General features: G+C 44.0%; 1 protein-coding gene across 8 annotated transcripts; it reads right to left on the bottom strand.

Moving 5' to 3' along the window:
- Positions 1 to 20,554: 20,554 nt before the first annotated feature.
- LOC118374424 (eukaryotic translation initiation factor 2-alpha kinase 3) lies at positions 20,555 to 64,426 on the bottom strand. 8 transcript variants are annotated; one of them, XM_052496546.1, is made up of 13 exons: positions 64,049 to 64,426; positions 63,865 to 63,918; positions 61,401 to 61,796; positions 59,438 to 59,948; positions 40,120 to 40,161; positions 38,631 to 38,750; positions 36,488 to 36,601; positions 36,227 to 36,379; positions 29,993 to 30,170; positions 29,735 to 29,875; positions 29,428 to 29,526; positions 22,007 to 22,069; positions 20,555 to 21,904 (listed from the first exon to the last, which is right to left on the bottom strand). In XM_052496546.1, exons 3-13 carry the CDS (start codon positions 61,789 to 61,791, stop codon positions 21,779 to 21,781), a joined length of 1,938 nt encoding a protein of 645 aa, XP_052352506.1. In that variant the 5' UTR covers positions 61,792 to 61,796; positions 63,865 to 63,918; positions 64,049 to 64,426; the 3' UTR covers positions 20,555 to 21,778. The 8 variants fall into 8 exon arrangements, with proteins under 8 accessions (XP_052352506.1, XP_052352490.1, XP_052352496.1 ...); XM_052496530.1 differs by having other exon boundaries at positions 29,428 to 29,529; positions 64,049 to 64,420; XM_052496536.1 differs by lacking the exon at positions 63,865 to 63,918 and having other exon boundaries at positions 29,428 to 29,529; positions 64,049 to 64,420.
- Between the last annotated feature and the right edge of the window lie 7,663 nt (positions 64,427 to 72,089).

Below are 72,089 nucleotides of genomic sequence, written 5' to 3'. Positions count from 1 at the left end.
TCCTATAAGGAGCATTGGTGGTAAATCTGATGGCCGAATGGTAAAGAACATCTAGCCGCTTGAGAGCACCCTCACCTGCCAATCTATAATTTAAAGCTCTGTAATCTAGCATGGGTCGTTTATCCCTGCAGCTGGTCACTGTGTCTGAGTTCCTAAAGGAGCTCCTTAAACTTGCCCCTGTCATCACCAAGCCTATCTCTGACCTGTTTTAACCTGTCTCTCCTCTCTGGGGAGGTTCCCAGAGAGGCTTGGAAGGCAGCCGCAGTTTGTCCTTTATGTAAAGGAGGGGAGATCAAGCTGATCCTAACTGTTATAGGCCAATCTTACCTACAATAATAAAACAAATAAGAACTTTATTGTCAAGTGTTACAGTCTTACCTTATGTCACTCATTATGAAAATATATGTGTTAGTTATTTTGAAGTTGCAAAAGAAGTCGAGCTCCTCCATGTCCCTTGTGTATTTAATTATAGGCTATTGGCCATATTAAGATTAATATCTAAGAGCCCTCCAAACCTGATGATTCTATATTTAGACTATCTCAAATAACTGTTGTAGTTTTTTTGGTTCTTCATCAAATATTTGTCAGCCATTAAAATAATGTAAAAATTATTTTAAAAATAATTCTTATATATTAAAATACCTTTTAAAAATAGTTTGGTTTTCTGAGAGGTGTTCAAAATGCCTGCAAATATTATTAGTTTTTCTGAGATCTGCATTTGAATATCTAAGAAAATAGTCTTTATAAACTACCTAGATTAATTTAAAAGTTAACCAGTTAACCCACTGTTCCTAGGCCGTCATTGAAAATAAGAATTTGTTCTTAACTGACTTGCCTAGTAAAATAAAGGTACAATTTAAAAAAAATACATTTTTAAAATTCAAATAAACTACAAAATACAACTATTTTCTGCCCAGGTCTGACACGCACATTACCAGGACCAACTCCTACCTGTACATACTGTAGGTATGACGTGTTCATACAATCATCTTCGCTCTTGATTGTTATTCCGATCAGGCTCGAAGGACCAATTTCAGTTGCGTTTGATACTGATTGATTTGAATAGGAAGGACAGACAGTCCTTGGTGATAAGGACATAACATTCTTACAAACCAAAAGCACAACATTCCTTTACATCGGGGATCTCAGAGGTTGAAAATCCCATGGACATTTTCTATGTCATTATAATTCACTCATGTGTGAAGTTTACAGCCTTTCGTGGCCCTTTCCCATTTGGTTTGAGGAATCAAAACACCAAGATGAAAGAGGTTTAGCTGTAACTATCAAAAACAAGGCAGGACAGAGCTTCCACCCGGCTGTATTCATGTCCTGTCTGGCAATTGAGCTGATTGGAGAGAGGGGGGGTGGAGAGAGATACACACGAATGAAGAGAGAGAGAAAAGAGAGAGAGAGAGAGAGAGAGGAAGAGAGAGAGAGAGAGAGAGAGAGAGAGAGAGAGAGAGAGAGGAAGAGAGAGAGAAGAGAGATAGAGAGAAGAGAGAGAAGAGAGAGAAGAGAGAGAGAAGAGAGAGAGAGAGAGAGAGAGAGAGAGAGAGAGAGAGAGAGAGAGAGAGAGAGAGAGAGAGAGAGAGAGAGAGAGGAAGAGGTAGAGAGAGGAAGAGATAGAGAAGAGAGAGAGAAGAGCGAGAGAGAGGGGGGGAGAGAGAGAGAAGGCGAGTGAGAGAGAGGGCGAGAGAGAGAGAGGGAGAGAGAGAGAGAGAGAGAGAGAGAGAGAGAGAGAGAGAGAGAGAGAGAGACCTCTGCCAGAGTCTAACCACCGACACAAAAAGAGTAAAGTGCTCCCTTTTAGTGGCTGCAGAGTTACCTTTGAGCCAAATTGGACACAAATCATCTGGACCGCCGTCCAAAGGGGTAGGTGAGGGCAGCGATGGTGTGGGGAATGGCAGAGAGGATATATTATATATTATATATATATAATTAAAGCTGCTGGCTGGCAGTTGAATCAAACAACCCAGAGTATGGCTGCTCTGTCGTGGCTCAGTGTTCAGGAGGCTGGCCTCTCTATCTAATCTGGCTTTGTTGCTGTCCTGAATTCAAGGCTCTTTCATCCCCCTACACCCTTCACTGCTATCATCCCTTCCTCTCCATCCTCTACTCCGCCTCTCCCTGAGCCTATTACTACAGACTTGGGGACAGAGAAGAAACAACTTCAACATTTTATAAACCAATCTTACAATCTATTGCACTCTGTTTCTGTTAGCCAGTTTACCTCAGTGTTTGTGTTAGCCAGTTTACCTCAGTGTTTCTGTTAGTCAGTTTACCTCAGTGTTTCTGTTAGTCAGTTTACCTCAGTGTTTCTGTTAGCCAGTTTACCTCAGTATTTCTGTTAGTCAGTTTACCTCAGTGTTTCTGTTAGCCAGTTTACCTCAGTATTTCTGTTAGTCAGTTTACCTCAGTGTTTCTGTTAGTCAGTTTACCTCAGTGTTTCTGTTAGTCAGTTTACCTCAGTGTTTCTGTTAGCCAGTTTACCTCAGTGTTTCTGTTAGCCAGTTTACCTCAGTGTTTCTGTTAGTCAGTTTACCTCAGTGTTTCTGTTAGTCAGTTTACCTCAGTGTTTCTGTTAGCCAGTTTACCTCAGTGTTTCTGTTAGTCAGTTTACCTCAGTGTTTCTGTTAGTCAGTTTACCTCAGTGTTTCTGTTAGCCAGTTTACCTCAGTGTTTCTGTTAGCCAGTTTACCTCAGTGTTTCTGTTAGCCAGTTTACCTCAGTGTTTCTGTTAGCCAGTTTACCTCGGTGTTTGTGTTAGTCAGTTTACCTCAGTGTTTCTGTTAGTCAGTTTACCTCAGTGTTTCTGTTAGCCAGTTTACCTCAGTGTTTCTGTTAGCCAGTTTACCTCAGTGTTTCTGTTAGCCAGTTTACCTCAGTGTTTGGGTGAATTTACATACCTTTATTTTATTCCCTAGATGCTGCATCATTTAAAGCCTCCTAAAGCTTGTCCAAAAAAGTAAAAGTGTCTATTCTATTCTACTGTTTATATGTACAACAATGACATACATTACATTAACATTTACATTTAAGTCATTTAGCAGACGCTCTTATCCAGAGCGACTTACAAATTGGTGCATTCACCTTATGACATCCAGTGGAACAGTCACTTTACAATAGTGCATCTAAATCTTAAAAGGGGGGCGAGAAGGATTACTTATCCTATCCTAGGTATTCCTTAAAGAGGTGGGGTTTCAGGTGTCTCCGGAAGGTGGTGATTGACTCCGCTGTCCTGGCGTCGTGAGGGAGTTTGTTCCACCATTGGGGGCCAGAGCAGCGAACAGTTTTGACTGGGCTGAGCGGGAACTGTACTTCCTCAGTGGTAGGGAGGCGAGCAGGCCAGAGGTGGATGAACGCAGTGCCCTTGTTTGGGTGTAGGGCCTGATCAGAGCCTGGAGGTACTGAGGTGCCGTTCCCCTCACAGCTCCGTAGGCAAGCACCATGGTCTTGTAGCGGATGCGAGCTTCAACTGGAAGCCAGTGGAGAGAGCGGAGGAGCGGGGTGACGTGAGAGAACTTGGGAAGGTTGAACACCAGACGGGCTGCGGCGTTCTGGATGAGTTGTAGGGGTTTAATGGCACAGGCAGGGAGCCCAGCCAACAGCGAGTTGCAGTAATCCAGACGGGAGATGACAAGTGCCTGGATTAGGACCTGCGCCGCTTCCTGTGTGAGGCAGGGTCGTACTCTGCGGATGTTGTAGAGCATGAACCTACAGGAACGGGCCACCGCCTTGATGTTAGTTGAGAACGACAGGGTGTTGTCCAGGATCACGCCAAGGTTCTTAGCGCTCTGGGAGGAGGACACAATGGAGTTGTCAACCGTGATGGCGAGATCATGGAATGGGCAGTCCTTCCCCGGGAGGAAGAGCAGCTCCGTCTTGCCGAGGTTCAGCTTGAGGTGGTGATCCGTCATCCACACTGATATGTCTGCCAGACATGCAGAGATGCGATTCGCCACCTGGTCATCAGAAGGGGGAAAGGAGAAGATTAATTGTGTGTCGTCTGCATAGCAATGATAGGAGAGACCATGTGAGGTTATGACAGAGCCAAGTGACTTGGTGTATAGCGAGAATAGGAGAAGGCCTAGAACAGAGCCCTGGGGACACCAGTGGTGAGAGCGCGTGGTGAGGAGACAGATTCTCGCCACGCCACCTGGTAGGAGCGACCTGTCAGGTAGGACGCAATCCAAGCGTGGGCCGCGCCGGAGATGCCCAACTCGGAGAGGGTGGAGAGGAGGATCTGATGGTTCACAGTATCGAAGGCAGCCGATAGGTCTAGAAGGATGAGAGCAGAGAGAGAGAGTTAGCTTTAGCAGTGCGGAGCGCCTCCGTGATACAGAGAAGAGCAGTCTCAGTTGAATGACTAGTCTTGAAACCTGACTGATTTGGATCAAGAAGGTCATTCTGAGAGAGATAGCGGGAGAGCTGGCCAAGGACGGCACGTTCAAGAGTTTTGGAGAGAAAAGAAAGAAGGGATACTGGTCTGTAGTTGTTGACATCGGAGGGATCGAGTGTAGGTTTTTTCAGAAGGGGTGCAACTCTCGCTCTCTTGAAGACGGAAGGGACGTAGCCAGCGGTCAGGGATGAGTTGATGAGCGAGGTGAGGTAAGGGAGAAGGTCTCCGGAAATGGTCTGGAGAAGAGAGGAGGGGATAGGGTCAAGCGGGCAGGTTGTTGGGCGGCCGGCCGTCACAAGACGCAAGATTTCATCTGGAGAGAGAGGGGAGAAAGAGGTCAGAGCACAGGGTAGGGCAGTGTGAGCAGAACTAGCGGTGTCGTTTGACTTAGCAAACGAGGATCGGATGTCGTCGACCTTCTTTTCAAAATGGTTGACGAAGTCATCTGCAGAGAGGGAGGAGGGGGGAGGGGGAGGAGGATTCAGGAGGGAGGAGAAGGTGGCAAAGAGCTTCCTAGGGTTAGAGGCAGATGCTTGGAATTTAGAGTGGTAGAAAGTGGCTTTAGCAGCAGAGACAGAAGAGGAAAATGTAGAGAGGAGGGAGCGAAAGGATACCAGGTCCTCAGGGAGGCGAGTTTTCCTCCATTTCCGCTCAGCTGCCCGGAGCCCTGTTCTGTGAGCTCGCAATGAGTCGTCGAGCCACGGAGCGGGAGGGGAGGACCGAGCCGGCCTGGAGGATAGGGGGCATAGAGAGTCAAAGGATGCAGAAAGGGAGGAGAGGAGGGTTGAGGAGGCAGAATCAGGAGATAGGTTGGAGAAGGTTTGAGCAGAGGGAAGAGATGAAAGGATGGAAGAGGAGAGAGTAGCGGGGGAGAGAGAGCGAAGGTTGGGACGGCGCGATACCATCCGAGTAGGGGCAGTGTGGGAAGTGTTGGATGAGAGCGAGAAGGAAAAGGATACAAGGTAGTGGTCGGAGACATGGAGGGGAGTTGCAATGAGGTTAGTGGAAGAACAGCATCTAGTAAAGATGAGGTCAGCGTATTGCCTGCCTTGTGAGTAGGGGGAAGGTGAGAGGGTGAGGTCAAAAGAGGAGAGGAGTGGAAAGAAGGAGGCAGAGAGGAATGAGTCAAAGGTAGACGTGGGGAGGTTAAAGTCGCACAGAACTGTGAGAGGTGAGCCGTCCTCAGGAAAGGAGCTTATCAAGGCATCAAGCTCATTGATGAACTTTCCGAGGGAACCTGGAGGGCGATAAATGATAAGGATGTTAAGCTTGAAAGGGCTGGTAACTGTGACAGCATGGAATTCAAAGGAAGCGATAGACAGATGGGTAAGGGGAGAAAGAGAGAATGGCCACTTGGGAGAGATGAGGATCCCGGTGCCACCACCCCGCTGACCAGAAGCTCTCGGGGTGTGCGAGAACACGTGGGCGGACGAAGAGAGAGCAGTAGGAGTGGCAGTGTTATCTGTCGTGATCCATGTTTCCGTCAGTGCCAAGAAGTCGAGGGACTGGAGGGAGGCATAGGCTGAGATGAACTCTGCCTTGTTGGCCACAGATTGGCAGTTCCAGAGGCTACCGGAGACCTGGAACTCCACGTGGGTCGTGCGCGCTGGGACCACCAGATTAGGGTGGCCGCGGCCACGCGGTGTGGAGCGTTTGTATGGTCTGTGCAGAGAGGAGAGAACAGGGATAGACAGACACATAGTTGACAGGCTACAGAAGAGGCTACGCTAATGCAAAGGAGATTGGAATGACAAGTGGACTACACGTCTCGAATGTTCAGAAAGTTAAGCTTACGTAGCAAGAATCTTATTGACTAAAATGATTAAAATGATACAGTACTGCTGAAGTAGGCTAGCTGACAGTGGCTGCGTTGTTTACATTTACATTTAAGTCATTTAGCAGACGCTCTTATCCAGAGCGACTTACAAATTGGTGCATACACCTTATGACATCCAGTGGAACAGCCACTTTACAATAGTGCATCTAAATCTTTTTAGGGGGGGGGGGGGGTGAGAAGGATTACTTACCCTATCCTAGGTATTCCTTGAAGAGGTGGGGTTTCAGGTGTCTCCGGAAGGTGGTGATTGACTCTGTTGACTTTGTAGGCTAGCTGGCAGTGGCTGCGTTGTTGACACTACACTAATCAAGTCGTTCCGTTGTGTGTAATAGTTTCTACAGTGCTGCTATTCGGGGGCTAGCTGGCTAGCTATCAGTGTTGATTACGTTACGTTGCGTTAATAGAACGACAATAGCTGGCTAGCTAACCTAGAAAATCGCTCTAGACTACACAATTATCTTTGATACAAAGACGGCCTCTTTTTTTTCCTCAGAAAACTAAACTATTCTAATTCTCTCCAAAGCGTAGTTGTGAACATGGTAGCATACCACAGCTTGAATGTAAAAATACAGTGGGGAGAACAAGTATTTGATACACTGCCGACTTTGCAGGTTTTCCTACTTACAAAGCATGTAGAGGTCTGTATTTTTTTTATCATAGGTTCACTTCAACTGTGAGAGACGGAATCTAAAACAAAAATCCAGAAAATCACATTGTATGATTTTTAATTAATTTGCATTTTATTGCATGACATAAGTATTTGATCACCTACCAAACAGTACGAATTCCAGCTCTGGTGAGGAGCTGAGGGGAGGAGCTGTGGGGCGGTGTGGTGAGGAGCTGAGTGGAGGAGCTGAGGGGCGGTGTGGTGAGGAGCTGAGGGGAGGTGTGGTGAGGAGCTGAGTGGAGGTGTGGTGAGGAGCTGAGGGGAGGAGCTGAGGGGCGGTGTGGTGAGGAGCTGAGGGGCGGTGTGGTGAGGAGCTGAGGGGAGGAGCTGAGGGGCGGTGTGGTGAGGAGCTGAGGGGAGGAGCTGAGGGGCGGTGTGGTGAGGAGCTGAGGGGAGGAGCTGAGGGGAGGAGCTGAGGGGAGGAGCTGAGGGGAGGAGCTGAGGGGCGGTGTGGTGAGGAGCTGAGGGGAGGAGCTGAGGGGAGGAGCTGAGGGGCGGTGTGGTGAGGAGCTGAAGAGCGGTGTGGTGAGGAGCTGAGGGGAGGAGCTGAAGAGCGGTGTGGTGAGGAGCTGAGGGGAGGAGCTGAGGGGAGGTGTGGTGAGGAGCTGAGTGGAGGAGCTGAGGGGCGGTGTGGTGAGGAGCTGAAGAGCGGTGTGGTGAGGAGCTGAGGGGAGGAGCTGAGGGGCGGTGTGGTGAGGAGCTGAAGAGCGGTGTGGTGAGGAGCTGAAGAGCGGTGTGGTGAGGAGCTGAGGGGAGGAGCTGAGGGGAGGAGCTGAGGGGCGGTGTGGTGAGGAGCTGAAGAGCGGTGTGGTGAGGAGCTGAGGGGAGGAGCTGAGGGGAGGAGCTGAGGGGCGGTGTGGTGAGGAGCTGAAGAGCGGTGTGGTGAGGAGCTGAGGGGAGGAGCTGAGTGGAGGTGTGGTGAGGAGCTGAGGGGAGGAGCTGAAGAGCGGTGTGGTGAGGAGCTGAGGGGAGGAGCTGAGGGGAGGTGTGGTGAGGAGCTGAGTGGAGGAGCTGAGGGGCGGTGTGGTGAGGAGCTGAGGGGAGGAGCTGAGGGGCGGTGTGATGAGGAGCTGAGGGGAGGAGCTGAAGAGCGGTGTGGTGAGGAGCTGAGGGGAGGAGCTGAAGAGCGGTGTGGTGAGGAGCTGAGGGGAGGAGCTGAGGGGAGGTGTGGTGAGGAGCTGAGTGGAGGAGCTGAGGGGAGGTGTGGTGAGGAGCTGAGGGGAGGAGCTGAGGGGAGGTGTGGTGAGGAGCTGAGGGGAGGAGCTGAGGGGCGGTGTGGTGAGGAGCTGAGGGGAGGAGCTGAGGGGCAGTTTGAGCCCCACACTCTTCAACATATATATCAATAAGCACTAGAACAGTCTGCAGCACCCGGCCTCATCCTACTGGAGAAATTAAATGTCTACTGTTTGCTGATGATGTGGTGTTTCTGTCCCCAACTAAGGAGGGCCTATAGCAGCACCTAGATCTTCTGCACAGATTATGTCAGACCTGGGCCCTGACAGCGAATCTTAGTAAGACAAAAATAATGGTGTTCCAAAAAAAGGTGGTCCAGTAGCCAAAACAATAAATACAAATTCCATCTAAGACACTGTTGCCCTAGAGCACACAAAGAATTACACCTACCTCGGTCTAAACATCAAAAACACAGGAAACTTCAACAAGGCTGTGAACGATCTAAGAGATAAGACAAGAATGGCATCATTAAGTCATCAAAAGGAACATAAAAATCGACATCCCAATTAGAATAAAAATACTTCAATCGGTTGTGGAACCCATTGCCCTCTATGGTTGTGAGGTCTGGGGTCCACTGACCAACCAATAATTCACAAAAAGAGAGAGAGCCCACACAATTAGACCAAATCACGAGAAATTAGACCAAATCACGAGAAAACTAAAGTAAAAAGTATTACTTGACACGTTGGAAAGAATTAACAAAAAAACAGAGAATGTTATTTAGCCCGAAACAGACAGTACAGAGTGGCAGAATACCTGACCACTGTGACTGGCCCTAAACAGAGAGTACTCAGTGGCAGAATACCTGACCACTGTGACTGGCCCTAAACAGACAGTACAGAGTGGCAGAATACCTGACCACTGTGACTGGCCCTAAACAGAGAGTACTCAGTGGCAGAATACCTGACCACTGTGACTGGCCCTAAACAGACAGTACAGAGTGGCAGAATACCTGACCACTGTGACTGCCCCAAAATTAAGGAAAGCTTTGACTATGTACAGACTCAGCATAGCATAGCCTTGCTATTGAGAAAGGCCGCCGTAGGCAGACAAGGCTCTCAAGACTCTCAAGAGAAGACAGGCTATGTGCTCACTGCCCACAAAATGAGGTGGAAACTGAGCTGCATTTCCTAACCTCTCGCCAAATGTATGTCCATATTAGAGACACATATTTCCCTCAGATTACACAGACCCACAAAGAATTCCCCCCAAAATTACATTTTGATAAGCTCCCATATCTACTGGGGGAAATACCACAGTGTGACATCACAGCAGCAAGATGTGTTTCCCCTGAGCCTGCCTGCCGCCCGGTAACTTTGTCCCCGTCTGGATTACCGACCTCTGCCTTACCCTGACCCTGAGCCTCCCTGCCGCCCGGTACCGTTGCCCCACCTCTGGTTACTGACCCCTGCCTTACCCTGAGCCTCCCTGCCACCCGGTACCGTTGCCCCACCTCTGGTTACTGACCCCTGCCTTACCCTGAGCCTCCCTGCCGCCCGGTACCGTTGCCCCACCTCTGGTTACTGACCCCTGCCTTACCCTGACCCTGCCTGCCTCCCGGTACCGTTGCCCCACCTCTGGTTACCGACCCCTGCCTTACCCTGACCCTGAGCCTCCCTGCCGCCCGGTACCGTTGCCCCACCTCTGGTTATCGACCCCTGCCTGCCTTAACCTGTCTACTGTCTGCCGCCCGGTACCGTTGCCCCACCTCTGGTTACTGACTCCTGACTCCTGCCTGCCTTAACCTGTCTACTGCCTGCCGCCCGGTACCGTTGCCCCACCTCTGGTTACTGACTCCTGACTCCTGCCTGCCTTAGCCTCTCTACTGTCTGCCGCCCGGTACCGTTGCCCCACCTCTGGTTACTGACCCCTGCCTGCCTTGACCTGTCTACTGTCTGCCGCCCGGTACCGTTGCCCCACCTCTGGTTACTGACCCCTGCCTGCCTTGACCTGTCTACTGTTTGCCGCCCGGTACCGTTGCCCCACCTCTGGTTACTGACTCCTGCCTGCCGACCGGTACCGTTGCCCCACCTCTGGTTACTGACCCCTGCCTGCCTTGACCTGTCTACTGCCTGCCGCCCGGTACCGTTGCCCCACCTCTGGTTACTGACCCCTGCCTGCCTTGAACTGTCTACTGCCTGCCGCCCGGTACCGTTGCCCCACCTCTGGTTACTGACCCCTGCCTGCCTTGACCTGTCTACTGTCTGCCGCCCGGTACCGTTGCCCCACCTCTGGTTACTGACCCCTGCCTGCCTTGACCTGTCTACTGTCTGCCGCCCGGTACCGTTGCCCCACCTCTGGTTACTGACCCCTGCCTGCCGACCGGTACCGTTGCCCCACCTCTGGTTAATGACCCCTGCCTGCCTTGACCTGTCTATTGCCTGCCGCCCGGTACCGTTGCCCCACCTCTGGTTACTGACTCCTGCCTGCCTTGACCTGTCTACTGTCTGCCGCCCGGTACCGTTGCCCCACCTCTGGTTACTGACTCCTGCCTGCCTTGACCTGTCTATTGCCTGCCGCCCGGTACCGTTGCCCCACCTCTGGTTACTGACCCCTGCCTGCCTTGACCTGTCTACTGCCTGCCACCCGGTAACTTTGTCCCCGTCTGGATTACCGACCTCTGCCTTACCCTGACCCTGAGCCTCCCTGCCGCCCGGTACCGTTGCCCCACCTCTGGTTACTGACCCCTGCCTTACCCTGAGCCTCCCTGCCGCCCGGTACCGTTGCCCCACCTCTGGTTACTGACCCCTGCCTTACCCTGAGCCTGCCTGCCGCCCGGTACCGTTGCCCCACCTCTGGTTACTGACTCCTGACTCCTGCCTGCCTTAACCTGTCTACTGCCTGCCGCCCGGTACCGTTGCCCCACCTCTGGTTACTGACCCCTGCCTGCCTTGACCTGTCTACTATTTGCCGCCCGGTACCGTTGCCCCACCTCTGGTTACTGACTCCTGCCTGCCGACCGGTACCGTTGCCCCACCTCTGGTTACTGACCCCTGCCTGCCTTGACCTGTCTACTGCCTGCCGCCCGGTACCGTTGCCCCACCTCTGGTTACTGACCCCTGCCTGCCTTGAACTGTCTACTGCCTGCCGCCCGGTACCGTTGCCCCACCTCTGGTTACTGACCCCTGCCTGCCTTGACCTGTCTACTGTCTGCCGCCCGGTACCGTTGCCCCACCTCTGGTTACTGACCCCTGCCTGCCTTGACCTGTCTACTGTCTGCCGCCCGGTACCGTTGCCCCACCTCTGGTTACTGACCCCTGCCTGCCGACCGGTACCGTTGCCCCACCTCTGGTTAATGACCCCTGCCTGCCTTGACCTGTCTATTGCCTGCCGCCCGGTACCGTTGCCCCACCTCTGGTTACTGACTCCTGCCTGCCTTGACCTGTCTACTGTCTGCCGCCCGGTACCGTTGCCCCACCTCTGGTTACTGACTCCTGCCTGCCTTGACCTGTCTATTGCCTGCCGCCCGGTACCGTTGCCCCACCTCTGGTTACTGACCCCTGCCTGCCTTGACCTGTCTACTGCCTGCCACCCGGTAACTTTGTCCCCGTCTGGATTACCGACCTCTGCCTTACCCTGACCCTGAGCCTCCCTGCCGCCCGGTACCGTTGCCCCACCTCTGGTTACTGACCCCTGCCTTACCCTGACCCTGCCGCCCAGTACCGTTGTCCCCCCTCTGGTTACTGACCCCTGCCTTACCCTGAGCCTGCCTGCCGCCCGGTACCGTTGCCCCACCTCTGGTTACTGACTCCTGACTCCTGCCTGCCTTAGCCTGTCTACTGTCTGCCGCCCGGTACCGTTGCCCCACCTCTGGTTACTGACTCCTGCCTGCCTTAACCTGTCTACTGCCTGCCGCCCGGTACCGTTGCCCCCGTCTGGATTACCGACCTCTGCCTTACCCTGACCCTGAGCCTCCCTGCCGCCCAGTACTGTTGCCCCACCTCTGGTTACTGATCCCTGCCTTACCCTGAGCCTCCCTGCCACCCGGTACCATTGCCCCACCTCTGGTTACTGACCCCTGCCTTACCCTGAGCCTCCCTGCCGCCCGGTACCGTTGCCCCACCTCTGGTTACTGACCCCTGCCTTACCCTGACCCTGCCTGCCTCCCAGTACCGTTGCCCCACCTCTGGTTACCGACCCCTGCCTTACCCTGACCCTGAGCCTGCCTGCCGCCCGGTACCGTTGCCCGCCTCTGGTTATCGACCCCTGCCTGCCTTGACCTGTCTATTGCCTGCCGCCCGGTACCGTTGCCCCACCTCTGGTTACTGACTCCTGACTCCTGCCTGCCTTAACCTTTCTACTGTCTGCCGCCCGGTACCGTTGCCCCACCTCTGGTTACTGACTCCTGACTCCTGCCTGCCTTAACCTGTCTACTGCCTGCCGCCCGGTACCGTTGCCCCACCTCTGGTTACTGACCCCTGCCTGCCTTGACCTGTCTACTGTCTGCCGCCCGGTACCGTTGCCCCACCTCTGGTTACTGACCCCTGCCTGCCTTGACCTGTCTACTGTTTGCCGCCCGGTACCGTTGCCCCACCTCTGGTTACTGACTCCTGCCTGCCGACCGGTACCGTTGCCCCACCTCTGGTTACTGACCCCTGCCTGCCTTGACCTGTCTACTGCCTGCCGCCCGGTACCGTTGCCCCACCTCTGGTTACTGACCCCTGCCTGCCGACCGGTACCGTTGCCCCACCTCTGGTTAATGACCCCTGCCTGCCTTGACCTGTCTACTGTCTGCCGCCCGGTACCGTTGCTCCACCTCTGGTTACTGACCCCTGCCTGCCGACCGGTACCGTTGCCCCACCTCTGGTTACTGACCCCTGCCTGCCTTGACCTGTCTACTGTCTGCCGCCCGGTACCGTTGCCCCACCTCTGGTTACTGACCCCTGCCTGCCTTGACCTGTCTACTGTCTGCCGCCCGGTACCGTTGCCCCACCTCTGGTTACTGACTCCTGCCTGCCTTAACCTGTCTACTGCCTGCCGCCCGGTACCGTTGCCCCACCTCTGGTTACTGACTCCTGCCTGCCTTAACCTGTCTACTGTCTGCCGCCCGGTACCGTTGCCCCACCTCTGGTTACTGACTCCTGCCTGCCTTAACCTGTCTACTGCCTGCCGCCCGGTACCGTTGCCCCACCTCTGGTTACTGACCCCTGCCTGCCTTGACCTGTCTACTGTCTGCCGCCCGGTACCGTTGCCCCACCTCTGGTTACTGACCCCTGCCTGCCTTGACCTGTCTACTGTCTGCCGCCCGGTACCGTTGCCCCACCTCTGGTTACTGACCCCTGCCTGCCTTGACCTGTCTACTGTCTGCCGCCCGGTACCGTTGCCCCACCTCTGGTTACTGACCCCTGCCTGCCTTGACCTGTCTACTGTCTGCCGCCCGGTACCGTTGCCCCACCTCTGGTTACTGACCCCTGCCTGCCTTGACCTGTCTACTGTCTGCCGCCCGGTACCGTTGCCCCACCTCTGGTTACTGACCCCTGCCTGCCTTGACCTGTCTACTGTCTGCCGCCCGGTACCGTTGCCCCACCTCTGGTTACTGACTCCTGCCTGCCTTGACCTGTCTACTGTCTGCCGCCCGGTACCGTTGCCCCACCTCTGGTTACTGACCCCTGCCTGCCTTGACCTGTCTACTGTCTGCCGCCCGGTACCGTTGCCCCACCTCTGGTTTACTGACCCCTGCCTGCCTTGACCTGTCTACTGTCTGCCGCCCGGTACCGTTGCCCCACCTCTGGTTTACTGACCCCTGCCTGCCTTGACCTGTCTACTGTCTGCCGCCCGGTACCGTTGCCCCACCTCTGGTTACTGACTCCTGCCTGCCGCCCGGTACCGTTGCCCCACCTCTGGTTACTGACCCCTGCCAGCCTTGACCTGTCTACTGTCTGCCGCCCGGTACCGTTGCCCCACCTCTGGTTTACTGACCCCTGCCTGCCTTGACCTGTCTACTGTCTGCCGCCCGGTACCGTTGCCCCACCTCTGGTTTACTGACCCCTGCCTGCCTTGACCTGTCTACTGTCTGCCGCCCGGTACCGTTGCCCCACCTCTGGTTACTGACTCCTGCCTGCCGCCCGGTACCGTTGCCCCACCTCTGGTTACTGACCCCTGCCAGCCTTGACCTGTCTACTGTCTGCCGCCCGGTACCGTTGCCCCACCTCTGGTTACTGACCCCTGCCTGCCTTGACCTGTCTACTGTCTGCCGCCCGGTACCGTTGCCCCACCTCTGGTTCACTGACCCCTGCCTGCCTTGACCTGTCTACTGTCTGCCGCCCGGTACCGTTGCCCCACCTCTGGTTACTGACTCCTGACTGCCGCCCGGTACCGTTGCCCCACCTCTGGTTTACTGACCCCTGCCTGCCTTGACCTGTCTACTGTCTGCCGCCCGGTACCGTTGCCCCACCTCTGGTTCACTGACCCCTGCCTGCCGACCGGTACCGTTGCCCAACCTCTGGTTACTGACCCCTGCCTGCCTTGACCTGTCTACTGTCTGCCGCCCGGTACCGTTGCCCCACCTCTGGTTACTGACCCCTGCCTGCCTTGACCTGTCTATTGCCTGCCGCCCGGTACCGTTGCCCCACCTCTGGTTACTGACCCCTGCCTGCCTTGACCTGTCTACTGTCTGCCGCCCGGTACCGTTGCCCCACCTCTGGTTACTGACCCCTGCCTGCCTTGACCTGTCTACTGTCTGCCGCCCGGTACCGTTGCCCCACCTCTGGTTACTGACCCCTGCCTGCCTTGACCTGTCTACTGTCTGCCGCCCGGTACCGTTGCCCCACCTCTGGTTACTGACCCCTGCCTGCCTTGACCTGTCTACTGTCTGCCGCCCGGTACCGTTGCCCCACCTCTGGTTTACTGACCCCTGCCTGCCTTGACCTGTCTACTGTCTGCCGCCCGGTACCGTTGCCCCACCTCTGGTTTACTGACCCCTGCCTGCCTTGACCTGTCTACTGTCTGCCGCCCGGTACCGTTGCCCCACCTCTGGTTACTGACTCCTGCCTGCCGCCCGGTACCGTTGCCCCACCTCTGGTTACTGACCCCTGCCAGCCTTGACCTGTCTACTGTCTGCCGCCCGGTACCGTTGCCCCACCTCTGGTTTACTGACCCCTGCCTGCCTTGACCTGTCTACTGTCTGCCGCCCGGTACCGTTGCCCCACCTCTGGTTTACTGACCCCTGCCTGCCTTGACCTGTCTACTGTCTGCCGCCCGGTACCGTTGCCCCACCTCTGGTTACTGACTCCTGCCTGCCGCCCGGTACCGTTGCCCCACCTCTGGTTACTGACCCCTGCCAGCCTTGACCTGTCTACTGTCTGCCGCCCGGTACCGTTGCCCCACCTCTGGTTACTGACCCCTGCCTGCCTTGACCTGTCTACTGTCTGCCACCCGGTACCGTTGCCCCACCTCTGGTTACTGACTCCTGCCTGCCACCCGGTACCGTTGCCCCACCTCTGGTTACTGACCCCTGCCAGCCTTGACCTGTCTACTGTCTGCCGCCCGGTACCGTTGCCCCACCTCTGGTTTACTGACCCCTGCCTGCCTTGACCTGTCTACTGTCTGCCGCCCGGTACCGTTGCCCCACCTCTGGTTTACTGACCCCTGCCTGCCTTGACCTGTCTACTGTCTGCCGCCCGGTACCGTTGCCCCACCTCTGGTTACTGACTCCTGCCTGCCGCCCGGTACCGTTGCCCCACCTCTGGTTACTGACCCCTGCCAGCCTTGACCTGTCTACTGTCTGCCGCCCGGTACCGTTGCCCCACCTCTGGTTACTGACCCCTGCCTGCCTTGACCTGTCTACTGTCTGCCGCCCGGTACCGTTGCCCCACCTCTGGTTCACTGACCCCTGCCTGCCTTGACCTGTCTACTGTCTGCCGCCCGGTACCGTTGCCCCACCTCTGGTTACTGACTCCTGACTGCCGCCCGGTACCGTTGCCCCACCTCTGGTTTACTGACCCCTGCCTGCCTTGACCTGTCTACTGTCTGCCGCCCGGTACCGTTGCCCCACCTCTGGTTCACTGACCCCTGCCTGCCGACCGGTACCGTTGCCCCACCTCTGGTTACTGACCCCTGCCTGCCTTGACCTGTCTACTGTCTGCCGCCCGGTACCGTTGCCCCACCTCTGGTTACTGACCCCTGCCTGCCTTGACCTGTCTATTGCCTGCCGCCCGGTACCGTTGCCCCACCTCTGGTTACTGACCCCTGCCTGCCTTGACCTGTCTATTGTCTGCCGCCCGGTACCGTTGCCCCACCTCTGGTTACTGACCCCTGCCTGCCTTGACCTGTCTACTGTCTGCCGCCCGGTACCGTTGCCCCACCTCTGGTTACTGACACCTGCCTGCCTTGACCTGTCTACTGTCTGCCGCCCGGTACCGTTGCCCCACCTCTGGTTACTGACCCCTGCCTGCCTTGACCTGTCTACTGTCTGCCGCCCGGTACCGTTGCCCCACCTCTGGTTTACTGACCCCTGCCTGCCTTGACCTGTCTACTGTCTGCCGCCCGGTACCGTTGCCCCACCTCTGGTTTACTGACCCCTGCCTGCCTTGACCTGTCTACTGTCTGCCGCCCGGTACCGTTGCCCCACCTCTGGTTACTGACTCCTGCCTGCCGCCCGGTACCGTTGCCCCACCTCTGGTTACTGACCCCTGCCAGCCTTGACCTGTCTACTGTCTGCCGCCCGGTACCGTTGCCCCACCTCTGGTTTACTGACCCCTGCCTGCCTTGACCTGTCTACTGTCTGCCGCCCGGTACCGTTGCCCCACCTCTGGTTTACTGACCCCTGCCTGCCTTGACCTGTCTACTGTCTGCCGCCCGGTACCGTTGCCCCACCTCTGGTTACTGACTCCTGCCTGCCGCCCGGTACCGTTGCCCCACCTCTGGTTACTGACCCTGCCAGCCTTGACCTGTCTACTGTCTGCCGCCCGGTACCGTTGCCCCACCTCTGGTTACTGACCCCTGCCTGCCTTGACCTGTCTACTGTCTGCCGCCCGGGTACCGTTGCCCCACCTCTGGTTCACTGACCCCTGCCTGCCTTGACCTGTCTACTGTCTGCCGCCCGGTACCGTTGCCCCACCTCTGGTTTACTGACCCCTGCCTGCCTTGACCTGTCTACTGTCTGCCGCCCGGTACCGTTGCCCCACCTCTGGTTACTGACTCCTGCCTGCCGCCCGGTACCGTTGCCCCACCTCTGGTTACTGACCCCTGCCAGCCTTGACCTGTCTACTGTCTGCCGCCCGGTACCGTTGCCCCACCTCTGGTTACTGACCCTGCCTGCCTTGACCTGTCTACTGTCTGCCGCCCGGTACCGTTGCCCCACCTCTGGTTCACTGACCCCTGCCTGCCTTGACCTGTCTACTGTCTGCCGCCCGGTACCGTTGCCCCACCTCTGGTTACTGACTCCTGACTGCCGCCCGGTACCGTTGCCCCACCTCTGGTTTACTGACCCCTGCCTGCCTTGACCTGTCTACTGTCTGCCGCCCGGTACCGTTGCCCCACCTCTGGTTCACTGACCCCTGCCTGCCGACCGGTACCGTTGCCCAACCTCTGGTTACTGACCCCTGCCTGCCTTGACCTGTCTACTGTCTGCCGCCCGGTACCGTTGCCCCACCTCTGGTTACTGACCCCTGCCTGCCTTGACCTGTCTACTGTCTGCCGCCCGGTACCGTTGCCCCACCTCTGGTTACTGCTGCCTGCCTTGACCTGTCTACTGCCCCTGTTGGATTATTAACCTGTTGTTAATTTGACGTGGTCTGCATCCGTCGTACCTTCGTACCTGATATGTGTGACCTGTTAAGGAAAGGTCAACCAGTAAACGCCAACACCATTGTAAATATAGCCCATATTTTTGCTTATTTATTTTCCCTTTTGTACTTTAAATATTTGCACATCGTTACAACACTGTATATAGACAACACTGTATATAGACAACACTGTATATAGACATAATGTGACATTTGAAATGTCTCTATCCCTTTGGATGTTTTGTGAGTGTAACATTTACTGTTCATTTTTTATTGTTCATTTAACTTTTGTTTATTACTTATTTTAATTATTGGCATGTTTCCCATGCCAATAAAGCCCCTTACATTTAAATTGAGAGAGAGAGAGACAACTAACCTATGAGTAAAAGGTTTATAAATGGTCTACTGCTTTGAAATAATTGAGGTTTTTTTTGCCCTCATTAAGTCCCTTCAGGAAGTATTTATGCACGTATATTGTGTGTTTCAGCCTGAATTCAAAATGGATTCCAATTATATTTCTTCTCGCCCATCTACACACAATACACCCCGACAATAAGTGAAAACATGTTTTTAGAAATGTTTGTTGATCAATGAAAAATGAAATACAGAAATATTCACACCCCTGAGTCTATACTTTGTAGAATAACCTTTGGCAGCGATTACAGCCGTGTCACAAAGAGCTTTCCACACCTGGATTGTGCAACATGTACCCATTTATTCTTTTAAAAATTCTTCCAAGCTCTGTCAAATTGGACACCGCAGTTAGATGAACAAGAATGTAAGTTTTCTGCCCATATGTCCCGGAAAGCTGGCTGTTGTTTACAATGTCATTCTAGTCACATTACTGTATATTGAGCAATAACTGTTCAAAGCAGATGGATTGTTTTCCGTTTAATTTGATTAAAAACCAAACGTATTCTAATTATTCACCGTCCACGGGTTCACGCTGAGAACGTAGGCTACATGGCTCTAATGCGAATATGATCTGTTAGATGCTTCCATGATGTCCTATAAAACATGACATTTGTGAGCAGTACAACCGAGTGGAAATTCTCTTTATATAGGATCTTTATTCAGCTCCTGTGAACAGTGTGGATGTGCATAAAACCCTCCCTCCTAAGTTCCCTTGTCTGTATTTTACGGCCACGGTGTCATCGACTGTATTTAGACTAGGGCTCTATTTTCTGCTGGCGTTAAAGCGGCGCAAGTGTCAAACGCACGTTTGTTTGTTATCTCGTCATGTAAAAAACTGGCACAGTGGCATTTTCCAGCCCTAATAATAGGCTCGGCAATTGACCTGTTTAATATCAGCTCATTGTGCTCAGATGGGCGGGGGGTATTTGAGGTGTGTCCTTAAAATCATGATGCAGTGGTCATTTCAGGCAGCGCTGGTAGGAATATTCAAGACAAACCACAAGCTGGTTTTAGCGGTAACGCGGTTGGTTATGGCATGGATTTTGACAGCACAAACGCAGCCAATCCAGCCGTGACACCCACTGCCCATATGTGCACGAGAAGCCGAATGTGCTTTTGCTGCCCGTCTACTTCCTATTTAGAAACATAAAACAACGTTTTTTTCCCCTTCCATTTTGTTTTATTTAATGAAAAACCAAGCCTCCTCTCAACGAAGGCTTTATAATGTTTCTCAATAAAGGGTTTGGCTCCTGAGACCACTTGGAAATAAATATTAAAAATCACCAAAGCTTTATAAAATTAACACCAAGTTTTAGAGGAGTAAATCAACCATTTCCTGCATATTATGCAAGGACATGCATATTTGACCAATCACCCACTTTTATTTGCATAAAACAGTTAAATCATCGCATTATTATTGCATAAAACAGACCCATCACCGCAGTACAAAAAAAACAAGGCTCGCAATTTCAACCAATCACCGCATTTTCCTACGTCATCTGGTTGAATCAAGCCACACGTCAACAATTTCCCCCCTCGTCATCGCATGTGACAAAATCATTGCATATTGCCGCCGCAAAATCAATCATTTTTCACCAAATATCACCAACAATCTCCGCAAAATCTTGAAGGGACTGCTAAAAGCTCGGTATCGCGGAGACTGAATTCACCGTAAACGCTACATACGGGGCAGCAGGGTAGCCTAGTGGTTAGAGCGTTGGACTAGTAACCGAAAGGTTGCAAGTTCAAATCCCGAGTTGACAAGGTACACATCTGTTGTTCTGCCCCTGTTTCTTGTTCTGTTGTTTCTAGACCGTCATTGAAAATAAGAATTTGTTTTTAACTGACTTGCCTGGTTAAATAAAGTTTAAAAAAAAATACGTCTGGTCAATTGGAAGCTCTGAGAATCACAGCTGTAATCGTTGCCCAGGTGCTTCTAAAATGTATTGACTCAGGACTGCGAATTCTTATGTCAATTAGATATTTCATTTTCAATTTATTAGCAAACATTTCTAGAAACATGTTTTCACTTTGTCATTATGGGGTATTGTGTGTAGATAAAAAAAAAATATTTAATCCATTTTGAATGCAGGCTGTAACGTCACAGAATACGCTATATGTCAAGGGGTATGAATACTCTCTGAAAACACTGTAATTGCCATATAACAACTAGACCGAGACTGCCCCCATGTGTTACAAAGTATACATCTCTTCTAGACATCGAGGTACGGGCTTTATGGTCTTAATAGTATACAGAAAATAAAAACAACTTAACAACATTGGCGTTGGACATTTATTTCATAAGCTCTTTATACAGTATGCATGCGTCTGTAACATTTAATTCTAAATCACGTTAATTATATATATATATATATTTTTTTTAAAGCACAAGTTGCGTAGACTTGCCACATTGGGAAGAAACCATATGAGTGCCCATCTCCCTGTAACAACATTCAATGTTTTCATTTACTTTTAAACAAACTCCATGATTCTGTCAATGTGCCCTTAAAAAAAAAGTAGAAATGATCACAATAAAATTGACATCATTTCAACTCCGTACATGTTGTGATTACTAACCAGATCAGTCACTCAATACAGTCTTCGTTCACAATCGCTGCTGTCCTTGTCTGTTCCTAGGGCTAGAACTGAGATGGGGAAACATACTGTTCCTAGGGCTAGAACTGAGATGGGGAAACATACTGTTCCTAGGGCTAGAACTGAGATGGGGAAACATACTGTTCCTAGGGCTAGAACTGAGATGGGGAAACATATTTTGTCCTCACAATTCCCCTTCATCCTGGAACATGCTTCAGAAGATTGTAAAGTTAGGGGAGTTGGTGTCCTTGTCTGTTTTTAAGACTCTGATCGACAACACCGTTTGTGACCAATACAGTTGTTTCTGATTTTCAATTGAATCTTTAACTTGTGACTTGTGTGTATTCTGTATCTATCTGTCATGTTTTATGGACACGGCTTCTATTTCCCTGTTTTGACTTCTTGCCAGGTCACCCTTGAAAAATAGTTTTTGTTACTTAAAAATGGGTCTTACCTGGTTAAATTAAGGTTAAAAACCTCTAAGAAGAACACCTTGGGTTCTGCATTAGAAATATGTGGTGGACCTTTTCCTACACATAATATTAACCCTCTATTCCGTAACTTTTAAAAAGTTATCACATTTGAGAAACCATACAGCAGAAACAAAGGTGAAAAGATAAGTGCCAAAATGTTCCTGAGAAATACAGTAGGATACTGTACTGATACCGATCCCCCTCCCAGTTCACTGCTTCAGTTGAGCCATGACATCATCACTATGCGCTCTGTCTTGAAGAGAACGTGTCTTCTATCAAATCAAGTGTATTTATACAGCCCTTCGTACATCAGCTGATATCTCAAAGTGCTGTACAGAAACCCAGCCTAAAACCCTAAACAGCAAGCAATGCAGGTGTTCTATGCTGACAACACCGTTTTCCCCAAAGCATTTCAAGCCACTACCCTGCAACATTTCATGCAGTTCTCTGTTGTAATCCAGTTTGGTTTCCGAGCAGGTTTCTTTTCAGGATCGCAGCAATCTCTTCTGCGTTTTGTCGGTTTGCTGGCGTCTCCGAGAGCATTTTACTGATGAGTTTATGCTGCGGCAGAAAACACATATGGGACAAAATGAAGATACTGTGTACTCACTCTAAAACAAGTTGTATAGACAGGCAAAACAGACAGATGTCGCCACTCCTTACCTCTAAGATAAACTTCTCACGGAAGTCAGAAGGAAATGTCCTTGTCTGCAGGCTCTGGAACACCTGTGATAACATGGGGCAAAACTACAGAGTAAAAAGTGATGCTTTAGAAGTCAATAGCTTCTATAATATAATAGGTTTCCATCCAATTGGCGACAGCTTCTCATGCAAATATCCTACAATCTGCATAAAAACAGCATTTTCCAACCAGAGATGTTTCCATCAAATGTACTTGTGTCAGATAAAAGGCTGATGACGTAGTGGTGATAGTAGATGGGGGTTGTATGCTGGTGATAGTAGATGGGGGTTGTATGCTGATGATAGTAGATGGGGGGGTTGTATGCTGATGATAGTAGATGGGGGTTGTATGCTGATGATAGTAGATGGGGGATGATGATAGTAGATGGGGGATGATGATAGTAGATGGGGGTTATATGATGATGATAGTAGATGGGGGTTATATGATGATGATAGTAGATGGGGGTTATATGATGATGATAGTAGATGGGGGGGTTATATGATGATGATAGTAGATGGGGGTTATATAATGATGATAGTAGATGGGGGTTATATGATGATGATAGTAGATGGGGGTTATATGATGATGATAGTAGATGGGGGTTATATGATGATGATAGTAGATGGGGGGTTATATGATGATGATAGTAGATGGGTTATATGATGATGATATAGATGGGGGTTATATGATGATGATAGTAGATGGGGGTTATATGATGATGATAGTAGATGGGGGTTATATGATGATAGTAGATAGTTAGGATGATGATAGTAGATGGGGGTTATATGATGATGATAGTAGATGGGGGTTATATGATGATGATAGTAGATGGGGGTTATATGATGATGATAGTAGATGGGGGTTATATGATGATGATAGTAGATGGGGGGTTATATGATGAAGATAGTAGATGGGGGTTATATATGATGATAGTAGATGGGGGTTATATATGATGATGATAGTAGATGGGGGTTATATGATGATGATAGTAGATGGGGGTTATATGATGATGATAGTAGATGGGGGTATATATGATGATGATAGTAGATGGGGGTTATATATATGATGATGATAGTAGATGGGGGTTATAATATGATGATGATAGTAGATGGGGGGTTTATATGATGATGATAGTAGATGGGGTTATAATATGATGATGATAGTAGATGGGGGTTATATGATGATGATAGTAGATGGGGGTTATATGATGATGATAGTAGATGGGGGTTATAATATGATGATGATAGTAGATGGGGGTTATATATGATGATGATAGTAGATGGGGGGTTATATATGATGATGATGATAGTAGATGGGGGTTATAATATGATGATGATAGTAGATGGGGGTTATATGATGATGATAGTAGATGGGGGTTATATATGATGATGATAGTAGATGGGGTTTTAATATGATGATGATAGTAGATGATAGTAGGGGGGTTATATGATGATGATAGTAGATGGGGGTTATATGATGATGATAGTAGATGGGGGTTATATATGATGATAGTAGATGGGGTTATAATATGATGATGATAGTAGATGGGGGGGTTATAATATGATGATGATAGTAGATGGGGGGGTTATATGATGATGATAGTAGATGGGGGGGTTATAATATGATGATGATAGTAGATGGGGGGGTTATAATATGATGATGATAGTAGATGGGGGGGTTATAATATGATGATGATAGTAGATGGGGGTTATATGATGATGATAGTAGATGGGGGGGTTATAATATGATGATGATAGTAGATGGGGGGGTTATAATATGATGATGATAGTAGATGGGGGGGTTATAATATGATGATGATAGTAGATGGGGGGGTTATAATATGATGATGATAGTAGATGGGGGTTATAATATGATGATGATAGTAGATGGGGGGGGTTATAATATGATGATGATAGTAGATGGGGGTTATAATATGATGATGATAGTAGATGGGGGGGTTATAATATGATGATGATAGTAGATGGGGGGTTATAATATGATGATGATAGTAGATGGGGGGGTTATAATATGATGATGATAGTAGATGGGGGGGTTATAATATGATGATGATAGTAGATGGGGGTTATAATATGATGATGATAGTAGATGGGGGTTATAATATGATGATGATAGTAGATGGGGGTTATAATATGATGATGATAGTAGATGGGGGTTATAATATGATGATGATAGTAGATGGGGGTTATAATATGATGATGATAGTAGATGGGGGTTATATATGATGATGATAGTAGATGGGGGGGTTATAATATGATGATGATAGTAGATGGGGGTTATATGATGATGATAGTAGAGGTGGGGGTTATAATATGATGATGATAGGAGATGGGGGTTATAATATGATGATGATAGTAGATGGGGGTTATAAATGATGATGATAGTAGATGGGGGTTATAATATGATGATGATAGTAGATGGGGGTTATAATATGATGATGATAGTAGATGGGGGTTTTAATATGATAGTAGATATGATATGATGATGATAGTAGATGGGGGGGTTATATGATGATGATAGTAGATGGGGGGGTTATATGATGATGATAGTAGATGGGGGGGTTATATGATGATGATAGTAGATGGGGGGGGGATGTGATATAGATGGGGTTATAATATGATGATGATAGTAGATGGGGGTTATATGATGATGATAGTAGATGTTATAATAGTGAGATAGTAGATGGGGGTTATATATGATGATGATAGTAGATGGGGGTTATATGATGATGATAGTAGATGGGGGTTATAATATGATGATGATAGTAGATGGGGGGGTTATAATATGATGATGATAGTAGATGGGGGTTATTATAATATGATGATGATGATAGTAGATGGGGGTTATATGATGATGATAGTAGATGGGGGTTATATGATGATGATAGTAGATGGGGGGGTTATAGATATGATGATGATGATAGTAGATGGGGGTTATAATATGATGATGATATGATAGTAGATGGGGGTTATAATATGATGATGATAGTAGATGGGGGTTATAATATGATGATGATAGTAGATGGGGGTTATAATATGATGATGATAGTAGATGGGGGTTATAATATGATGATGATAGTAGATGGGGGTTATATGATGATGATAGTAGATGGGGGTTATAATGATGATGATAGTAGATGGGGGTTATAATATGATGATGATAGTAGATGGGGGTTATAATATGATGATGATAGTAGATGGGGGTTATAATATGATGATGATAGTAGATGGGGGTTATAATATGATGATGATAGTAGATGGGGGTTTTAATATGATAGTAGATGGGGGTTATATGATGATGATAGTAGATGATGATAGTAGATGGGGGTTATATGATGATGATAGTAGATGGGGGTTATATGATGGTTATAATGGGGGTTATATGATGATGATAGTAGATGGGGGTTATAATATGATGATGATAGTAGATGGGGGTTATATATGATGATGATAGTAGATGGGGGGTTATAATATGATGATGATGATGATGATAGTAGATGGGGGTTATATGATGATGATAGTAGATGGGGGTTATATGATGATGATAGTAGATGGGGGTTATATGATGATGATAGTAGATGGGGGGGTTATAATATGATGATGATAGTAGATGGGGGTTATATGATGATGATGATAGTAGATGGGGGTTATATGATGATGATAGTAGATGGGGGTTATAATATGATGATGATAGTAGATGGGGGGGTTATAATATGATGATGATAGTAGATGGGGGGGTTATAATATGATGATGATAGTAGATGGGGGGGTTATAATATGATGATGATAGTAGATGGGGGGGTATATATGATGATGATAGTAGATGGGGGTATATATGATGATGATAGTAGATGGGGGTTATATATGATGATGATAGTAGATGGGGGTTATAATATGATGATGATAGTAGATGGGGGTTATAATATGATGATGATAGTAGATGGGGGTTATAATATGATGATGATAGTAGATGGGGGGGTTATAATATGATGATGATAGTAGATGGGGGTTATAATATGATGATGATAGTAGATGGGGGTTATAATATGATGATGATAGTAGATGGGGGTTATAATATGATGATGATAGTAGATGGGGGTTATAATATGATGATGATAGTAGATGGGGGTTATATAGTATGTTATAATATGATGATGATAGTAGATGGGGGTTATAATATGATGATGATAGTAGATGGGGGTTATAATATGATGATGATAGTAGATGGGGGTTTATATGATGATGATAGTAGATGTTATAATAGTGATGATGGGGGTTATAATATGATGATGATAGTAGATGGGGGTTATAATATGATGATGATAGTAGATGGGGGTTATAATATGATGATGATAGTAGATGGGGGTTATAATATGATGATGATAGTAGATGGGGGTTATAATATGATGATGATAGTAGATGGGGGTTATAATATGATGATGATAGTAGATGGGGGTTATAATATGATGATGATAGTAGATGGGGGTTATAATATGATGATGATAGTAGATGGGGGTTATATATGATGATGATAGTAGATGGGGGGTTATAATATGATGATGATAGTAGATGGGGGTTATAATATGATGATGATAGTAGATGGGGGTTATAATATGATGATGATAGTAGATGGGGGTTATATATATGATGATGATAGTAGATGGGGGTTATAATATGATGATGATAGTAGATGGGGGTTATAATATGATGATGATAGTAGATGGGGGTTATAATATGATGATGATAGTAGATGGGGGTTATAATATGATGATGATAGTAGATGGGGGTTATAATATGATGATGATAGTAGATGGGGGTTATAATATGATGATGATAGTAGATGGGGTTATAATATGATGATGATAGTAGATGGGGTTTTATATGATGATGATGATAGTAGATGGGGGTATATATGATGATGATAGTAGATGGGGGTTATATGATGATGATAGTAGATGGGGGTTATATGATGATGATAGTAGATGGGGGTTATATGATGATGATAGTAGATGGGGGTTATAATATGATGATGATAGTAGATGGGGGTTATAATATGATGATGATAGTAGATGGGGGTTATAATATGATGATGATAGTAGATGGGGGTTATAATATGATGATGATAGTAGATGGGGGTTATAATATGATGATGATAGTAGATGGGGGTTATAATATGATGATGATAGTAGTAGATGGGGGGTTATATGATGATGATAGTAGATGGGGGTTATATGATGATGATAGTAGATGGGGGTTATAATATGATGATGATAGTAGATGGGGGTTATATGATGATGATAGTAGATGATATGATGATGATAGTAGATGGGGGTTATAATATGATGATGATAGTAGATGGGGGTTATATGATGATGATAGTAGATGTTATATGATGATGATAGTAGATGGGGGGGTTATATGATGATGATAGTAGATGGGGGGGTTATAATATGATGATGATAGTAGATGGGGGGGTTATATGATGATGATAGTAGATGGGGGGGGGTTATATGATGATGATAGTAGATGGGGGGGTTATATGATGATGATAGTAGATGGGGGGGTTATAATATGATGATGATAGTAGATGGGGGGGTTATAATATGATGATGATAGTAGATGGGGGGGTTATAATATGATGATGATAGTAGATGGGGGGGTTATATGATGATGATAGTAGATGGGGGTGATATATGATGATGATAGTAGATGGGGGTTATATGATGATGATAGTAGATGGGGGGGTTATAATATGATGATGATAGTAGATGGGGGTTATAATATGATGATGATAGTAGATGGGGGTTATAATATGATGATGATAGTAGATGGGGGTTATAATATGATGATGATAGTAGATGGGGGGTTATAATATGATGATGATAGTAGATGGGGGAATGATGATAGTAGATGGGGGTTATAATATGATGATGATAGTAGATGGGGGTTATATGTGATGATAGTAGATGACACAGATAGTAGATGGGGGTTATAAAGATGATGATAGTAGATGGGGGTTATAATATGATGATGATAGTAGATGTTATAATATGATGATGATAGTAGATGGGGGTTATAATATGATGATGATAGTAGATGGGGGTTATATGATGATGATAGTAGGCGGGGTTATAATATGACGATGATAGTAGATGGGGGTTATAATATGATGATGATAGTAGATGGGGGTTATATGATGATGATAGTAGATGGGGGGTTATATGATGATGATGATAGTAGCTATGGGGGTTATATGATGATGATAGTAGATGGGGGTTACCAGATGATGATAGTAGATGGGGGTTATATGATGATGATAGTAGATGGGGGTTATATGATGATGATAGTAGATGGGAGGTTATAACGATGATAGTAGACGGGGGTTAACCAGATGATGATAGTAGATGGGGGGTTATTTGATGATAGTACGCAATGAACCAGTGAGAAGATTTTGGGCTAAAAATGGTCAGAGGTGTTTAACATGACACAGAACCAGATGTGAAAGCTACTGGGCGGTGTTTAACATGACGCAGAACCAGATGTGAAAGCTACTGGGCGGTGTTTAACATGACGCAGAACCAGATGTGAAAGCTACTGGGCGGTGTTTAACATGACGCAGAACCAGATGTGAAAGTTACTGGGCGGTGTTTAACATGACGCAGAACCAGATGTGAAAGCTACTGGGCGGTGTTTAACATGACGCAGAACCAGATGTGAAAGCTACTGGGCGGTGTTTAACATGACGCAGAACCAGATGTGAAAGCTACTGGGCAGTGTTTAACATGACGCAGAACCAGATGTGAAAGCTACTGGGCGGTATTTAACATGACGCAGAACCAGATGTGAAAGCTACTGGGCGGTATTTAACATGACTCAGAACCAGATGTGAAAGCTACTGGGCGGTGTTTAACATGTAACAGAACCAGATGTGAAAGCTACTGGGCGGTATTTAACATGACGCAGAACCAGATGTGAAAGCTACTGGGCGGTGTTTAACATGACGCAGAACCAGATGTGAAAGCTACTGGGCGGTGTTTAACATGACGCAGAACCAGATGTGAAAGCTACTGGGCGGTGTTTAACATGACGCAGAACCAGATGTGAAAGCAACTGGGCGGTGTTTAACATGACGCAGAACCAGATGTGAAAGCTACTGGGCGGTGTTTAACATGACACAGAACCAGATGTGAAAGCTACTGGGCGGTGTTTAACATGACACAGAACCAGATGTGAAAGCTACTGGGCGGTGTTTAACATGACACAGAACCAGATGTGAAAGCTACTGGGCGGTATTTAACATGACGCAGAACCAGATGTGAAAGCTACTGGGCGGTGTTTAACATGACACAGAACCAGATGTGAAAGCTACTGGGCGGTGTGCTCACCATGATCTTCTCTGAGACAGTGGACATGTGCCACAGGAGTTCAAACCATATCAGTCCCAGAGAGAATATATCCGTTTTCTCATCATATTTCCCCCCAGTCTTCTGGAAATACAAAAGTAATTTGTGGTTTTGGAGAGAATAACTAAATAGGAGTTCTTATGGATCTGACCAGAAGTAAAATGTATGCACACATGACTAAATCGCTTTGGATTAAAGCATCTGCTGAATGGCATATATTATGGCTAGACCGAGGATCAATTTGTTGAGCTGAAAATATTATTCATTGGCAAAACAAAAACTCCATTACCTGCTCAGGGCTCATGTAAATTGGTGTTCCTTTGTTGACAGTCCTGTACACTGATGCTCCACTCGGAGTGGTGATCGTGGTCACAAGACCAAAGTCTCCAATCTTCACCATGCCATCACTTCCAAACAATATGTTCTCTGGCTAAAAAAAAAAAAAAAAGGTATCACATTTATTAGGCGTCATTTCTCCATAAATGTCATAAATAATGTGGTTAAACTTGGCATCTGAAAACACAGGAAGACAGATTCTCACAAATACCTTTAAGTCTCTGTGAATAAGTCCTTCAGAGTGGATGTATTCCACTCCACAAACTATTTGCTGAAATATTCCATGTGCCTTGTCCTTCGTTCTAACATTATTTTTGCTAATCCAGTCCTTCAGCGTCCCTTCCTCACAGAACTCCATCTGAATGAACAAACAAGGCCAGTCTCCATTTCTGAAATAAAATAAAAACAGACAAATACAGAAGTCAAGAAACTTTCTCAGGGACATTCTAGAATATGACAGATGTAGTAGCCTATTGAATATCATTCTAGAATATGACAGATGTTGTAGCCTATTGAATATCATTCTAGAATATGACAGATGATGTAGCCTATTGAATATCATTCTAGAATATGACAGATGATGTAGCCTATTGAATATCATTCTAGAATATGACAGATGTAGTAGCCTATTGAATATCATTCTAGAATATGACAGATGTAGTAGCCTATTGAATATCATTCTAGAATATGACAGATGTAGTAGCCTATTGAATATCATTCTAGAATATGACAGATGATGTAGCCTATTGAATATCATTCTAGAATATGACAGATGATGTAGCCTATTGAATATCATTCTAGAATATGACAGATGTAGTAGCCTATTGAATATCATTCTAGAATATGACAGATGATGTAGCCTATTGAATATCATTCTAGAATATGACAGATGTAGTAGCCTATTGAATATCATTCTAGAATATGACAGATGATGTAGCCTATTGAATATCATTCTAGAATATGACAGATGTAGTAGCCTATTGAATATCATTCTAGAATATGACAGATGTAGTAGCCTATTGAATATCATTCTAGAATATGACAGATGTAGTAGCCTATTGAATATCATTCTAGAATATGACAGATGTAGTAGCCTATTGAATATCATTCTAGAATATGACAGATGTAGTAGCCTATTGAATATCATTCTAGAATATGACAGATGTAGTAGCCTATTGAATATCATTCTAGAATATGACAGATGTAGTAGCCTATTGAATATCATTCTAGAATATGACAGATGTAGTAGCCTATTGAATATCATTCTAGAATACGACAGATGTAGTAGCCTATTGAATATCATTCTAGAATACGACAGATGTTGTAGCCTATTGAATATCATTCTACAATATGACAGATGATGTAGCCAATTGAATATCATTCTAGAATATGACAGATGTTGTAGCCTATTGAATATCATTCTAGAATATGACAGATGTTGTAGCCTATTGAATATCATTCTAGAATATGACAGATGTAGTAGCCTATTGAATATCATTCTAGAATATGACAGATGTAGTAGCCTATTGAATATCATTCTAGAATATGACAGATGTAGTAGCCTATTGAATATCATTCTAGAATATGACAGATGTTGTAGCCTATTGAATATCATTCTAGAATACGACAGATGATGTAGCCTATTGAATATCATTCTAGAATATGACAGATGATGTAGCCTATTGAATATCATTCTAGAATATGACAGATGTAGTAGCCTATTGAATATCATTCTAGAATATGACAGATGTAGTAGCCTATTGAATATCATTCTAGAATATGACAGATGTTGTAGCCTATTGAATATCATTCTAGAATATGACAGATGATGTAGCCTATTGAATATCATTCTAGAATATGACAGATGATGTAGCCTATTGAATATCATTCTAGAATATGACAGATGTAGTAGCCTATTGAATATCATTCTAGAATATGACAGATGTAGTAGCCTATTGAATATCATTCTAGAATATGACAGATGTAGTAGCCTATTGAATATCATTCTAGAATATGACAGATGATGTAGCCTATTGAATATCATTCTAGAATATGACAGATGATGTAGCCTATTGAATATCATTCTAGAATATGACAGATGTAGTAGCCTATTGAATATCATTCTAGAATATGACAGATGATGTAGCCTATTGAATATCATTCTAGAATATGACAGATGTAGTAGCCTATTGAATATCATTCTAGAATATGACAGATGTAGTAGCCTATTGAATATCATTCTAGAATACGACAGATGTAGTAGCCTATTGAATATCATTCTAGAATATGACAGATGTAGTAGCCTATTGAATATCATTCTAGAATACGACAGATGTAGTAGCCTATTGAATATCATTCTAGAATACGACAGATGTTGTAGCCTATTGAATATCATTCTACAATATGACAGATGATGTAGCCTATTGAATATCATTCTAGAATATGACAGATGTTGTAGCCTATTGAATATCATTCTAGAATATGACAGATGTTGTAGCCTATTGAATATCATTCTAGAATATGACAGATGTAGTAGCCTATTGAATATCATTCTAGAATATGACAGATGTAGTAGCCTATTGAATATCATTCTAGAATATGACAGATGTAGTAGCCTATTGAATATCATTCTAGAATATGACAGATGTAGTAGCCTATTGAATATCATTCTAGAATATGACAGATGTAGTAGCCTATTGAATATCATTCTAGAATATGACAGATGTAGTAGCCTATTGAATATCATTCTAGAATATGACAGATGTAGTAGCCTATTGAATATCATTCTAGAATATGACAGATGTAGTAGCCTATTGAATATCATTCTAGAATATGACAGATGTAGTAGCCTATTGAATATCATTCTAGAATATGACAGATGTTGTAGCCTATTGAATATCATTCTAGAATACGACAGATGTAGCCTATTGAATATCATTCTAGAATATGACAGATGTAGTAGCCTATTGAATATCATTCTAGAATATGACAGATGTTGTAGCCTATTGAATATCATTCTAGAATATGACAGATGTTGTAGCCTATTGAATATCATTCTAGAATACGACAGATGTAGCCTATTGAATATCATTCTAGAATATGACAGATGTAGTAGCCTATTGAATATCATTCTAGAATATGACAGATGTTGTAGCCTATTGAATATCATTCTAGAATATGACAGATGATGTAGCCTATTGAATATCATTCTAGAATATGACAGATGTAGTAAGTAGCCTATTGAATATCATTCTAGAATATGACAGATGTAGTAGCCTATTGAATATCATTCTAGAATATGACAGATGTAGTAGCCTATTGAATATCATTCTAGAATATGACAGATGTAGTAGCCTATTGAATATCATTCTAGAATATGACAGATGTAGTAGCCTATTGAATATCATTCTAGAATATGACAGATGTAGTAGCCTATTGAATATCATTCTAGAATATGACAGATGTTGTAGCCTATTGAATATCATTCTAGAATACGACAGATGATGTAGCCTATTGAATATCATTCTAGAATATGACAGATGTAGTAGCCTATTGAATATCATTCTAGAATATGACAGATGTTGTAGCCTATTGAATATCATTCTAGAATATGACAGATGATGTAGCCTATTGAATATCATTCTAGAATATGACAGATGTAGTAGCCTATTGAATATCATTCTAGAATATGACAGATGTAGTAGCCTATTGAATATCATTCTAGAATATGACAGATGTAGTAGCCTATTGAATATCATTCTAGAATATGACAGATGTAGTAGCCTATTGAATATCATTCTAGAATATGACAGATGTAGTAGCCTATTGAATATCATTCTAGAATATGACAGATGTTGTAGCCTATTGAATATCATTCTAGAATACGACAGATGATGTAGCCTATTGAATATCATTCTAGAATATGACAGATGTAGTAGCCTATTGAATATCATTCTAGAATATGACAGATGTTGTAGCCTATTGAATATCATTTTAGAATATGACAGATGTAGTAGCCTATTGAATATCATTCTAGAATATGACAGATGATGTAGCCTATTGAATATCATTCTAGAATACGACAGATGTAGTAAGTAGCCTATTGAATATCATTCTAGAATACGACAGATGTAGTAGCCTATTGAATATCATTCTAGAATACGACAGATGTAGTAGCCTATTGAATATCATTCTAGAATACGACAGATGTTAGCCTATTGAATATCATTCTAGAATATGACAGATGTTGTAGCCTATTGAATATCATTCTAGAATATGACAGATGATGTAGCCTATTGAATATCATTCTAGAATATGACAGATGTTGTAGCCTATTGAATATCATTCTAGAATATGACAGATGTAGTAAGTAGCCTATTGAATATCATTCTAGAATATGACAGATGTAGTAGCCTATTGAATATCATTCTAGAATATGACAGATGTTGTAGCCTATTGAATATCATTCTAGAATATGACAGATGATGTAGCCTATTGAATATCATTCTAGAATACGACAGATGTAGTAGCCTATTGAATATCATTCTAGAATACGACAGATGTAAGCCTATTGAATATCATTCTAGAATATGACAGATGTTGTAGCCTATTGAATATCATTCTAGAATATGACAGATGTAGTAGCCTATTGAATATCATTCTAGAATATGACAGATGTAGTAGCCTATTGAATATCATTCTAGAATATGACAGATGTAGTAGCCTATTGAATATCATTCTAGAATATGACAGATGTTGTAGCCTATTGAATATCATTCTAGAATATGACAGACGATGTAGCCTATTGAATATCATTCTAGAATATGACAGATGTTGTAGCCTATTGAATATCATTCTAGAATATGACAGATGTAGTAGCCTATTGAATATCATTCTAGAATATGACAGATGTAGTAGCCTATTGAATATCATTCTAGAATATGACAGATGTTTGTAGCCTATTGAATATCATTCTAGAATATGACAGATGTTTGTAGCCTATTGAATATCATTCTAGAATATGACAGATGATGTAGCCTATTGAATATCATTCTAGAATATGACAGATGATGTAGCCTATTGAATATCATTCTAGAATATGACAGATGTAGTAGCCTATTGAATATCATTCTAGAATACGACAGATGTAGTAGCCTATTGAATATCATTCTAGAATATGACAGATGTAGTAGCCTATTGAATATCATTCTAGAATACGACAGATGTAGTAGCCTATTGAATATCATTCTAGAATACGACAGATGTTGTAGCCTATTGAATATCATTCTACAATATGACAGATGATGTAGCCAATTGAATATCATTCTAGAATATGACAGATGTTGTAGCCTATTGAATATCATTCTAGAATATGACAGATGTTGTAGCCTATTGAATATCATTCTAGAATATGACAGATGTTTGTAGCCTATTGAATATCATTCTAGAATATGACAGATGATGTAGCCTATTGAATATCATTCTAGAATATGACAGATGATGTAGCCTATTGAATATCATTCTAGAATATGACAGATGTAGTAGCCTATTGAATATCATTCTAGAATATGACAGATGATGTAGCCTATTGAATATCATTCTAGAATATGACAGATGTTGTAGCCTATTGAATATCATTCTAGAATACGACAGATGTAGTAGCCTATTGAATATCATTCTAGAATATGACAGATGTAGTAGCCTATTGAATATCATTCTAGAATACGACAGATGTTGTAGCCTATTGAATATCATCCTAGAATATGACAGATGTAGTAGCCTATTGAATATCATTCTAGAATATGACAGATGCAGTAAGTAGCCTATTGAATATCATTCTAGAATATGACAGATGTAGTAGCCTATTGAATATCATTCTAGAATATGACAGATGTAGTAGCCTATTGAATATCATTCTAGAATACGACAGATGTTGTAGCCTATTGAATATCATCCTAGAATATGACAGATGTAGTAGCCTATTGAATATCATTCTAGAATATGACAGATGCAGTAAGTAGCCTATTGAATATCATTCTAGAATATGACAGATGTAGTAGCCTATTGAATATCATTCTAGAATATGACAGATGTAGTAGCCTATTGAATATCATTCTAGAATATGACAGATGTTGTAGCCTATTGAATATCATTCTAGAATACGACAGATGTAGTAAGCCTATTGAATATCATTCTAGAATATGACAGATGATGTAGCCTATTGAATATCATTCTAGAATATGACAGATGTAGTAGCCTATTGAATATCATTCTAGAATATGACAGATGTAGTAGCCTATTGAATATCATTCTAGAATATGACAGATGTAGTAGCCTATTGAATATCATTCTAGAATATGACAGATGATGTATGTAGCCTATTGAATATCATTCTAGAATATAACAGATGTTGTAGCCTATTGAATATCATTCTAAAGTGATTCACCTTGAGCTGGAATCGGTCATTGAGTGGTTTGCTTGGTCTTCGCTGGCTGTTTCAGAAAGGTCTAAATCTGATTGCTTTGTTACATGTGTAGATCCATCTCCCTGGTCTGAATAATTGTCAGAGTCTTCTGAGATTTTAGACTGGACCGACGACCTAAGAGTTGAACACAATAATATGCTCCAGAATTTAACATTTTTGATGATCACAAATTAACTAATCTTAAATGGCAAAATTAGACTTAATAATACTGTCTTTACTAACTCTGTGCTGTAGCCCCCATCGACCCAATTGGCATCCTCAGGCCAAGTCGTATAGTAGCGAACAATGTTAGAATGTTCCAAGGTAGCCAGTGCTTTCACTTCACGATTTGCTTCTCTGTAAGAGAAAGGATCATAATTACAACATGTAAATGAACAGCTGATAGTTGCTAATGAGCATCAACTATAGCATACAGAAGACACACAACAAGGTAAGAGGGATAGATACACACTATTCACAACATGTTTAGGGGGAACAGAATGGGGACAGTAATGTCTTCGCCAATGACTGTATATATGAATGGACAAAGCCATTGATCACGTGACACCATTCATTCCTATGAGAAGACTCAATGAAGCCAAATCCGTGTTTGAATACCCATATTAACATACTCTATTTATTTATTTATTTTGTTAAGCTAAGAATGACGGGAATAATCAAGTCAATAAACGTTGGGTAGTTAGACAGTCAAGTCAATAAAACGTTGGGTAGTTAGACAGTCAAGTCAATAAAACGTTGGGTAGTTAGATAGTCAAGTCAATAAAACGTTGGGTAGTTAGATAGTCAAGTCAATAAAACGTTGGGTAGTTAGATAGTCAAGTCAATAAAACGTTGGGTAGTTAGATAGTCAAGTCAATAAAACGTTGGGTAGTTCGATAGTCAAGTCAATAAACGTTGGGTAGTTAGATAGTCAAGTCAATAAACGTTGGGTAGTTAGATAGTCAAGTCAATAAACGTTGGGTAGTTAGATAGACTATAGTTAATACACTGACAAGTTTGATGCATAACTACTAACGTTAGGTAGTTAGCTAACATACCGGCACAAACTGCTGTAATGATATGCTATGTGGTTCGTAAGGACAGCGTAAGCTAACAAATTGTCAGCCAACATAACGTGTAACTTATTTGAAAAGTAATTAATTTATTACATTTGCTCAACATTTTCTTAAATTTTTTTTTTAAAAGTCATTCTTCTTTCAATGACGGCCTGGGAACAGTGGGTTAACTGCCTGTTCAGGGTCGGAACGACAGATTTGTACCTTGTCAGCTCGGGGGTTTGAACTCGCAACTAGTCCAACGCTCTAACCACTAGGCTACGCTGTGTCATAATTAGTTAAAGCAAAGGATTTGTATCGGCTCTCGTTGTACTTCGGCTGCATATTTTCCGCCATCTTCTCCAAATCTGAAAACGATGTAAAGCCACGACCATTTCCTGAAGAATTGCATTATGGGCCCTAAATTACAGAAATAGTGTCCCCTGCTTGTATACTTCATATTTTGGCGAATTTAGTCACTTTTGGCATACTCACTACATCCATACTATGACCAATAAGCATACTAGATACTCAATTCACATCACAAATAGAACAGTTAGTATGAATATTTGAACACAGCTCATATGAAAACATGGCATCTCGCGGAAACATAACATGCAGATTGAGCTACTCCTGGAAGTGACGTTGTAGGCTGGCTCAGTGCTGCCCCCTCTCATTGAGTAAATCATGTTGAATGCCGACCGAGGTACTGCAGGCTGCCATTAGACATAACATGCAGGCTGGCTCAGTGCTGCCCCCTCTCATTGAGTAAATCATGTTGAAGGCCGACCGAGGTACTGCAGGCTGCCATTAGACATAACATGCAGGCTGGCTCAGTGCTGCCCCCTCTCATTGAGTAAATCATGTTGAAGGCCGACCGAAGTACTGCAGGCTGCCATTAGACATAACATCCAGGCTGGCTCAGTGCTGCCCCCTCTCATTGAGTAAACCATGTTGAAGGCCGACCGAGGTACTGCAGGCTGCCATTAGACATAACATGCAGGCTGGCTCAGTGCTGCCCCCTCTCATTGAGTAAACCATGTTGAAGGCCGACCGAGGTACTGCAGGCTGCCATTAGCAACTGAACTATCCATATAACTTCTTCTGTGTGTGATTTTTAAAATAAATCGGTTCAAGGACATCTGGTGTATTAGAAGCAACTATTGGTAAACATAATTGTCTTTGCTTTATGTTTTTTCAAGGTTTCCACATAGATTATCCATTTGATTTGACTATAACGGAGAGCCTGTTTTCCTGCTGCAGTACCATGGTCGGCCTTTAACTTGGTGGCTTCAATGAGAGGGGGGGCCGTCGTTCTCCTCTGGTCTTACCCCATATTCTTTACAATCTTCACAGCGTACGTTTTCCCATCCAATTTGTGTTGGGCTTTAGTGACACACCCAAAGCCTCCTGCACCCAGAACACTCAATAATTTGAAATCTTTGGAAAACCTGAAATCAAAACATAATTCAGATGTTGAGTATTTTAATAATGAGGGTATGGTGATTTTTTTTACCATTTTATCTTTATATAACTAGGCAAGTCAGTTAAGAACAAATATTTATTTTCATTGACGGCCTAGGGTGGGTTAACTGCCTTGTTCAGGGGCAGAATGACAGATCTGTAACTTGTCAGCTCGGGATTTGAACTTGCAACGTTTCGGTTACTAGTCCAACGCTCTAACCACTAGGCTACCCTGCCGCCACTAATGTTTTAATAGTGATGGTAGCCTATGGTGAGTGTTTTAATAGGGAGGGTAGACTATGGTGAGTGTTTTAATAGGGAGGGTAGACTATGGTGAATGTTTTAATAGGGAGGGTAGACTATGGTGAATGTTTTAATAGGGAGGGTAGACTATGGTGAATGTTTTAATAGGGAGGGTAGACTATGGTGAATGTTTTAATAGGGAGGGTAGACTATGGTGAATGTTTTAATAGGGAGGGTAGACTATGGTGAATGTTTTAATAGGGAGGGTAGACTATGGTGAATGTTTTAATAGGGAGGGTAGACTATGGTGAATGTTTTAATAGGGAGGGTAGACTATGGTGAATGTTTTAATAGGGAGGGTAGACTATGGTGAATGTTTTAATAGGGAGGGTAGACTATGGTGAATGTTTTAATAGGGAGGGTAGACTATGGTGAATGTTTTAATAGGGAGGGTAGACTATGGTGAATGTTTTAATAGGGAGGGTAGACTATGGTGAATGTTTTAATAGGGGGGGTAGACTATGATGAATGTTTTAATAGGGAGGGTAGACTATGATGAATGTTTTAATAGGGAGGGTAGACTATGATGAATGTTTTAATAGGGAGGGTAGACTATGATGAATGTTTTAATAGGGAGGGTAGACTATGATGAATGTTTTAATAGGGAGGGTAGACTATGATGAATGTTTTAATAGGGAGGGTAGACTATGATGAATGTTTTAATAGGGAGGGTAGACTATGATGAATGTTTTAATAGGGAGGGTAGCCTATGATGAATGTTTTAATAGTGATGGTAGCCTATGGTGAGTGTTTTAATAGGGAGGGTAGCCTATGGTGAATGTTTTAATAGGGAGGGTAGACTATGGTGAATGTTTTAATAGGGAGGGTAGACTATGATGAATGTTTTAATAGGGAGGGTAGACTATGATTAATGTTTTAATAGGGAGGGTAGACTATGGTGAATGTTTTAATAGGGAGGGTAGACTATGATGAATGTTTTAATAGGGAGGGTAGCCTGTGAGGTAATATGTGTTTTTCTCCATTTCTTCACAGGCGAAGAAATTGGTCAGGTTGGTTACCTAGGAACAGTTTGATTAATAAAGAGTGGTCTACCTGGAGCGTTCAGTCAGTCTGATGGAAATATCTTGATCATAACTGGAGAGGGAGAGACAGAGAACAAATTCTAAGTCACCTGGCCCAAATATATATATATATCAATTAGAAACTCATTCCCCAAATATATATACCAATTAGAAACTCATTCCCCAAATATATATATATATCAATTAGAAACTCCTTCCCCAAATATATCAATTAGAAACTCATATATATATCAATTAGAAACTCATTCCCCAAATATATATATATATCAATTAGAAACTCCTTCCCCAAATAGATATATATCAATTAGAAACTCCTTCCCTAAATATATATACCAATTAGAAACTCATTCCCCAAATATATATACCAATTAGAAACTCATTCCCCAAATATATATACCAATTAGAAACTCATTCCCCAAATATATATATCAATTAGAAACTCCTTCCCCAAATATATATATTCCAATTAGAAACTCCTTCCCCAAATATATATATTCTAATTAGAAACTCCTTCCCCAAATATATATATCAATTAGAAACTCCTTCCCCAAATATATATATATATATCAATTAGAAACTCCTTCCCCAAATAGATATATATCAATTAGAAACTCCTTCCCTAAATATATATATCAATTAGAAACTCATTCCCCAAATATATATATATCAATTAGAAACTCCTTCCCCAAATATATATATATCAATTAGAAACTCCTTCCCCAAATATATATATCAATTAGAAACTCATTCCCCAAATATATATATCATTATAAACTCCTTCCCCAAATAGATATCAATAGAAACTCCTTCCCTAAATATATATGGTAGAAACTCATTCCCTATACCAATTAGAAACTCAATATATATATCAAGTCATTGATGGAAACTCATATATATATCAATTAGAAACTCATTCCCCAAATATATATATATCAATTAGAAACTCATTCCCCAAATATATATATATCAATTAGAAACTCCTTCCCCAAATATATATATATTAATTAGAAACTCCTTCCCCAAATATATATATTAATTAGAAACTCATTCCCCAAATATATATATCAATTAGAAACTCATTCCCCAAATATATATATATCAATTAGAAACTCATTCCCCAAATATATATATATCAATTAGAAACTCCATTCCCCAAATATATATATTAATTAGAAACTACTTCCCCAAATATATATATTAATTAGAAACTCCTTCCCCAAATATATATATCAATTAGAAACTCCTTCCCCAAATATATATATCAATTAGAAACTCCTTCCCCAAATATATATATCAATTAGAAACTCCTTCCCCAAATTCAAAATTAAACGTTTTACATTCACAGAACAATCTAACAAAGAGAAACTTTATAATTTTTGAAAGGTCTGATTTTATAGAGTTGGCAGCACAGTATGTAACAGCTTGTCACTAGCTTAGGGAGGAAACATCATGTACTATTTCATATATTAATTATAAGTAATAGAATATATAAGTACCTGCAGTCATTTACTATTTTGTTTGTGAAATTGGATACTAAATGTTGAACATTATTTCATTTCTGCATTTGATATCTTTTAGTTTAATTTGTTATATATATTTGTCCCTATGTGTGCCACATTCACAGACTTACCTCTGGTATTTAATAAGCTCTACTCCACAGCTTGCTTCATCCTTCATTTTCCACACTTTCTCTCCCAACTTTTCTGCCTTGCCGCTACTTTGCAGGTCATAAAGATGCTTATTCACAAATTTTCGTGTTTGGCCCAATTCTCTGGCAATTTCTTGCACACTCATCGCTCTTCCATCACTCTGTGACATCAGCACCCTCCTCAGTTCCTCCAATGTGTTGCCAGGGGTCTCAGAAGGACTAGGCACTCGATCTGACTCTGGAACAATCACAGAGACTGACGCCGCCCCTGGTTTCTCCACAGACCAGACTGGTGGTTTGTCTGTGGTTGCATAAAGACGTCCAGCTTTGTTTAAAGCGTACAGGACACTGTTTACATCCTTGGCCTTCTTCAGTCCAACAGCCTTAGCTATCTGGAGGGCAGTGGATCCTTGTTCCTTCACCTCTAAAAAGTCACATATTCTCTTCTTCAAGGCCGACTGGTCTCCTTGCTGGTTGTCGCAGGACATAGTTACTAGAATGTTGAAGCATGGGAGTAAAGGAAACAATGACAGACTTTAGCCAGTTGATGTTAAAAGTTAAGTTACAATTATGAAATCATTGTCATATACTGATGCCTGATGCCATATACTTAGCCTGTTGGAACCAGCCTGATTGCTGCGTCAACTTAAGGGATACTTAAGAGATTTTGGCAATGAAGCCCTTTAAACTACTTCCCCAGAGTCTGGTGAACTCACGGTTACACTTTTTATGATTCTGCATCCAGTATGAAGGACGTTATAGGTAGTTTCACAAGCCAATGCTAACTAGCGTTAGCGCAAAGACTGGAAGTCTATAGTATCTACTAGCAAGCTAGAAGTTACCATATACAACCAGTCATTGCGCTAACGCTAGTTAGCATCTTCCTCCAAACTGCACACAGATATACAAACGATATCTATGAGTTCATCTGACTCAAAGGAAGTAGATAAAGGGCTTCATTGCCAAAATCCTGAATGAAATAGAATGTTGAACGCAGCAATCAGGCTGGTTCCACCAATCAGTATGTTGGAAACCTCTGAGCATAAAGAACACAGGTCATGCTTTTCAACCATAAATACAAACTGCTGAAAAGCAGCTATTCATTTTACAAACTATTACTAATACAAACAGATATATACAGTTAAATGTATTTATTAATGTAATCAGTGTGAAACATGATGAATACTTGAGCAGTATTTCTAAAATGGTCTCATAACGAACATATAGTTGCTAACCTATATGATCCCTCATGGTCACCTGGTAAGTTCATATTTCATATGAATAAACAGATTTGAACTTTACATTTATAGAAGTACTAGGTCTATGTCGGATTTCGTCTTACCTTCCAGGTGACGAGATAGATGACTCGCGAGTGTTTTCTCTAGATGGGATCCAGCTTTTGTCAATTCAGGTCAAAAGCATTTATTTATTTTTGCATTTCAGCTAACCCTTTCCTAATATTTTCCTAATTCTCATAACCTGTCACTCCTAACCTGCTGCGTCAATTCTCCTAAACCTGTTTCAAAAAGTCAATTCTGACAAAAACGTAACCCTTCTAACCATTACCCTGCTTTTGTAGTTCTACAACCCGGAAATGAGTTACGTCTGATTCGTTCAGCCATCCTTATGGCGGAAATGAATGTGGAGAGAATAGGGTTTAGGAATAAACGCCGAAAATAAGGTCCGAGGTTAATTAACACAGGTTTTGGAGATTTTATACTTATTTTTTTTATATGAGATAATAGGAGTCAGCTAACATGACCTTTATGAATTATGAAGCCTTTATGCGCTTTTTAAGAAATAATATACATTCTTCAAAAGTCAACAAAAAAATACGTTAATTGATGAAGATTATTCCACAGAGCAAAACGTATAAAATCTTTTAAGCCGGCGTGTAACACATACCCAATTTATTTTCGTCGTTTATCCAAAAACGCCATTCATTTTCTCCATAAGATCTGTCCAAAGAACCATGCCGGAGTTAGTGCCTACAAAAAGACGCCATTACTATTTCTCTGTAGTGTCCTGTAGACAATTTCGTTTTCGATTCGCCTGAAAACAGTACTGAAACTGATATGCGTCAGCCTGTGATTAGCCTGAACAGCTGATAGTGGTCGCTGTGTAGACCATAAAAATAGTTGCAAGTAAGCGCCACCTAGCGGCTGTTCAGGCAACCTGTTACTCAGCCATGATGTCTTGTCAATTATTGAAAACGATTCTAGTTTTATTGTAGGCAAATGTCCACTGTTATTACTTAGGTTTTATGTCTATTTTGAGTGAAATGAAATGCCTGACTAACAAATGTATTCTTATCAAACAGGGCTACCTGCTTTTCACAATACCCCAAATCCAGAACACATACAGTATTATATAGAGCTGTTATAACATCAAACCCCCTTCCATCTCATATTGCTCAAATGAACAGCAAACCTGGTTTTAAAAAAAAAAGTCTGTATTATTTCATGTTTCATGTGGACCCCATGTAGAGTAGCTGCTGCTTTCACAACAGCTAATGGGGATCCTAATAAAATACCAATATTTATTCAGTTCATGAGATGTATTTCTCAAAGCCCATCTAATCAACAGTATACGTCTGAAACATTCATAACATTCCTGTCCATTTAAGAAAAGTACATTGTGTATTACTTCCTGTTAATCTGCTTTATCTATCTATACCCATAGTTGTTAATAACTTCCTGTTAATCTGCTTTATCTATCTATACCCATAGTTGTTAATAACTTCCTGTTAATCTGCTGTGTCTATCTATACCCATAGTTGTTAATAACTTCCTGTTAATCTGCTGTGTCTATCTATACCCATAGTTGTTAATAACTTCCTGTTAATCTGCTTTATCTATCTATACCCATAGTTGTTAAAAACTTCCTGTTAATCTGCTTTACCTATCTATACCCATAGTGGTTAATAACTTCCTGTTGCATATTGGTTTCGTGGAATGATGTTCAGTATCTTTATGCCTCATACTGTAGCCTTCATAACATACTGTAGCCTACATAACATACTGTAGCCTACATAACAAACCGTAGCCTACATAACATACTGTAGCCTACAGTGCACAACATACCGTAGCCTACATAACATACCTACAGCCTACAGTGCATAACATACCGTAGCCTACAGTACATAATCTGCTTTATCTATACTGTAGCCTAACAGTGCATATTGGTTTCCGTGAGCCTACAGTACATAACATACCGTATCTATCATAACAAACCGTAGCCTACATAACATACCTTCCTGTTAACATACTGTACCGTAGCCTACAGTGCATAACATACCGTAGCCTACATAACATACCGTAGCCTACATAACATACTGTAGCCTACAGTACATAACATACTGTAGCCTACATAACAAACCGTAGCCTACATAACATACTGTAGCCTACAGTACATAACATACCGTAGCCTACATAACAAACCGTAGCCTACATAACATACCGTAGCCTACATAACATACCGTAGCCTACAGTGCATAACATACCGTAGCCTACAGTACATAACATACTGTAGCCTACATAACAAACCGTAGCCTACATAACATACTGTAGCCTACAGTACATAACATACCGTAGCCTACAGTACATAACATACCGTAGCCTACATAACATACTGTAGCCTACAGTGCATAACATACCGTAGCCTACATAACATACCGTAGCCTACAGTGCATAACATACCGTAGCCTACAGTACATAACATACTGTAGCCTACATAACAAACCGTAGCCTACATAACATACTGTAGCCTACAGTACATAACAAACCGTAGTCTACAGTACATAACATACCGTAGTCTACAGTACATAACAAACCGTAGTCTACAGTACATAACAAACCGTAGTCTACAGTACATAACAAACCGTAGTCTACAGTACATAACAAACCGTAGTCTACAGTACATAACATACCGTAGCCTACAGTACATAACATACCGTAGCCTACAGTACATAACATACCGTAGCCTACAGTACATAACATACCGTAGTCTACATAACAAACCGTAGCCTACATAACAAACCATAGCCTACATAACATACCGTAGCCTACAGTACATACCGTAGCCTACAGTACATAACATACCGTAGTCTACATAACATACCGTAGCCTACATAACATACCGTAGCCTACAGTACATACAGTAGCCTACATAACATACAGTAGCCTACATAACATACCGTAGCCCACAGTACATAACAAACCGTAGCCTACATAACATACCGTAGCCTACAGTACATAACATACCGTAGGCTACAGTACATAACATACCGTAGGCTACAGTACATAACATACCGTAGCCTACAGTACATAACATACAGTAGTCTACATACCATACCGTAGCCTACAGTACATACCGTAGCCTACAGTACATAACATACCGTAGCCTACATAACATACCGTAGCCTACATAACATACCGTAGCCTACAGTACATACAGTAGCCTACAGTACATACAGTAGCCTACATAACATACAGTAGCCTACATAACATACAGTAGCCTACATAACATACCGTAGCCCACAGTACATAACAAACCGTAGCCTACGTAACATACCGTAGCCTACATAACATACCGTAGCCTACAGTACATAACATACCGTAGCCTACAGTACATAACATACCGTAGGCTACAGTACATAACATACCGTAGGCTACAGTACATAACATACCGTAGCCTACAGTACATAACATACCGTAGCCTACAGTACATAACATACAGTAGTCTACATACCATACTGTAGCCTACAGTACATAACATACCGTAGCCTACATACCATACTGTAGCCTACAGTACATAACATACCGTAGCCTACATAACATACAGTAGCGTACATAACATACCGTAGCCTACAGTACATAACATACCGTAGCCTACATAACATACCGTAGCCTACAGTACATAACATACCGTAGCCTACATAACATACCGTAGCCAACATAACATACCGTAGCCTACAGTACATAACATACCGTAGACCTCAGTACAGTACATACCGTAGTCTACATAACATACCGTAGCCTACAGTACATAACATACCGTAGCCTACATAACATACCGTAGCCTACATAACATACCGTAGCCAACATAACATACCGTAGCCTACATAACATACCGTAGCCTACATAACATACCGTAGCCAACATAACATACCGTAGCCTACATAACATACCGTAGCCTACATAACATACCGTAGCCAACATAACATACCGTAGCCTACATAACATACCGTAGCCTACATAACATACCGTAGCCAACATAACATACCGTAGCCTACAGTACATAACATACCGTAGACCTCAGTACAGTACATACCGTAGTCTACATAACATACCGTAGCCTACAGTACATAACATACCGTAGCCTACATAACATACCGTAGCCTACATAACATACCGTAGCCAACATAACATACCGTAGCCTACATAACATACCGTAGCCTACATAACATACCGTAGCCAACATAACATACCGTAGCCTACAGTACATGGTGTACAGTATCAACATCAAGGACCAGGTACTCTTGGTAAACTAAAGCAATGGTTTCAACATTTGTACCCTTATAGTATGTCAACTGTTTCTTCATGAATAGACAGGATCCTGCATTCATGACAAGTAGGAAACTACATTCAAATGAATGTAAGTTATTAACATGGAGCTTCCTATTGGTTGATTCAGATTCTATCAAGTGGGAAACTACATTCAAATTAATGTAAGTTATTAACATAGAATCTGAATCAACCAATAGGAAGCTCTATCAAGTGGGAAACTACATTCAAATGAATGTAAGTTATTAACATACAGCTTCCTATTGGTTGATTCAGATTCTATCAAGTGGGAATCTCAGCTATGATCTAAACAGAATTCTTTAATGTCAAAGAGGAAGAATTCAAAAAATATTTATTTTAAATAAGGATTAGATAAGTATTCAACCCCCGAGTCAATACATTAGAATCACATTTGGCAGCGATTACAGCTGTGAGTCTTTCTGGGTAAGTCTCTAAGAGTGATTACAGCTGTGAGTCTTTCTGGGTAAGTCTCTAAGAGTGATTATAGCTGTGAGTCTATCTGGGTAAGGCTCTAAGAGTGATTACAGCTGTAAGTTTTTCTGGATAAGTCTCTAAGAGCTGTGAGTCTTCATTGGAGAAATGGCCGAACAATTTTTTTATCAGCCCATAGAATAGATGTGCCTGACCAGCTTCTCACTCATATGGCGCTCCACGCTAGGGGTTACCAGTAGGGTCCAGGACAACGGCAGAGTGGATCCTGCGATTGGCATACTAAAAACGCAAGTGGTAATACAAAGTCAGTATATCAAAATGTCCTCAAACATAACATATTCAAGTATAGTACTGTCCAATCTCTCACTAAATGGTCCATCTTGTGCAGCTTACCAAGAGTATCCAGTGGTAGTTTGTCAGGTTGCAAGCGCCAATCCATCAACTGTGCTGCTTCCAGACTGGTGTACAGGAAGAGGAATGAAGATACCTTTATATATACATGTGGCAGGCCATCTTTTGTCCGGAAGGTTGCAGCTCTCCACATATTGACCCCTCTAGACTCTTATTTTGAACCATGACACAAAAACAACTCTGCAGACAAGCATTTACCTTTGACCTTTGTGTTCTTGCGCGTCACCACCTCATCCCCATGCAGGACAATTCCTGCCACAACGTGATCCTCAATAAAAACATCCCCCTCCACTTGAAGGTCAACCCTCCTCAATTGGAGGTAGAAGTCAATGACCTAAACCTAGAATGGTATATAATTGGTCCAAGTTGACATGATGCCCAGGCATTAACAACAACTCTAATTCTAACTTATACCAACAACACGCATGGAAATGTCATCCAATTCAACCATAACATACCTTCCCCCATTAAACCACTCATTGGGCTTCAACGTAAGGAAGTCATGGAGGTGCGGGATGGCAACAGGATCCCTCCAACAGGATCCCTCCAACAGGATCGCTCGCGGTTGGCCTTGTCCACTCCATGCGACGACACTGTTTCTTCACCGCTGGGCAGAAAAAGGGTGTCCAAACTGCCTGACTGTACAGATGTGATCAACAGGCAGAATGTAACCAAATCAGTCACGTTCCACGTACTCTATTCTCTAATTCGTCATCCCTGCTGGGGTGCTTCTCAGACAGAGACTATAGAATAAATGGTGAGAGTTCAGGTTCGTCGGACATGTTGGCTGGTCGTTTGCATGGGGTGTTTCTCAGACAGAGACTATTGAATAAATGGTGAGAGTTCAGGTTGGACATGTTGGCTGGTCTTTTGCATGGGGTGTTTCTCAGACAGAGACTATTGAATAAATGGTGAGAGTTCAGGTTCGTTCGGACATCCCTTTGCATGGTGTGTTTCTCAGACAGAGACTATTGAATAACAGTTTGAGAGTTCAGGTTCGTTGACATGTTGGCTGGTCCTTTGCATGGTGTGTTTCTCAGACAGAGACTATTGAATAAATGGTGAGAGTTCAGGTTCGTCGGACATGTTGGCTGGTCCTTTGCATGGGGGTGATGTACGTTTCCTTTAACAATCAGTCTTCCAGATAGATGACACAGGAACATTGGGGATAAAACTCTTTAGTAAAAAAACACAATTGCAGACAAGAGATTCACATACAGAATACCTCAGTAGTCTATAGTAAAGATCTGTGTGGCGAAACAGGAGACGACACTCTTTATACAACCTACCGTCAATCATATCTTAACACTATTGCATCTGATTAGATACAAAGCATCTAAGATGAGTAAAACATTGTCTAGACTGTGGTTTCTCTCTCTACTATCTCAGCCTCGAGCCTGTGTGAATATCAGCAGGTGCAGACAATTCTCAGCCTGAGAACTAAAGCAGTACATCTCCATTCACCCAGTACTTTTCCATCATTGCGCATTGCAAGCATACAAAGGTTATCACATATATATATACAGTAATCATGGCATTGGTGTAGCCCCACACCTGACCCCCAGGGTAAACCCCAGACAGACAGACCTGCATTTTGTGTTCATGGATATACAGAAAAACCCATGAGGACCACATGGCTTAGTAAAATGGTCAACATTTTGTGACATACCCAAATAAGGCAAAATCTAGTAACAAATAAGACCGACCTGTTGATCAACAGTTGATTGTTCTTCCTGGCGTTTTGGCGGCCATCTGCTCATTGGTGGCTCACTTATGGCCAGAGCATTTTGGTGGCCATCTGCTCATTGGTGGCTCACTTATGGCCAGAGCGTTTTGGTGGCCATCTGCTCATTGTTGGCTCACTTATGGCCAGAGCGTTTTGGCGGCCATCTGCTCATTGGTGGCTCACTTATGGCCGAAGCGTTTTGTGCCCAGATGCCTTGTTCTTAGCTTTATTGGCGTAGGACTGTCCACACTTCCGCCAATGGCCAGTACAGCTGCCTCTGGGCACTGACCGATGCAGAGCAGGAGCACGTCTTTGTTGGCAACAGAGTAAAGACGTGCTGCTTGTCTGAGAAACCCTGGTAGAGGAACGACTGGGCGATTCGTCTTTTTACCACAATCCTCCTGGCCAAGGCCTCCGCTCCAGTTTCTGCCATGTCTTCCTCTTCCTGTGCCACACAGGACTGGATGCCTTCAGCAAAGGACACCATGTCTTCCTCCGACATGTGGCGGTGGGCATTCGCCTGGAAAATTGCTCATGGCACTCTGGAGTCAGGTGGGAAATCCCTAGGTTAGTAGGCCCTGCACCACCTCCCTCAAGGCATTGGTTTGGAGTTGGTAGAGTAGATAAACCAATTGATCTACTCCGAACCTTCTTCCATCCAACTAATTTATCTACTCCGACCTTCTTCCATCCAACTAATTTATCTATTCCGACCTTCTTCCATCCAACTAATTTATCTACTCTGACCTTCTTCCATCCAACCAATTTACCTACTCCGACCTTCTTCCATCCAACCAATTTACCTACTCCGACCTTCTTCCATCCAACCAATTTACCTACTCGGACCTTCTTCCAGCCAACCAATTTACCTACTCCGACCTTCTTCCATCCAACCAATTTACCTACTCGGACCTTGTTCCAGCCAACCAATTTACCTACTCGAACCTTCTTCCATCCAACCAATTCATTTTATTTCTATTTATTTAAACTAGGCAAGCCAGTTAAGAACAAATTCTTATTTACAATGACGGCCTACTCCGGCCAAACCCGGACGATGCTGGGCCAATTGTGCGCCACCCTATGGGACTCCCAATCACATCCAGATGTGATTCAGCCTGGATTCGAACCAGGGACTGTAGTGCCGCCTCTTGCACTGAGATGCCTTAGAGCGCTGCACCAGTTGGTAGCAGCTGCGCCACACGAGGACAACATTGAAGCTCTCTGAGCAGATGTTTGTAATTCCGTCTGACTGGATGCCCAAGCTGTTTAGCACACATTGTGCACTCGTCCATCGGAGAGCGACTGATAAGCCTCGAAATCGGGGCTCCGGTGGACACACTCTCTCCAGTGTGCATTCGTTGTCACTCCTCGACTACGAGGCCAAGAGCTCTTGGATGGCCTGCTGCTAATCGGTCACAGATTGGTCACCCTCTAACCCCATCTTGTGCTTCACATTTTTCCAGATGTGGTTCCAGCTAATGACAATCCTGGCTTGCGGCAACACAGACTGGATTACAACCCTCAAAAGATGTTGATAGTTGGAGAAGGAGCGAAAGGACGGTGTGAAAGAACAGTTTAAAGAATGCCAAGAAGGACAGGTGCCTCTTGAAAAGCTACGTGACAGAAAACAAGGGGGTGAAACATACAATCTGCCCAGGTCAAACATGGTGCTCCTTGGTGTTTGATTTGAATGACTGCCTCTTCAACCATTTCTGGTTCTGCCAACACCAGAAGGGTTGCGGGTCCAGTCTCCATCTGGGAAGAATGTCACCCATCATATGCGTTGGCACCAACTCGCCCCGTTTCAAAACAGTCACGTCCTTTTTGCTCGACGAAATGTGTTCTTCCCTTGTGACAAGTTGCGAAGTTGGTACACTGGCATGAAGGATGCATTTAGGGGTGGTGGTGGGTCGTTGGTCATGAGTATACTTTGCCAGGTGTTCAGTCATTCACCTGGACATTTCATCTATAAATGAGGGAGCGGATCAGATGAAATCCCTTGCTTGCTGCTGTTGGCACGGGGGTCGGGAGACAGCGGAATTGCGCTATAATGCAAAACAAACACGGTGGGCTGCAAGCATAATCAACATAAGCAGTAGCTAGGGGGCCCCCGACCTTTATTACCATTAGTTATTAACATAAGCAGTAGCTAGGGGGCCCCCGACCTTTATTACCATTAGTTATTAACATAAGCAGTAGCTAGGGGGCCCCCGACCTTTATTACCATTAGTTATTAACATAAGCAGTAGCTAGGGGGCCCCCGACCTTTATTACCATTAGTTATTAACATAAGCAGTAGCTAGGGGGCCCCCGACCTTTATTATCATTAGTTATTAACATAAGCAGTAGCTAGGGGGCCCCCGACCTTTATTACCATTAGTTATTAACATAAGCAGTAGCTAGGGGGCCCCCAACCTTTATTACCATTAGTTATTAACATAAGCAGTAGCTAGGGGGGCCCCCGACCTTTATTATCATTAGTTATTAACATAAGCAGTAGCTAGGGGGCCCCCGACCTTTATTATCATTAGTTATTAACATAAGCAGTAGCTAGGGGGCCCCCGACCTTTATTATCATTAGTTATTAACATAAGCAGTAGCTAGGGGGCCCCCAACCTTTATTATCATTAGTTATTAACATAAGCAGTAGCTAGGGGGGCCCCCAACCTTTATTATCATTAGTTAATAACATAAGCAGTAGCTAGGGGGCCCCCAACCTTTATTATCATTAGTTATTAAGAACTCAGTCACTTACTGGTGTGTTAGAATAGTAAAATACAAGGTGCAATTTTGAGATTCGGTTGTGCATCAGCAAGTGGTTATCAAATTAAATCAAAGTTTATTGGTCACATACACATATTGTAGAATATAACAGATGTCGCCTATTGAATATCATTGTAGAATATGACAGATATTTGGGGGATTTTTATTTTTTATTTATTTCACCAGGTAGGCCAGTTGAGAACAATGTTCTCATTTACAACTGCAACCTGGCCAAGATAAAGCAAAGCAGTGCAACATAAACACAGAGTTAGAACATGGAATAAATAAACGTTCAGTCAATAATACAATCGAAAAGGTCTATATACAGTGTGTGCAAATGAGGTAGGATAAGGGAGGTAAGGCAATAAATTGGCCATAGTGGCGAAATAATTACAATGTGTCACGACTAGTCAAGGTGGGTGGAATCAGGCGCAGAGAGCAAATAATGAATAAAGGTTTATTCTCCGGTGAACAAAAATAAACACGGAACAACCCAAAATACAAACAGGGTGAAAAATATCCAAAACAGGGATTTACAGACAAACCGGAGAAATAAAACACAAAAACACCGACAGCCGAAACGAAATGTCAAAAACACACAATCCCGCACAAAACAAGGGCGGGACAACCTACATTATATACAGATACTAATTAACTAACACACAGGTGAAAACAATCAGACAAACCAACAGAGGGATCGGTAGTGGCTAATAGAGCACAGCCTGAACGGGCAGGAGAGCCAAAACCAACAGATAACCGAAAAGGATCGGTAGTGGCTAGTAGGACGGTGACGACGACCGCCGAGCACCACGGAATGGGCAGGAGAGCCAAAACCAACAGATAACCGGGCAGGAGAGCCAACCGCCGAGCACCGCCCGAACGGGCAGGAGAGCCAACCTCGGCGGAAGTCGTGACACAATATAGCAATTAAACACTGGAATGGTAGATGTGCAGAAGATGAGTGTGCAAGTAGAGATACTGGGGTACAAAGGAGCAAAATAAATTACAATATGGGGATGAGGTAGTTAGATGGGCTATTTACAGATGGGATATGAACAAGTGCAGTGATCTGTGAGCTGCTCTGACAGCTGGTGCTTAAAGCTAGTGAGGGAGATATGAGTCTCCAGCTTCAGAGATTTTTGCAATTCGTTCCAGTCATGGGCAGCAGAGAACTGGAACGAAAGGCGGCCAAACGAGGAATTGGCTTTGGGGGTGACCAGTGAGATATACCTGCTGGAGCGCGTGCTACGGGTGGGTGCTGCTATGGTGACCAGTGAGCTGAGATAAGGCGGGGTTTTACCTAGCAAAGACTTGTAGATGACCTGGAGCCAGTGGGTTTGGCGTCAAATATGAACCCTGGGCCAGCCAACGAGAGCATACAGGTCGCAGTGGTGGGTAGTATATGGGGCATTGGTGACAAAACGGATGGCACTGTGAAAGCAAATTGGATGCAGTCTGAGTAGAATGTTGGAGGATATTTTGTAAATGACATCGCCGAAGTCGAGGATCGGTAGGATAGTCAGTTTTACGAGGGTATGTTTGGCAGCATGAGTGAAGAATGATTGGTTGGGAAATAGGAAGCCAATTCAATTCAATCTCAGACGATACGAAAGAAAGGTTGAACAGGCTAGTAATAGGGGTTGCAACAATTTCGGCACATCATTTTAGAAAGAGAGGGTCCAGAGTGTCTAGCCCGGCAGATTTGTAGGGGTCCAGATTTTGCAGCTCTTTCAGAACATCAGCTATCTGGATTTGGGTGAAGGAGAAATGGGGGAGGTTTGGGCAAGTTTCTGTAGTGGGTGCAGTGCTGTTGACCGGGGTAGGGGTAGCCAGGTGGAAAGAATGACCAGCCATAGAAAAATGCTTATTGAAATTCTCAATTATTGTGGATTTATTGGTGATGACAGTGTTTCCTAGCCTCAGTGCAGTGGGCAGCTGGGAGGAGGTGCTCTTATTCTACATGGACTTTTTTTCTCTCACCTTTCTGTGGCAAATTTCTGTTTGATAAAGCTGGCCTTTGCTTTCCTAACTGCCTGTGTATATTGGATCCTAATATCCCTGAAAAGGCGCATATCGCGGGTGCTATTCAATGCTAATGCAGTACGTCACAGGATGTTTTTGTGTTGGTCAAGGGCAGTCAGGTCTGGAGTGAACCAAGGACTATATCTGTTCCTGGTTCTACATTTTTTGAATGGGGCTTATTTAATTAAGTCTATTTAAGATGGCGAGGAAGGCACTTTTGAAGAACAACCAGGCATCCTCTACTGACTGGATGAATTCAATATCCTTCCAGGATACCCCGGCCAGGTCGATTAGAAAGGCCTGCTCGCTGAAGTGTTTTAGGGAGTGTTTGACAGTGATGAGGGGTGGTCGTTTAGCCGCAGACCCATTACGGATGCAGGCAACGAGGCAGTGATCGCTGAGATCTTGGTTGAAGACAGCAGAGGTGTATTTAGAGGGGAAGTTGGTTAGGATGATATCTATGAGGATGCCTGTGTTTACGGATTTGGGGTTGTAACTAGTAGGTTTATTGATAATTTGTGTGTGATTGAGGGCATCGAGCTTAGATCGTAGGATGGCCGGCGTGTTAAGCATGTCCAAGTTTAGGTCGCCTAACAGCACGAGCTCTGAAGACAGATGGGGGGGCAATCAATTCACTTATGGTGTCCAGGGCACAGCTGGGGGCAGAGGGAGGTCTATAGCAAGCAGCAACGGTGAGAGACTTGTTTCTGGAAAGGTGTATTTTCAAAAGTAGAAGCTCAAATTGTTTTGGTACAGACCTGGATAGTAAGACAGCCTGCAGAGTTCTCTGCAGGAGATTGCAACTCCACCCGCTATGCAGTTCTATCTTGTAGAAAAATGTTATAGTTAGGGATGGAAATTTCAGGGTTTTTGGTAGTCTTCCTAAGCCAGGGTTCAGACACGGCTAGGACATCAGGGATGTAGATGTAGCCTATTGAATATCATTCTAGAATATGACAGATGTTGTAGCCTATTGAATATCATTCTAGAATATGACAGATGTAGTAGTAGCCTATTGAATATCATTCTAGAATACGACAGATGTTGTAGCCTATTGAATATCATTCTAGAATATGACAGATGTAGTAGCCTATTGAATATCATTCTAGAATATGACAGATGTAGTAGCCTATTGAATATCATTCTAGAATATGACAGATATGAATATCATTCTAGAGTAGCCTATTGAATATCATTCTAGAATATGACAGATGTAGTCATTCTAGCCTATTGAATATCATTCTAGAATATGACAGATGTAGTAGCCTATTGAATATCATTCTAGAATATGACAGAAGTAGCCTATTGAATATCATTCTAGAATATGACAGATGTAAGTAGCCTATTGAATATCATTCTAGAATATGACAGATGTTGTAAGTAGCCTATTGAATATCATTCTAGAATATGACAGATGTAGTAGCCTATTGAATAGCCTATTGAATATCATTCTAGAATATGACAGATGTAGTAGCCTATTGAATATCATTCTAGAATATGACAGATGTTGTAGCCTATTGAATATCATTCTAGAATATGACAGATGTAGTAGCCTATTGAATATCATTCTAGAATACGACAGATGTTGTAGCCTATTGAATATCATTCTAGAATATGACAGATGTAGTAAGTAGCCTATTGAATATCATTCTAGAATATGACAGATGATGTAGCCTATTGAATATCATTCTAGAATATGACAGATGATGTAGCCTATTGAATATCATTCTAGAATATGACAGATGTAGTAGCCTATTGAATATCATTCTAGAATATGACAGATGTAGTAGCCTATTGAATATCATTCTAGAATATGACAGATGTTGTAGCCTATTGAATATCATTCTAGAATATGACAGATGTTGTAGCCTATTGAATATCATTCTAGAATATGACAGATGTTGTAGCCTATTGAATATCATTCTAGAATATGACAGATGTTGTAGCCTATTGAATATCATTCTAGAATATGACAGATGTTGTAGCCTATTGAATATCATTCTAGAATATGACAGATGTTGTAGCCTATTGAATATCATTCTAGAATATGACAGATGTTGTAGCCTATTGAAAAAACAGACAAATACAGAAGTCAAGAAACTGTCTCAGGGACATTCCGTCAACTGAATTGATAAATGAACACATAACGGTAAAGTGATTCACCTTGAGCTGGAATCGGTCATTGAGTGGTTTGCTTGGTCTTCGCTGGGTGAGTGTTTTAATAATGAGGGTAGACTATGGTGAGTGTTTTAATAGTGAGGGTAGCTTGTGAGGTAATATGCATTTTTCTCAATTTCTTCAGGGGAGAATGGGATCGTAGTCCTCTGGGTCAGGTAGTCCTCTGGGTCAGGTAGTCCTCTGGGTCATCTAGGAACAGTTTGATGTAATAAAGAGCGGTCTACTTGGTGTGATGGAAATATCTTGATCATAACTGCAGAGAGAGAGGGAGAGAGAGAGGGAGGGAGATTCAGTTGATGTTACCATGTAAAAGAGCACAAACAAAGCCAAACCTTAACCAAATACAGAATTACAGACACCATCAGAAAAACATGGTTAGCCAGAGAGGACAGACTGGCATCACTGTGGATCAGGAAGCCAGAGGAGACTGGCGTCACTGTGGGTCAGGAAGCCAGAGAGGACAGACTGGCATCACTGTGGGCCAGGAAGCCAGAGAGGACAGACTGGCATCACTGTGGGTCAGGAAGCCAGAGAGGACAAACTGGCATCACTGTGGGCCAGGAAGCCAGAGAGGACAGACTGGCATCACTGTGGGTCAGGAAGCCAGAGGAGACTGGCATCACTGTGGGTCAGGAAGCCAGAGAGGACAGACTGGCATCACTGTCGGTCAGGAAGCCAGAGAGGACAAACTGGCATCACTGTGGGTCAGGAAGCCAGAGGAGACTGGCATCACTGTGGGTCAGGACAGACTGGCATCACTGTGGGTCAGGAGACAGACTGGCATCACTGTGGGTCAGGAAGCCAGAGAGGACAGACTGGCATCACTGTGGGTCAGGAAGCCAGAGAGGACAGACTGGCATCACTGTCGGTCAGGACGCCAGAGTGGAGACTGGCATCACTGTGGGCCAGGAAGCCAGAGAGGACAGACTGGCATCACTGTGGGTCAGGAAGCCAGAGGAGACTGGCATCACTGTGGGTCAGGAAGCCAGAGAGGACAGACTGGCATCACTGTCGGTCAGGAAGCCAGAGAGGACAAACTGGCATCACTGTCGGTCAGGAAGCCAGAGAGGACAAACTGGCATCACTGTCGGTCAGGAAGCCAGAGGAGACTGGCATCACTGTGGGTCAGGAAGCCAGAGAGGACAGACTGGCATCACTGTCGGTCAGGAAGCCAGAGAGGACAAACTGGCATCACTGTCGGTCAGGAAGCCAGAGGAGACTGGCATCACTGTGGGTCAGGAAGCCAGAGGAGACTGGCATCACTGTGGGTCAGGAAGCCAGAGAGGACAGACTGGCATCACTGTCGGTCAGGACGCCAGAGTGGAGACTGGCATCACTGTGGGCCAGGAAGCCAGAGAGGACAGACTGGCATCACTGTGGGCCAGGAAGCCAGAGAGGACAGACTGGCATCACTGTGGGTCAGGAAGCCAGAGAGGACAGACTGGCATCACTGTGGGTCAGGAAGCCAGAGAGGACAGACTGGCATCACTGTGGGTCAGGAAGCCAGAGGAGACTGGCATCATCACTGTGGGTCAGGAAGCCAGAGAGGACACACTGGCATCACTGTGGGTCAGGAAGCCAGAGAGGACAGACTGGCATCACTGTGGGCCAGGAAGCCAGACTGGCATCACTGTGGGTCCGGAAGCCAGAGAGGACAGACTGGCATCACTGTGGGCCAGGAAGCCAGAGGACAGACTGGCATCACTGTGGGTCAGGAAGCCAGAGGACAGACTGGCATCACTGTGGGTCAGGAAGCCAGAGAGGACAGACTGGCATCACTGTCGGTCAGGAAGCCAGAGAGGACAAACTGGCATCACTGTCGGTCAGGAAGCCAGAGTGGAGACTGGCATCACTGTGGGACAGGAAGCCAGAGAGGACAGACTGGCATCACTGTGGGTCAGGAAGCCAGAGAGGACAGACTGGCATCACTGTGGGTCAGGAAGCCAGAGAGGACAGACTGGCATCACTGTGGGTCAGGAAGCCAGAGAGGACAGACTGGCATCACTGTGGGTCAGGAGCGATAGAAAGTTCTAAATCACCTTCCCCAAATATATATATCAATTAGAAACTCCTTCCCCAAATATATATATATATATCAATTAGAAACTCCTTCCCCAAATATATCAATTAGAAACTCCTTCCCCAAATATATCAATTAGAAACTCCTTCCCCAAATATATCAATTAGAAACTCCTTCCCCAAATATATATATATATATATATATCAATTAGAAACTCTTTCCCCAAATTCAAAATGAAAAGTTTAACATTCACAGAACAATGTAACAAAGAGAAACTTTATAATTTTGGGGGAAAGGTCTGATGTTATAGAGTTGGCAGCACAGTATGTCACAGCTTGCCACTAGCTTAGGGAGGAAACATCATGTACTATTTAATATATTAATTATAAGTAATAGAATATATAAGTACCTGCAGTCATTTACTATTTTGTTTGTGAAATTGGATACTAAATGTTGAACATTATTTCATTTCTGCATTTGATATCTTTTAGTTTAATTTGTTATATATATTTGTCCCTATGTGTGCCACATTCACAGACTTACCTCTGGTATTTAATAAGCTCTACTCCACAGCTTGCTTCATCCTTCATTTTCCACACTTTCTCTCCCAACTTTTCTGCCTTGCCGCTACTTTGCAGGTCATAAAGATGCTTATTCACAAATTTTCGTGTTTGGCCCAATTCTCTGGCAATTTCTTGCGCACTCATTCCTCTTCCATCACTCTTTGACGTCAGCACCCTCCTCAGTTCTTCCTCTGTGATGCCAGGGGTCTCAGAAGGGCTAGGCACCCGATCTGACTCTGGAACAATCACAGAGACTGACGCCGCCCCTGGTTTCTCCACAGACCAGACTGGTGGTTTGTCTGGTGTTGCATAAAGAAGTCCAGCTTTGTTTAAAGCGTACAGGACACTGTTTACATCCTTGGCCTTGTTCAGTCCAACAGCCTTAGCTATCTGGAGGGCAGTGGATCCTTGTTTCTTCACCTCTAAAAAGTCACATATTCTCTCCTTAAAGGCCAACTGGTCTCCTTGCCGGTTGTCGCAGGACATAGTCACTAGAATGTTGAAGCATGGGAGTAAAGGAAAAAAATGACAGACTTTAGCCAGTTGATGTTCAGTGTAGAATTCGGTGATAACGCCTGAGAAGCCGGTGTTTGGAGGATATATTGGTACATTGAAGGCCGGCAAACCGTGCCAATATATCCTCCAAACACCGGCTTCGAAGCCATTGTCACCGTTATAAAACCGGTTACCAACATGTTTAAATAATGATTTAACATATTTTCATTAAAAACATTGAGGAATTTATTCATTCTATGTCACCACCCATACGTAGAATGTATGCACACATGACTGTAAGTCGCTTTGGATAAAAGCGTCTGCTAAATGGCATATATTATATATTATGTCATCCTTCCACAAGATATAGTCCCGACACTAATCTAGGGTCGCTACCCAAGCCGCATGGTCGTTCGTCCTATCGGTTCGGTTGCCAGAGCCAGTATTTAAGTCTTCTTGTTCTGTATCTATGGACCCGACCCAGTCGGTCATTCTAAATATTCTATTGCCATACTGGATGGCAACGTTCTTATCCCTTGCCAGCCAACTACGACTAACTTACAGTCACGTCAAACAGTGCAGACAGGATAACAACAAAGTAGCTGCATTTGTTTTAAGCTGTTTTGTAGTGACATGTATGTGGATACATCCATAACAATGAGCTAATGAGGCGTGATTTCACCTGGTATAGAAAATGGGCTCACTCGTCTGGACACTGTTGTTCAGAGGAGCTAGCCAACAACACAGCTAACGCAATCATTTCATACTGAAGCTGGAAAGACTGCAAACAAGCTGCACTTTGTATTGCTTTACCTTTATCTATTATTAGATGGTCCTTCTGTAGCTCAGTTGGTAGAGCATGGCGCTTGTAACGCCAGGGTAGTGGGTTCGATTCCCGGGACCACCCATACGTAGAATGTATGCACACATGACTGTAAGTCGCTTTGGATAAAAGCGTCTGCTAAATGGCATATATAAAAATATATAAATATATAAAAAAATATTAGTTCTTTGCATAAAAATTATGCCGATTTCATTATTTCGACTGCTTGTGAAAACCTGCCTGCCTGTCTGTCTGTCTCATCCCGACACGTTCACAACTACAATGCGACAGCTGGAGATCGAATTTGAATATTGAAACAATGTTGCAAATGTCAGACAGCCAGCGAGGTTATTACCAAACTCTGCTGTTGAAAACTAAATGTTAGTCTGAAAGAAATGTGAGATAACGTCTAGATGCTTTTTATAGTGGAGATCAAGTTTATAAATTGCCTGGCTGGGCTGATGAGACTGTGGATTGCGCAATCAGATGGAACCGAGTAAATAGGCATTTTAACGTCATAGATTTAGCGGGTGGTAACTTGTGGAATATACACCGACTGGAATGCGGTTTTAGCGAATCAGCATTCAGGATTAGACACACCTGTTGTATAAAGATTCTTATTCACCTAATTTTTGTGATTGGCCCAATTCTCTGGCAATTTGTGGCGCACTCATCCCTCTTCCATCACTCTTTGACATCAGCACCCTCCTCAGTTCCTCCACTGTGATGCCAGGGGTCTCAGAAGGACTAGGCACTCGATCTGACTCTGGAACACTCACAGAGACTGACGCCGCCCCTGGTTTCTCCACAGACCAGACTGGTGGTTTGTCTGGTGTTACATAAAGACGTCCAGCTTTGTTTAAAGTGTACAGGACACTGTTTACATCCTTGGCTTTCATTAGTCCAACAGCCTTAGCTATCTGGAGGGCAGTGGATCCTTGTTTCTTCACCTTTAAAAAGGTACATATTCTCTCCTTCAAGGCCGACTGGTCTCCTTGCTGGTTGTCGCAGGACATAGTTACTAGAATGTTGAAGCATGGGAGTAAAGGAAACAATGACAGACTTTAGCCAGTTGATGTTCAAAGTCATATACTGATGGAAGTTAGCCTGTTGGAACCAGCCTGATTGCTGCGTCAACTTAAGGGACACTTAGAGATTTTGGCAATGAAGCCCTTTAACTACTTCCCCAGAGTCTGGTGAACTCATGGTTACCATTTATATGATTCTGCATCCAGTATGAAGGACGTTATAGGTAGTTTCACAAACCGATGCTAACTAGCGCAAAGACTACTAGCAAGCTAGAAGCTACCATAGACATCGTCATTACGCTAACGCTAATTAGCATCTTCCTCCAAACTGCACACAGATATACAAACGATATCTACGAGTTCATCTGACTCAAAGGAAGTAGATAAAGGGCTTCATTGCCAAAATCCTGAATGAAATAGAATGTTGAACGCAGCAATCAGGCTGGTTCCACCAATCAGTATGTTGGAAACCTCTGAGCATAAAGAACACAGGTCATGGTTTTCAACCATAAATAATACAAACTGCTGAAAAGCAGCTATTCATTTTAAAAGGTTATTACTAATACATTTAACTGTATGATGCTGTTTGTATCTATTAATGTAATCAGTGTGAAACATGATGAATACTTGAGTGCCAGTATTTCTAAAATGGTCTCATAGCTAACCAATAGTAGCTAACCTATAACTTTAGTGGCAGCTAACCTATAATGTTAGTAGCAACTAACCTATAGTAGCAACTAACCTATAGTAGCAGCTAACCTATAGCAGTAGCTAACCTATAGTAGTAGCTAACCTATAGTAGTAGCTAACCTATAGTAGTAGCAGCTAACCTATAGCAGCAGCTAACCTATAGTAGCAGCTAACCTATAGTAGCAGCTAACCTCTAGTAGCAGCCAGCCTATAGTAGCAGCCAGCCTATAGTAGCAGCTAACCTCTAGTAGCAGCTAACCTCTAGCAGCAGCTAACCTCTAGTAGCAGCTAACCTCTAGGAGCAGCTAACCTCTAGGAGCAGCTAACCTCTAGGAGCAGCTAACCTCTAGTAGCAGCTAACCTCTAGGAGCAGCTAACCTCTAGGAGCAGCTAACCTCTAGTAGCAGCTAACCTCTAGTAGCAGCTAACCTCTAGTAGCAGCTAACCTCTAGTAGCAGCTAACCTCTAGTAGCAGCTAACCTCTAGTAGTAGCTAACCTATAGTAGTAGCTAACCTATAGTAGCAGCTAACCTATAGTAGCAGCTAACCTATAGTAGCAGCTAACCTCTAGTAGCAGCTAACCTATAGTAGTAGCTAACCTATAGTAGAAGCTAACCTCTAGTAGTAGCTAACCTATAGTAGCAGCTAACCTATAGTAGCAGCTAACCTCTAGTAGCAGCTAACCTCTAGTAGCAGCTAACCTATAGTAGCAGCTAACCTATAGTAGCAGCTAACCTATAGTAGCAGCTAACCTATAGTAGCAGCTAACCTACTAGTAGCAGCTAACCTCTAGTAGCAGCTAACCTCTAGTAGCAGCTAACCTCTAGTAGCAGCTAACCTCTAGTAGCAGCTAACCTCTAGTAGTAGCTAACCTATAGTAGCAGCTAACCTATAGTAGCAGCTAATCTCTAGTAGCAGCTAACCTATAGTAGCAGCTAACCTATAGTAGCAGCTAACCTATAGTAGCAGCTAACCTCTAGTAGCAGCTAACCTCTAGTAGCAGCTAACCTCTAGTAGCAGCTAACCTATAGTAGCAGCTAACCTATAGTAGCAGCTAACCTATAGTAGCAGCTAACCTATAGTAGCAGCTAACCTCTAGTAGTAGCTAACCTCTAGTAGTAGCTAACCTATAGTAGCAGCTAACCTATAGTAGCAGCTAACCTATAGTAGCAGCTAACCTATAGTAGCAGCTAACCGCTAGTAGTAGCTAACCTCTAGTAGTAGCTAACCTCTAGTAGTAGCTAACCTCTAGTAGTAGCTAACCTATAATAGCAGCTAACCTATAGTAGCAGCTAACCGCTAGTAGTAGCTAACCTCTAGTAGCAGCTAACCTATAATAGCAGCTAACCTATAATGTTAGTAGCAACTAACCTGTAGGATCACTAGCCCACAGCTGGCTACAGTATCCAACCGCGACATGGTCATCTGGTAAAGTCGTTTTTCATATAAAGAAACAGATTGGAACGTTATATTTATAGAGATACAAGGCCTACGTCGAATTTCATATACATAAACAAATAGGAACTTTTATAGCATTAGTAGGATTTCGTCTTACCTTCCAGATGAGATAAAATGACTTGCCGAATATTTTATTTTCGGTCTTGTCTAGATGGATCCAGTTTTTGTCCAATTTAGGTCAAAGGCAGATAGTTTTTTTGCATTTCAGCTAACCCTTTTCCTAACCTTAACCTAATTCCCATAGCCTGTCGCGTTTATTCTCCTAACCTGCTGCGTAAATTCTCCTAAACCTGCTTTCGAAAAGTCACTTCTGACAAAAGCTGGAGCCTTTCTAGCCATTACCCTGCTTTTGTAGTTCTACAACCCGGAAATGAGTTACGTCTGATTCGTTCAGCCATCCTTATGGCGGAAATGAATGTGGAGAGAATAGGGTTTAGGAATAAACGCCGAAAATAAGGTCCGAGGTTAATTAACACAGGTTTTGGAGATTTTATACTTATTTTTTATACGAGATAATAGGAGTCAGCTAACATGACCTTTATAAATTATGAAACCTTTATGTGCTTTTCTTTCTTTTATAACACATTTTAAAAAATTAACAAAAAGTGATGTTAATTGAAAATCATATCATAGAACAAAACGTATAATATGTCCTAGGCCTGTTTTTTAAATTGTTTTTATTTAACCTTTACTTTAAGAGCAAATTCTTATTTACAATGACAGCCTATCAAAAGGCCTCCTCCTCCTAAATTAAATACAAATATAGGACAAAACACACACCCCGACAAGAGAGACAACACAACACCACATAAAGAGAGACCTAAAAGACAACATAGCATGGCAGCAACACATGACAACAACACGGTAGCAACACAACATGGTAGCAACACAACATGACGACAACATGGTAGCAACACAACATGGTAGCAACACAACATGACAACAACACGGTAGCAACACAACATGACGACAACATGGTAGCAACACAACATGACGACAACATGGTAGCAACACAACATGACGACAACATGGTAGCAACACAACATGACAACAACACGGTAGCAACACAACATGACCACAACATGGTAGCAACACAACATGGTAGCAACACAACATGACGACAACATGGTAGCAACACAACATGGTAGCAACACAACATGGTAGCAACACAACATGGTAGCAACACAACATGGTAGCAACACAACATGACAACAACACGGTAGCAACACAACATGGTAGCAACACAACAAGGCAGCAACACAACATGACAACAACATGATGGCAACACAACATGACAACAACACAGTAGCAACACAACATGGTAGCAACACAACATGATGGCAACACAACATGACAACAACACAGTAGCAACACAACATGGTAGCAACACAACATGGTAGCAACACAACATGACAACAACACAGTAGCAACACAACATGGTAGCAACACAACATGGTAGCAACACAACATGACAACAACACAGTAGCAACACAACATGGTAGCAACACAACATGGTAGCAACACAACATGACAACAACACGGTAGCAACACAACATGGTAGCAACACAACATGACAACAACACGGTAGCAACACAACATGGTAGCAACACAACATGGTAGCAACACAACATGACAACAACACGGTAGCAACACAACATGGTAGCAACACAACATGGTAGCAACACAACATGGTAGCAACACAACATGACAACAACACAGTAGCAACACAACATGGTAGCAACACAACATGGTAGCAACACAACATGACAACACAACATGGTAGCAACACAACATGGTAGCAACACAACATGACAACAACACGGTAGCAACACAACATGGTAGCAACACAACATGACAACAACACGGTAGCAACACAACATGGTAGCAACACAACATGACAACAACACAGTAGCAACACAACATGGTAGCAACACAACATGACAACAACACGGTAGCAACACAACATGGTAGCAACACAACATGACAACAACACAGTAGCAACACAACATGGTAGCAACACAACATGACAACAACACAGTAGCAACACAACATGGTAGCAACACAACATGACAACAACACAGTAGCAACACAACATGGTAGCAACACAACATGACAACAACACAGTAGCAACACAACATGGTAGCAACACAACATGACAACAACACAGTAGCAACACAACATGGTAGCAACACAACATGACAACAACACAGGAGCAACACAACATGGTAGCAACACATGACGACAACATGATGGCAACACAACATGACAACAACACAGTAGCAACACAACATGGTAGCAACACAACATGACAACAACACAGTAGCAACACAACATGGTAGCAACACAACATGACAACAACACAGGAGCAACACAACATGGTAGCAACACAACATGGTAGCAACACAACATGACAACAACACGGTAGCAACACAACATGGCAGCAGCACAGAACATGGTACAAACACTATTGGGCCCAGACAACAGCATTACATTACATTTAAGTCATTTAGCAGACGCTCTTATCCAGAGCGACTTACAAATTGGATAGTAGCACAAAGGGCAAGAAGGTAGAGACAACAATATATCACGCAACGCAGCCACAACTGTCAGTAAGAGTGTCCATGATTGAGTCTTTGAATGATGAGATTGAAGAGGTATAGAGATGACTTGTTTACAGAAGAGTACAGTGATGTGTCCTATAAGGAGCATTGGTGGCAAATCTGATGGCCGAATGGTAAAGAACATCTAGCCGCTCGAGAGCACCCTTACCTGCCGATCTATAAATTACGTTTCCGTAATCTAGCATGGGTAGGATGGTCATCTGAATCAGGGTTAGTTAGGCAGCTGGGGTGAAAGAGGACCGATTACGATAGAGGAAACCAAGTCTAGATTTAACTTTAGCCTGCAGCTTTGATATGTGCTGAGAGAAGGACAGTGTACCGTCTAGCCATACTCCCAAGTACTTGTATGAGGTGACTACCTCAAGCTCTAAACCCTCAGAGGTAGTAATCACACCTGTGGGGAGAAGGGCATTCTTCTTACCGAACCACATTACCTTTGTTATGGAGGTGTTCAGAACAAGGTCAACACCATGCCCAAACTGGACGAGTCACGTTCGTGAGCGTTGCAAAATAAATGTACACACACGTTATCCAATCATTGCACCCAAACTGCTAGCGCGAGCCAAAAAGCATCTGCGTGGCCAGGCGTTAAAATAGAAGTGGATTCTATTTGTGACACAGAACGCACTGCAAGTCCTGCCTCTCCCATCTCCTCATTGATTTTTAGAAGCATATACCCACGTGATATCTTCTCATTGGTTATTAGCAACATATACCCACGTGGGTGATTGATAGATGAACTGAGGTCGGTTGTGGTAATTCATCTTATTATGAAAGTTAGCTTCCAATAGCCATATAAAGTCCAAAGAAGAAAAAGAAGCCTGAAGGAGGAGATATGACTAGAAACAAACTCGGTTTATCCTTTTAGCTGTGGATTAGTCGTCGGAGTAGAGGACCTTGTGCATTTCAGGTAATATATCATCAACTCAATGTTTATATCCCAGGACAAATTAATAGCAACAGCAAGCTATGTAGCTAAATTGCCCTAAAAGCTTAATGCTTTTCGACCTGTCCTCAAATTAATATAATTGGTTCAGAGTTTGTTTTGATAATTCAACAAAATCTGTTTGTGCGCGTCCGGTGTAAAGGCAGAAAAAGCTTGTTGGACACTAAGAAAACTTTTTTGGTATAGAGTTTAACACAAAATCCGGTGAGGGGCCAGCTGAGTATAAGACTGTATCATCTGCCTATAAATGGACGAGAGAGCTATGTTGTTGATGTAAATTGAGAAGAGCTTGGGGCCTAGGATAGAGCCAAGGGTACTCCCTTGGTGACTGGCAGTGGCTGAAACAGCAGATGTTCTGACTTTATACACTGCACTCTTCGAGAGAGGTAGTTAGCAAACCAGGCCAAAGACCCCTCAGAGACACCAATACTCCTTAGCCGGCCCACAAGAATGGAATGGTCTACCATTACATACATACTTCCTGTTAATCTGCTTTATCTATCTATACCTTTAAATAACGCCAGGTTTCATGGAAGGATGTTCAGCTCAGCATCTTAATACTTGTGGTAGCTGAATCAGGATTAGTTAGGTAACATTGATAAATAGGGAGGTTTTATTTACATAATAAGGTTTGTCAGATATTTGTCATTAGGATGTTTTCTTTTTGAATAATACTGTTGGCAGTTTGCAGTTATCCCTTCTCTGCTAGAGCTCAGTTACTTGGGGCCCAGAGAGGGGAGAGGTCAGGTCAGTCTTATCTGTGAATGTGTCTGTAACTATTCCTAAACCATGTGAAGGGATGGTGTGATTAAAGGGGAACCAGTGAGTGGGGAGGTCAGGTCAGTCTTATCTGTGAATGTGTCTGTAACTATTCCTAAACCATGTGAAGGGATGTTGTGATTAAAGGGGAACCAGTGAGTGGGGAGGTCAGGTCAGTCTTATCTGTGAATGTGTCTGTAACTATTCCTAAACCATGTGAAGGGAGGGCGTGATTAATGGGGAACCAGTTAGGTGGCTCCACAATGTCTGTGTGCCAGTCACTCCTCTCATTTGATCTTGTCCAGGAGGGATTGTATTTGAGATGGGGGTATCTAGAATTGACAATATATGATATATGCCATTGGATAAGGTAATGTTTTGGTCCTAAGTGGTACCAAGAATGAGATAAGAACTTCCGTTTAGGAGACCAAACTGAACAATCATTTATAGCTAAGGCTATCTAGCTATGGGATACTCCTCTTTCAAGTAAAAGGTTCTTTGTGTAATGTTCCTAAGATCTGTGTTTCGTCATGTGAGTTGAGATGGGTGTGTCTTGGCTATAAATGATACTAAGAACTGTTTTGTAAGCACTCTCATATAATTAATTTATAGACACTGAATCGATCTGAGAGTCACAGGGCTATGGTGAAGCTCATATAATTAAAGATGGACTTTATAAGAACTCTTGACTTGTGTGTGGTTTATTCTCTCATGATTTGGTAATACAGGAAATTTCCATAACATTCTTCATACCGTAGCCTACAGTACATAACATACCGTAGCCTACAGTACATACCATACCGTAGCCTACAGTACATAACATACCGTAGCCTACAGTACATAACGTACCGTAGTCTACATAACATACCGTAGCCTACAGTACATAACATACCGTAGTCTACAGTACATAACATATCGTAGTCTACATAACATACCGTAGCCTACAGTACATAACATACCGTAGCCTACAGTACATAACATACCGTAGCCTACAGTACATAACATACCGTAGCTACACTACATAACATACCGTAGCCTACAGTACATAACATACCGTAGCCTACAGTACATAACATACCGTAGCCTACAGTACATAACATACCGTAGCCTACAGTACATAACATACCGTAGCCTACAGTACATAACATACAGTAGCCTACAGTACATAACATACCGTAGCCTACAGTACATAACATACCGTAGCCTACAGTACATAACATACAGTAGTCTACATAACATACTGTAGCCTACAGTACATAACATACCGTAGCCTACATAACATACCATTTACATTACATTACATTTAAGTCATTTAGCAGACGCTCTTATCCAGAGCGACTTACAAATTGGTGCATACACCTTATGACAACCAGTGGAACAGCCACTTGCATCTAAATCTTGTTTGGGGGAAGAAGGGGGGTGAGAAGGATTACTTACCCTTACTTACCCTATCCTAGGTATTCCTTGAAGAGGTGGGGTTTCAGGTGTCTCCGGAAGGTGGTGATTGACTCCGCTGTCCTGGCGTCGTGAGGAGTTTGTTCCACCATTGGGGGCCAGAGCAGCGAACAGTTTTGACTGGGCTGAGCGGGAACTGTACTTCCTCAGTGGTAGGGAGGCGAGCAGGCCAGAGGTGGATGAACGCAGTGCCCTTGTTTGGGTGTAGGGCCTGATCAGAGCCTGGAGGTACTGAGGTGCCGTCCCCTCACAGCTCCGTAGGCGAGCACCATGGTCTTGTAGCGGATGCGAGCTTCAACTGGAAGCCAGTGGAGAGAGCGGAGGAGCGGGGTGACGTGAGAGAACTTGGGAAGGTTGAACACCAGACGGGCTGCGGCGTTCTGGATGAGTTGTAGGGGTTTAATGGCACAGGCAGGGAGCCCAGCCAACAGCGAGTTGCAGTAATCAAGACGGGAGATGACAAGTGCCTGGATTAGGACCTGCGCCGCTTCCTGTGTGAGGCAGGGTCGTACTCTGCGGATGTTGTAGAGCATGAACCTACAGGAACGGGACACCGCCTTGATGTTAGTTGAGAACGTCAGGGTGTTGTCCAGGATCACGCCAAGGTTCTTAGCGCTCTGGGAGGAGGACACAATGGAGTTGTCAACCGTGATGGCGAGATCATGGAACGGGCAGTCCTTCCCCGGGAGGAAGAGGAGCTCCGTCTTGCTGAGGTTCAGCTTGAGGTGGTGATCCGTCATCCACACTGATATGTCTGCCAGACATGCAGAGATGCGATTCGCCACCTGGTCATCAGAAGGGGGAAAGGAGAAGATTAATTGTGTGTCGTCTGCATAGCAATGATAGGAGAGACCATGTGAGGTTATGACAGAGCCAAGTGACTTGGTGTATAGCGAGAATAAGAGAGGGCCTAGAACAGAGCCCTGGGGGACACCAGTGGTGAGAGCGCGTGGTGAGAGACAGATTCTCGCCACGCCACCTGGTAGGAGCGACCTGTCAGGTAGGACGCAATCAAGCGTGGGCCGCGCCGGAGATGCCCAACTCGGAGAGGGTGGAGAGGAGGATCTGATGGTTCACAGTATCGAAGGCAGCCGATAGGTCTAGAAGGATGAGAGCAGAGGAGAGAGAGTTAGCTTTAGCAGTGCGGAGCGCCTCCGTGATACAGAGAAGAGCAGTCTCAGTTGAATGACTAGTCTTGAAACCTGACTGATTTGGATCAAGAAGGTCATTCTGAGAGAGATAGCGGTAGAGCTGGCCAAGGACGGCACGCTCAAGAGTTTTGGAGAGAAAAGAGAGAAGGGATACTGGTCTGTAGTTGTTGACATCGGAGGGAGTGTAGGTTTTTTCAGAAGGGGTGCAACTCTCGCTCTCTTGAAGACGGGAGGGACGTAGCCAGCGGTCAGGGATGAGTTGATGAGCGAGGTGAGGTAAGGGAGAAGGTCTCCGGAAATGGTCTGGAGAAGAGAGGAGGGGATAGGGTCAAGCGGGCAGGTTGTTGGGCGGCCGGCCGTCACAAGACGCGAGATTTCATCTGGAGAGAGAGGGAGAAAGAGGTCAGAGCATAGGGTAGGGCAGTGTGAGCAGAACCAGCGGTGTCGTTTGACTTAGCAAACGAGGATCGGATGTCATCGACCTTCTTTTCAAAATGGTTGACGAAGTCATCTGCAGAGAGGGAGGAGGGAGGGGGGAGGATTCAGGAGGGAGGAGAAGGTGGCAAAGAGCTTCCTAGGGTTAGAGGCAGATGCTTGGAATTTAGAATGGTAGAAAGTGGCTTTAGCAGCAGAGACAGAGGAGGAAAATGTAGAGAGGAGGGAGTGAAAGGATGCCAGGTCCGCAGGAGGCGAGTTTTCCTCCATTTCCGCTCGGCTGCCCGGAGCCCTGTTCTGTGAGCTCGCAATGAGTCGTCGAGCCACGGAGCGGGAGGGAGGACAGCCGGCCTGGAGGATAGGGGACATAGGGAGTCAAAGGATGCAGTAAGGGAGGAGAGGAGGGTTGAGGAGGCAGAATCAGGAGATAGGTTGGAGAAAGTTTGAGCAGAGGGAAGAGAAGATAGGATGGAAGAGGAGAGAGTAGGGGGAGAGAGAGCGAAGATTGGGACGGCAGATACCATCCGAGTAGGGGCAGTGTGGGAAGTGTTGGATGAGAGCGAGAGGGAAAAGGATACAAGGTAGTGGTCGGAGACTTGGAGGGGAGTTGCAATGAGGTTAGTGGAAGAACAGCATCTAGTAAAGATGAGGTCAAGCGTATTGCCTGCCTTGTGAGTAGGGGGAGGGTGAGAGGGTGAGGTCAAAAGAGGAGAGGAGTGGAAAGAAGGAGGCAGAGAGGAATGAGTCAAAGGTAGACGTGGGGAGGTTAAA

This window comes from Oncorhynchus keta, chromosome 3 (genome assembly GCF_023373465.1).
Source record: "Oncorhynchus keta strain PuntledgeMale-10-30-2019 chromosome 3, Oket_V2, whole genome shotgun sequence".
Taxonomy (NCBI): Eukaryota; Metazoa; Chordata; class Actinopteri; order Salmoniformes; family Salmonidae; genus Oncorhynchus; species Oncorhynchus keta.
This window is presented reverse-complemented; position numbering and strand designations above follow the sequence as displayed.

Bases quoted from the DNA above. Each gene is read 5' to 3' on its own strand.
- LOC118374424 (XM_052496530.1), bottom strand. From the start codon at position 61,791: ATGTCCTGCGACAACCAGCAAGGAGACCAGTCGGCCTTGAAGGAGAGA. The intron at 29,876-29,992 runs GTATTTGTGAGA...TTTTTTTTTTAG, and splicing joins TTATTCACAGAGACTTAAAG to CCAGAGAACATATTGTTTGG. The intron at 21,905-22,006 runs GTAAGGAGTGGC...TTTCTGCCGCAG, and splicing joins GTGAGAAGTTTATCTTAGAG to CATAAACTCATCAGTAAAAT.